This window comes from Bufo bufo, chromosome 2, assembly GCF_905171765.1.
Source record: "Bufo bufo chromosome 2, aBufBuf1.1, whole genome shotgun sequence".
NCBI lineage: Eukaryota > Metazoa > Chordata > Amphibia > Anura > Bufonidae > Bufo > Bufo bufo.
In genome coordinates, this window is record NC_053390.1 from 16,665,855 (window position 1) to 16,737,943 (window position 72,089).

Consider the following 72,089-nt stretch of genomic DNA (forward strand, 5'->3'; position numbering starts at 1 on the left):
CTCCATTCACCAACAGCACAGATGATGGGTTGCGGGCAAGCTTGCCAGGGGGTGCTGTCTTCTTTTCCGGGCACGAGTGGCTGAGGTGTCCTGGCTTGCCGCACGCATAGCACTTGCGCACATCTGTCGGTGCTGGCTTGACTCCTTCGGGTCTTTGTGCAGGCCTGTGAAAGGGTCGCTGGACCGGAACCAACAAAGCTGGCCGGGAGGAAGAAGCAGATGAAGAGGTTCCTCCCAGGCGGGACAGAGTGTCTTTGAATGCCCGAGTGCTGGGCATGGCGACGTATTCATCGGCTAGCTCGGCCGCCTCTCGCGCACTCTTCGGCTTGTGCTCACATACATATTTTTGCACATCCGTGGGGCAATTGGAGACAAACTGTTCTTGGACCATCAGATCCGCCAGGGACTGCTTGGTGTCCTCTGTGAGGGGATCAGACCACTGTTGGAAGGTGGTCAGCAACTTGCCCAGATGGTCCATAAAAGTATCTCCGGGCCCTCTCCGCAGGGACAGGAACCGTAAACGGTAAGTCTCTGGAGTCAGCTGGTACTTGACCAGAATAGCCTTTTTGATGACCGCGTAACTGGTACGCTCTGCTAATGGTAGTCCGACCAGGGCCTCCATAGCTTTGCCCTTCAGTGCGGACATTAGATGTCCCGCCCACTGCGGCTCTGGTACCTGGTACTGCTGGCATGAGGTTTCAAAAGCATGCAGGAAAAGATCAATGTCACAGTTCTCAGACTCCATCACAGGCAGTTTTGGCTTGACCATCAGGGATGGGCCTGTGGATGTAGCATGCCGGTCGGACCCCTGAAGCTGTACTCGGGCCAGGTCCAGTTCATGCCTGCGGACAGCTTCCCATTCTCGTTCTGCAGCCTCTCGCTCAGCCTTGCGCTCTGCAGCCTCGAGCTCAGCCTTGCGCTCTGCCCGACGTGCCTCCAGCAGCCGAAAATATAAGTCCGGGTTACTGAGCATTAGTTGGTCCAGACCATTTTGGGATGGCATAGAGACAGAGTTATGTCCAGCTAGAGGACTGCAAGCCCCAGCAGGCTGTCCTCCTCCCAGTTCATCATCCTCATTCTGGAAGGGGTCACCTGGCTCAGGGGCCCCTGAGTGTCCTCCATTCTCTGAATCCTGCAGGGATGACTCTTGACTCCTCCGTGCACATAACTCCTGGATGAGGACAGTCTTATTTTTCCCATATACTTGGATGCCTTTGTGCTCACACAGAGCTGTGATATCAGACACGCTCATGGCGTCATAATTCACGGATTCTGACATTATTGCCAAATAAAAGATAGGACAGAAAACAAGAGAGAGGGGAGGGTACTGTCGTGAATTATTATTCTATCAAAACTAATGCACTGTGCTTCGTCTTCCAGAATTTTTCAATCCTTTAGTACAGAGTTATGGACATAACTTCATGCACTAATATTCTAAGCATACAGAATCCCGTAAGCTGCCACCAGAAAATGTCACGAACTATGGATCCGATCGCTCCGGATCCCACAGCTGTGATGTAGTGGTCTGTGACGGAGTCTGCGCACACACAGAGACCTCACGTGACCGGGGTATTACCATTCGGCTAACACCCCCCCACTACACTTCGGTAACTGCCACCACGTGGGTTCCCGGTCAACGAGCCGACTATCCGGGTCATTCACTATCACACAGATCAGTGGATGAACCGGATATCACTTACTGACCAACCGCAGTCAATCACCCCCAGCTACAATTCCTAAATGCAATTTAACTAACTACCTGGTAACGTCTCTTCAAAGGCAAGGTACGTTGTTCAGCAGCTTAGAATATGGAAGACTTGGCCACTTAGATTTTATAATCTTTAATAAGAGGTAAAAAGCAGTGCATACAAATCTAATGAAAATGACTATAAATCTACAGAATAATAATAACAATATAAATAATCACGACAGTTCAAATGAAAGGGAAAAAGATGAAGGAATACTTAGTTTCTCTGGAGGGTTTCAGATGGTCGTTCATATGTCCTTTTTGAATCCTTGCAAACCCAGTTCAGTATGTATCAGGGGAGACCCTCAAAGTTCTTCTGATACCGGGATATGCCATCAATGTCCAATTAAGTGTCTGGTGATGTTCCATGGGTCTCTCTCCTCTGTCCTTGTGCACGGATCTTTATGAACTCTCCCATGGGCAGGAGACTTACTCCTGTCAGCCAATGGCAACAGAGTGACTGTGAAGCCCAGGGATTGGCCTCCAAGGGTTTTATGACCCCCTCAAAGTTCAGTTCCTACAATGAGGATTATACTTAAGCCTGTATCTCCCTGATACATCGGCATATTTTTATACAGAATACATATTTGTGATCCTTATTTATTTACATACAGAATGAGACCACACACGGTAATGCTGGGACCTGTAGTTCTTCTACCACCCATAGGTGAGCTACAGAATCACATCCTCTGGTCATATTTGATACCCAATTAATCACAATACTCTGTAGAGCCTGGATCTGGTGTCAGAAAGGGCATAAGTTGATTCATAACTGAAATATGAAAGTGGACTGGTTTTATGCCCAGAGCTAATTAAGGGCTATTAGCTCTCCTCAAACCAGACCTGGAAATTAATGACGTCACGCTCCAGCCAGGCTTGACAGCGAGCTGATCTTTATCTTATAGGACAAGATGAGCTGGGCCTGGTATAGCCTTTATGACCTTTTATAGCCGGCCTCACAGAGTAGTGGTAATAAAAGTGTCCATCTATATCATACTTGACCCAGGCTTCAGGAAGATGAGAGTTCACTGTTCTTTTACATAGGCCAGAAGCATACAAAATGGCTACCCAGAGGAATAATGTATGTATGCCGGCACACAGCCCCCCCTCCATACAATCTCACACAGCAGCCCCCCCTCCATACAATCTCACACAGCAGCCCCCCCCTCCATACAATCTCACACAGCAGCCCCCCCCCTCCATACAATCTCACACAGCAGCCCCCCCTCCATACCATCTCACACAGCAGCCCCCCTCCATACAATCTCACACAGCAGCCCCCCTCCATACAATCTCACACAGCAGCCCCCCCTCCATACAATCTCACACAGCAGCCCCCCTCCATACAATCCCACACAGCAGCCCCCCCTCCATACAATCCCACACAGTAGCCTCCCCTCCATACAATCCCATGCAGCCCCCCATCCATACAATCCCATACAGCCCCCCCTCCATACAATCCCAGTTCTCATGTCTCCCCCCTCTGATATCTCCGTCTGTACATGTAGAGGTGAAATCTGCCGGTTTTCTTGTCTTCAATAAAAACTAATAGTTTTATCCAATTTTTTTTAATTTACTCCCCCCCCCCCTCTCCGCTGGCGTTCTCCTGTCTGCTCGGAGCTTGTAGCTGTGGATAGAGATCGGCACAGACGTCTACAAGGACCCCACAGACCTCCACACTAAACTGCCTGCTGACCGGCATCTACTGCTACAAGGGGCCTCCTTGCATTGTACCGTGCTTTAACCCCTTCCCAGCCGCCCAACTTAAGTATACACTGGCAGTTTGGTATTCAGAGATGGCGCCCGCTTGTGAGCACCATATCCCCGGGTGCCTGGTGCACCCAGGACTAATGTATGTAATTAGTAATAACATGATTGAACACATTTAACCCCACAGGTGCTGTGGTCAAATGTGACCATGGCATCTAGGAGCTGTAAACCCATGAAAACGTGCTCCCCGCCATGAGCATTGGCTCCCCCTAGTAAGGATCAGGGGAGCCGGATTGTGTGTGCAGCAACCTCAGTCCTCCTGAATGATCCAAGCCACAGCTATGTTCCTATGAAGACCCTGCCTGTGCATTGGAGTCTACGAGAGGCGCAGTCTAATGATTGGTATCGACGCATGTGAAACCGCCGGTACTATTAAAATATAAAAACATATGCGGTGAATGGGAATAAAAAAAACTTCAAAATCGCTGATTTGTCACTATTTTGTCATTTCACCTCCCCAACAATTTTTTATAGACAGCAATAAAAAAATAATATGGTAACTGTAAAAACAGCTCCGTACATATAAATATAAAAATTTTATGGGGGGTCAGAATTAAAAATCAAGTAAAACTATATAAATCACTGTAATTGTACTGACCCGGAGAATGAAGAGAACAGGTCAGTTTTTTCTTATAGGGAACGCTGTGAAAACAAAACCCATAAAACTGTGGTGGAATTGACTTTTGTTTTCCAATTCCACTCCAATTGGAATTTATTTTGCAGCTTCCCACTACATCATATGCAATATAAAATTACTAGAAAGTACAACATGGCTATGTGAAAAAAAAAAAAGTTAAGGCTGGCAGTAAAAATCTAAAATGGCCCTGTCCTGAATGGGTTAAAGGGGTTGTCCAAGACAAAAACAGACCTCCTAGATAATTTATGGAAAATGTAAATCCGGCTCCAGTGATATTATATCATGAAAGTCGGGCATTTAGGTAGAAGCAGCAATGGCGATTTCCTCATCTCAATCAATTTATTGAAACAAAAGCCAACACCAGTGGTCTATATACCGCCACAAAATGTCAGTGTCTCCAGAACTTGTCATGTGGCCTTAAGCGTCAATTACAGCTTGACAACGATGTCTCCTGCTGTTCACAAGTCGACTTATTGTCTGCTGAGCCATGGCATCCCACTCTTCGTGAAGTGTGCCCCACAGGACATTGAGCTTCTGGTCCCCCAGTCTCCAGCAGTCGTTCCCTAATGATGGACCTCGATGAGCTGGCGCATTGTCCTCCATGAAGATGACATTAGGTCTGTGTTGTTCCTGCAGAGGCACAATGACTGGATTAATGATGTTCTTCAAGTAATATGGGCCATTCACAAAGTGTAGGAAGGTTCTGTATTGACTAGACATCTGCCCACACTGTATCACCATCACCAAAGGCTCGTCTGGTGACAACAGTGGCTGATGCATAGCGCTCTCCTTGACGTCTCCAATTCTCGTTGGCGGCCATCATTTCTGCTCAGCGTGAATCAACTTTAATCAGTGAACAGCGCTGAGGCCCACTGGTCCCTCGTCCAGCGTAGATGCTCCCTGGCCCATGCAAAACGATGACGCCTATGCCTGGTGGTGTGGTCAGGTACCATTGCAGGTCGTCTAGCACGCAGACCGTGCTGATGTAAATGAAGCAACACTGGAGAATATCCACAGGAAGCCAGGAGCCCGGACCTCGCCCTGAACCTTAGGCGCACAGCAGATCCCAAAATGAAAAGAAAGACGGTCCAGCTTCACTGAAAATACTTGAGGCTTTATTTAATCCCGTGCAGATAAAAACCAACGTACAGCAATGCAAGAAATCGACCAGTTTCGGATCACTATAGGTGCGGATCCTTAGTCATGATGTGCATCAGTAGGAGGTGAAGTCGAGACTAAATAGTAGACCAACCAAGAACAGGTGATCGCAATCAGGTACAGGACACACCTCCTGATGACATCCTCCACAGGTAAAGTACATAGCAATTACAACATACCAAAAGACTTAGATAAAATCTACAGGTTACAATAGTAAAAAGAAGTTAAAATATTAGTAATGTAGAATAGTATCATGACGCCGGTTCAATCCTGATGGTATCCGTGAACCTAATTTGAAGATCCAGAAGCACTCACGATTGAGCAGCTTTTTCTTATGATCTCCGCCTCTGCTTGGTCTATTAACCCTTTCTACTCCTTGTACTGACATGCTGTCTGTATTGCCATTATGAACCGCAGCAAAATGCAGACTTGCGGCAGAAACATTTTTTGTTTTAGCATGGGGTACATCAGAAATGTGACGGCAAATTCGAACTTTCAAACAGTTTGATGTGCACCCCACGTATTGTAAATTACACAAGGAACATGTTATGCAATATACCACATATGTGGTGTTGCAATTAATGTATTGCTGGACAGTGGGAGTGGTGTGATTACTTGTGGACAAAATATGTGAGCCCATTCTCATATATGAACAACATGTGCATTTTTTATGCCCACATTTAAAATTACCTATGTGTCTCAGCCAAGTGGGCTGGGACCCAGGTTTATCCTGGTATAGAGAGGGGCTCACCATATTTGCCAAAGTGGCAGCACGTCGGGCAACACATTTAACACCGCTTTTTGCAACATCACCCCAGACTTGGTCATATTTGAGAAAATGAAAATGTCTTTTGACAAATTACGTGGGGTGCACATCAAACTGTTTGAAAGTACGGGAAATAGTCACTTCAATGTGAGTCGGCTAAATCTATCCTTGAAAAGGACCTCAGCAGAATGAATACTCCATAATAGATGAAAAAGGTCCTTTTGAGGAACGGGAAATAGCCACTTCAGAAGTCGGCTAAATCCTATCCCTGTAAAGGACCTATGGAGTATGAATCCTTCCTAGTATTTTATAGCTGGAAAAGGTCCTTTTAAGAATATATGAAAATTTCTAATTTGTTTTTTAAACAAATAATATTAACCCTTTCATGACCAAGGGTCATTGATGCCCCAGTGTCCAGGTCAAAATTTACAAATCTGACATGCGTCACTTTATGTGGTAATAGCTTTGGAACACTTTTACTTATCCAAGCCATTCTGAGATTGTTTTCTCGTGACACATTGTACTTCATGATAGTCATATATTTGAGTCAATATATTTCACCTTTATTTATGAAAAAATCCCAAATTTACCAAAAATTTGGAAAAATTCATAATTTTCCAAATTTCAATTTCTCTGCTTCTAAAACAGAAAGTGATACCTCATAAAATATTTATTAGTTAACATTCCCCATATGTCTACTTTATGTTTGCATCATTTTGGAAATGTCTTTTTATTTTTTTAGGACGTTAGAAGGCTTAGAAGTTTAGAAGCCATTCTTACAATTTTTAAGAAAATTTCCAAAACCCACTTTATAAGGACCAGTTCAGGTCTGAAGTCACTTTGTGGGGCCTACATAGTGGAAACCCCCATAAATGACCCCATTGTAGAAACTACACCCCTCAAGTTACTCAAAACTGATTTTAAAAACTTTGTTAACCCTTTAGGCGTTCCACAAGAATTAAAGGAAAATGGAGATGAAATTTCTAAATTTCACTTTTTTGGCAGATTTTCCATTTTATAATTTTTTTTTCTTTAACACATTGAGAGTTAACAGCCAAACAAAACTCAATATTTATTACCCTGATTCCGCGGTTTACAGAAACACCCCACATGTGGTCGTAAACTTCTGTACGGGCACACGGCAGGGCGCAGAAGGAAAGGAATGCCGTACGGTTTTTGGAAGGTAGATTGTGCTGGATTGGTTTTCTGAACGCCATATGTTTTTTATTTTTGTGCCGATCGTTTTGTGCAGGGGCTCGTTTTTTGCAGAAAGTGTTGAGGTTTTTATTGGTACCATTTTTGGGTACATAGGATTTTTTGATCATTCATTATTACACTTTATGGGGCAAGGTGACCCAAAAATTGGCTGTTTTGGAACAATTTTCATTTATTTATTTTTACAGCGTTCATCTGAGGAGTTAGGTCATGTGATAGTTTTATAGAGAAGATCGTTACGGACGTGGCAATACCTAATATGTATACTTTTTCTTATTTATTTAAGTTTTACACAATAATAGCATTTTTGAAACCCAAAAAATGATGTTTTAGTGTCTTTATAGTCTGAGAGCCATAGCTTTTTTTTTTTTTTTGGGCGATTGTCTTAAATAGGGTATCATTTTTTGCGGGACGAGGTGACGGTTTGATTGGTACTATTTTGGGGGTCATAAGCCTTTTTGATCGCTTGCTGTTGCACTTTTTGTGATGTAAGGTGACAAAAATAGCTTTTTGGGCTTTTTTTTAAAAATTTTATTTTTATGGTGTTTATCGGACAGGGTCTATCATGTGATATATTTATAGAGATGGTCGTTACGGACGCGGTGACACCTAATATGTGTATTTTATTTTTTCATTTTTTTATAGGAAAAGGCAATTTTCTTTTTTCTAATTTTACATTTTTATTTATTTATTTTTACTTTTATTATTTTCACTTTTTTTATCAGTTCCCTCTTGGATCTTGAAGATCCAGTGGGGCTGATAGTGGTACTATACTTTGCAATGCTCTTGCATTCCAAAGTATAGTACTTCCAGATTGCCTGTAGGTGGCAGCACTGGACGCCTTTGCCATGGCAACCGGACGCTTTTGCAAAGCTTTCGGTTGCCATGGCAACCATCGGGTGCTGCAATCACAGCGCTGCAGCCCCGATGGTGGAGAGAGGGAGCTCCCTCCCTCTGTTAACCCCATGGATGCCGCAACCGCGGCATCTATAGGGGTTACAGGAGAGTGTCAGCATAGAGCTGACACTCTCTGCTGATGGCGGCGGCTCAGTAATGGAGCCGCCGCCATCGCACACAGCAGGGGGATCGGGGGGGATCGGGGGGGGGGTTGCAGCACTGTAAAGGGGGGGTTCGGGAGGCTGCCCACAATATCGAGGAAGGCTGGGGCAGGAGGGGCGGCTAGAAAATTAATGCAGGGGGCGGACCGCATGCCATCAGCGCAGGAGAGGGGCACAGATCGTCGGGGCACAGATGGGGGGGCACAGAGGGGCACTAAGGGCTTGGAGGGGCACATGAGGAACACTATCGGCTTTCAGGCTCTGATCTGCAGAGCGCAGATCAGAGCCCGAAACCGGCATTTTAACACTGCCGCGATCCGATTGGTTAGTCTGCACAGACTAACCAATCGGATCGATTGCCGGCAAGGGGCCACTCTGATTGGCCCCTTGCTGGCATTACTAGACTGTATGCTGTCCGTGACAGCAGCAGGACACGGGCAGAAGCTTTAATCCAATCGCTTTGCAGCGCTTGGATTAAAGAGCTGCCATGACGTCTATACACGTGGTAGCTGCACGGGGCATGTGCAGCTATCACGTATATATACAGATTGCGGTCGTGAAGAGATTAAAGTGGTTATCTGATATCGAAAGTATCCCTGCCAATGCCTAGGCCCCTTGTATGGATTAGACAGTTGTGTTTAAAATAATAGCAGTGTGTTTAAAAAAAAGAATAAAGCTCAAAATCCTTCTAATAGCTTTTATTTCCATCCACACAGATGCATTGGGAACAATACACATTCTATTCCAAATCAAAACATGAAGAAAATTGAGGAAAAGTGAATATTAGACTGTTTAAAAAAATAGCAGTGTTTGTATTCTTCTTTACAAACTCAAACATTCACTATATAAACTGAGAAATGTTTGGAGATTTTGCTTTCCTCTGAATCCCTTCACTAATATTTAGTTGTATAACCGCTGTCTCTGAGACCTGCTGGACGTCTGTGCTGCTCGGAGTCACCACCTTCTGGCCCCTGTGAACAGGTATTCCAGCCCAGGATGATCGGACTACATTCCACAGTTCTTCTCTATTTCTTGGTTTTGCCTGAATTTTTGATGTCGCCCCACAAGTTTTCTATTGGATTAAGATCCGGGGATTGGGCTGGCCGCTCCATAATGTCAATCTTCTTGGTCTGGAACCAAGATGTTGCACGTTCGGGTCGTTGTCTTGTTGGAACACCCATTTCAAGGGCATTTGCTCTTCAGCATAAGGAGCATGACCTCTTCAAGTATTCTGATGGATTCAAACTGATCCATGATCCCTGGTCTGCGATAAATAGGCCCAACACCGTAGTATGAGAACATCCCCATATCATGATGCTTGCCCACCATGCTTCACTGTCTTCACAGTGTACTGGGGCTGAATTCAGTGTTTGGGGGTCATCTGACAAACTGTCTCCGGCCACTAGACCCAAAAAGAACAATCTTACTTCCATCAGTCCACAGAATGTCTCTTTAGGCCGTCAATGTGCTCTTTGGCAGATTGTAAGCTCTTCAGCACATGTCTTTTTTCCAACAGTGGGACTTTGCGGGGGCTTCTTGCAGATAGATTGGCTGCACATAGGCGTCTTCTCATTGTAACAGTACTCACAGGGAACTTTAGACCTTCTTTCATCTTCCTGGAGCTGATTGTTGCCATTTTGGCTATTCTTCTATCCATTCGAATAATAGTTTTTCGCTTTCCTCCACGTCATTCAGGTTTTGGTTGCCATTTTAAAGCATTTGCGATCATTTTAGCTGAGCAGCCCATCATTTTCTGCACTTCTTTATATGTTTTCCCCTCTCCAATCAACCTTTTTAATCAAGGTACGCTGTTCTTCTGAAGAATGTCTGGAACGACCTATTTTCCTCAGAATTTCAGAGAGAAATGCACTGTAACCAGCAGGTACAACATTTGCTGCTTTTCTTCCTTAAATAAGGGCAATAATTGCTGTTTTTCAAAGAATGAATGACATCACTAATTGAACTCCACACTGCTAGTATTTTGAACATGCCCCTTTCAATTAGTGATTCAATTCCACAGAATCAGCAGCATGCATGTCATGACTGTTGGGTTTGTTGGATTTCTATTACTCTACTACACCGGCTAGTAAATTATTTGCCATGTAGAAATATAATTTCTACCAAAAACAGTGATTGATCAGGTTAGTGATGTCTGACTGCTATTATTTTGAACACAACTGTACTTGCTCAGAGCACCAGTGCCGCTCCAAATCCCTGCATCAAAATATCCGGCGACAGGGAGAGCAGGCAATAGCAGCCGGGACTGGGACGAGCCCCCTTGGGTCTGGTCACCGTTGCGGCCTGCTATTGGCTGCTCCCCCGTCACCAAATCCCCCGTCACTGGATGTTTTGATCTGAGCGACAGGGAGATGCAGCAGCGGTCGTGCAGGGATCTGCAGCGATGCGGGTGCCACTGAGCAGGTAAGTATAATCCATACAAGGTGCCCGGGCATTGGCGGGGATATTTTCAATATCGGATAACCCTTTAACTTCTATGAAAGTCCAGAGATCACATGACCAGATGTTTCTGCAAAGCGCTTTACCATGAATATCACAGGACCGGACAATGATGTCATATTCTCCACAATTAATCTTAAATTAAATTCAAACACACGTAATAAATTGTGAACAAATTTCATTTTATTGAATAATGTGAACAAATAAACTGTTGGGATATATAGGCCGCAATGCTTATTATGTTATACTATTGATTAATTTTATTAATTCTCCAATTCAATTATAATAATTCCAATTGTATATCAACCAAGTAAGCACAAAGTCCACTCAACGGAGTGACTTAACCCCACCGCCACATCGCAAAGCGACATGGCCCAAGCCATTGCAGCCTAAATCCATACTAATTAAATATTTTTTCAATCATATTTTGAATATCTACAATAAATATATCAATACCAATATCAGATAACTGTTCTTCCCATGGGTGATAAAGACCTCTGGTAAATTCATTTAATTCCCAGTGCCTGTAAGAATTTTCTCCAATCTTCTCCATAAATTTTTCCATCTGCTTATTTATTCTTCTTCTTATTTTTTCTTTGAATGCCATATCCTTATAAGACCAAGTAAATTTTGGAATAATTTCTGAAAATATAACTTTAGGGTTTCCAAGTATGTTGCGAATTTGAAATATATTTTCTTTCAATTCGCTTATTATTTCATGTGTTTTTATTCTCCCAATGAAATCCTCACCAAACTGTAAAATGACTAAATTAGGTTTCGGCCAATTATCTAACAGGCCTTTACATTCTTGTACCATATTTTTACACTTTACATCTTTTAACGACTTCCAAAATAAATAAAAGTTCTCAGGAAATCCTAAATTATTGGAAGACTTTCTGACATTTGATCGTCTTTGAGCCAATGCAATAGTGTCATTTCCTAGTATCCAAATTATTCTCAATTTCCCTAAAATTAATAGACAATTAAATTAGGATGAATATATAACTTAAAACAATTGGATTTCCATCTACCTAGTTTTCTTATAATACTATCATTAATTCCCAGTTGTGCAGCATAAGTGGCAGCTCCAATTCTAAACGAGTGAGCTGTTATTTTGTGTTTATCTAAGGGTCCATTCACACGTCCGTTTTTTCTTTCCTGATCTGTTCCGTTTTTTCAGGAACAGATCTGGACCAGATCTGGACCCATTCATTTTCAATGGGTCCTGGAAAAAAACGGACAGCACAATGTGTGCTGTCCGTTTTCGTTGTTCCGTTCCGCATGTCCGTTTAAATATAAAACATGTCCTATTCTTTTCCTGAAAAATCGGATCCTGGTACAATACAAATTCAATGGATCCGCAAAAAACGGATGACATACGGATGTCATTCCGTATGTCATCCGTTTTATACGGAATCCGTTCCTGGAAATTACATTTAAATTTTTTTTTTTTTTTTTTTAAAGAAATCCAAACAACTTTATTTGCTTATTGAAATTTATACATGTTTCCGTTTTTTGCGGATCCGCAAAAAACGGATGACATACGGAAACATTTTCAGGAACAACGGATCCGCAAAAAACGGACAGAAAATCGGATTATAGAAAAATACTGACGTGTGAATGTAGCCTAAATCAGTGGTTCTCAACCTTTCTAAAGCCGTGACCCCTTAATACAGTTCCTCATGTTGTGGTGACCCCCAACCATTAAATTTTTTTCCTTGCTACGTCATAACTAATTTTGCTACTGTTATGATGACCCACCAAAAACACGCACAGACACCAATACACCAAATGTTAATTCAAATACACAAGTATTCATTCATAACCACAGAACTTTAGCATAAATACAAAATATTTGTAAACCAAATAAATAACTTAAATAAATAATAAACAACAAATACCCCCTAAAAAATAAATCAGTGGTGTGCACAGTACCCCTCAAATAAATAACTCAGTGGTGCTCACAGTCCCCCCCCCCCCCCAAAAAAAATAATAATCAGTGGTGTTCAGGGTACCCCTCAAATAAATAAATCAGTGGTGCTTCAAGTCCCCCCCAGATAAATAAATCAGAAGTGCTCAGTGTCCCCAAAATAAATAAATCAGCGGGGCTTCAGGTCTCCCCCAAATAAATAAATCAGCGGTGCATCAGGTTTCCCCCAAATAAATAAATCAGAAGTGCTCAGGGTCCCCCAAATAAATAAATCAGCAGTGCTTCATGTCCCCCCAAATAAATTAAGCCTTGCTCAGCCAAATATTTAAAATAAAATTAGCCAGGCTCAGCCAGGCTCAATTAAATCATTGGTGGCAGTGGTGCTCAGCGGCGGTGTCATTAATGAAAAAACTCGGACCTCAGCAGACAGGCGGCCCGACTTACCCGTCCAGACGTCAGGCTCCTTCAAGCACAGGCAGTGATAGGACATCACTTCTTGTGAGCAAGGATAAGGGGCCGCTGCCGTTGTGCGGGCGACCCACAATAGGAAGCCTCAGGCGACCCCCCGGAAAGGGCCGATCGACCCCCAAAGGGGTCGCGACCCTTAGGTTGAGAACCGCTGATCTAAACCAATATTTTTTAAACACAATTTGAGAATATAATTAAATTGGTAGATTGTCAAAGGTGTCCCATCCAAATGAATAAATAAAGAATCATTAATATTCTTCCTAGACTCTAACCATTTTTTCATGTTTTCTACTGGACAAACTGAATTAATATAGAAATTATTAAGATGTATGCTTGTTCCTTTTCCAACCTGATCTGTTTTAGACTTTTTTATATTAATTTTCAATGAACTGCTATTACAAATTACATCGGAAATTAATAAAGGAGATTCTGCTTGTTTATTTTTTGCAGCTACTTCGCTAATTCTAAGTGCTGCAAACAATGCTAACGAATAAACTGAAGAAAAAAGGTAAGTTTCATAAGTAGAGTTACAAACAATGGGTAACTGAGTAATTTTTTTTTGTAATATTTGTAACGAAATAGGCCTAGTTCTTTCTCCAATCACAGAATTCTTACTGATACCTTTTAAAATTTGTTTTATTTTAAAATTACTAATTAATGAATTGAAGCCTTCCAATTTCAGAAAAAATGATATACCAGATAATTTTTTTCGAAATGGCACCAGCTTTTAAATCTTTTTTGTAGAGATATAAAATAAAAGATATGACATTCTCAGTATGCAGAATTGAATTGTTGATATTTTGCAATTTGCAAAAGGAACTCCACTCTAACCATGCGGCTGCAGCCCATGTATTTGTAGCTATAGAATTTTTTATTAATTCATTCGTTAATCCTCTTTCATATTCCAAAGTTGAATCGGGCAAGGAATTCCTATTCTTGGAGCTTGTGGTACCATCTCGAAGAAATCTCTGAAGCTCTGTCGAGATAAAGCATCGGCAAGTATATTATTTTTTCCTTGAATATGTTTTGCCTTAATCCATATGTTGTTTTTTAAACAATTTAATACTAATTTTCGCAACAGTAAGTTTACTATTTCTGATTTTGAAGAAAGACAATTGATAGCATAAACTACACCGGTGTTATCCGTGTGTAAAAGAATTCTTCTATTCTGAAATTCGAGAGACCAAATTACTAGTGACACTAAAACTGGAAATAATTCAATAAAAACTAGATTATTTGTATAATTATTTAAAACCCATTCTATAGGCCATTTTTCTGCTGACCAATTTAAATTGAAGAAGGCTCCATATCCTACCGCTCCGGCAGCATCCGTATATAATGATAGAGTGTCCGAATCTATGAAATCTTTTTGCCATATTGTATGACCATTAAATTCACTTAAAAATTTTAACCATATAACAATATCATTTTTTATTTGTTTTGTACACACGTATATGAGAATTTGGAAATTTTTTACCTGCTGTTGCTGCGTACATTCTTTTAGAAAAAACTCTTCCCATAGGGATCACTCTTGAAATAAAATTTAATGAACCTAAAAGTGATTGAAGTTTCCTAAGTGTAGTTTTTTCTTTTTTAATTAATTCAGATAACAAACTAATAGTTTGACTAATTTTTTCTTCTGGAATGCTGAATTCCATATTTAAAGTGTTTATATGAATACCCAAAAATTTTAACTGATTAGTCGGATAAACTGTCTTATCCATGGCCAATGGAATATTAAAATAATTTGCTAGCTTAAAAAATTTATCTAGCAATACTGAACAAGCATTAGAATCATTATTCCCAATGAATAAAAAGTCGTCCAAGTAGTGTAGAGTAAAACCATCTTTGGAATGTATATCCAACATCCAATGTAGAAATGATGAAATGCCTCAAAGTATTGGCAAGAAAGAGTGAAACCCATGGGGAGTTCCATATCATAAAAGAATTTATCTAAAAAAGTAAATCCTAAAGAATTGTACCCAATAGGGATAATTGGTAAAAGTCTAAATGCTGACTTAATGTCAGCTTTAGCAAGTAAAGCATTTTTTCCCGCTTTTTGAAGATAAGACAAAGCTTGGTCAAAAGAAGCGTATTTTACACTAACTTTTTTTTTATCAATTGAGTCATTTAACTAATCCTTTTTTGGGTAAGATAAATTGTGAATTAATCTAAACAAATTTTGTTCTTTTTTCGGCACTAAACCTAAAGGGGAAATCCTGAAATTTTTAAAAGAAGGAGTATTAAATGGGCCAGCAATACGGCCTGCAACAATTTCTGATTGAATTTTTTCCCTTACAATATCCAAATTATTTTTTACAGAAAGAAGATTATCAACTATTTTACATCCCGGACCTTTGAATTCAGGTATAAAGAAACCATAAGAAAACCCTTCAGTTAATAGAATGGACATCTGTTAGTTTGGATACATTTTTAGCCAATGTATTAATTTTGTTGTATTCAGAGGAGTCACTTTGTTTTTTTGCATGGTGATGCGTGAAATTAATGCCTTGTTTCTTGAAGCATTTTGATACTGGATGTGATCCGGAACAGAATGAGCATTCATGTCTGTATCTGCAATTGTTCTGCCATTTACAAAAGTTGTCGTTAAATGCAAAACAGATTCCTTTTCTATATGTGTTATAATTGGCTGTTTGCTGACGAAAAGAAGGACTCCGCTGAGGCAACATTAGGTTTAACCATAAACCTACGTCTTTGCTACCCCAATTAAGATTTTTGTAAATTGCTAATTTTTGTCTGAAAGATTCATCATAAAGGAACCATCCGTAACCTCCTAAATTTTTATATGCTTCAAGAATTGAGTCTAAATGAAAAAACAAACCAGAACAAAGATCGGGATGTTTTTCCCCTAATACTGCAGCATAAATGCAAAATGCTTGCATCCAATTAAATATAGACCTTTGATGTTTCTTTTTATCTTCATCCAACTTTTTCTCTTTTTCAGGTTCTAATTTCAAGTTATCTCTAGCTGAAGGTAAAAGATTAAAAATATCTATGTATTCTTTTTTCCATATTTTTTCTTTTATATTTTGAGTTAAATGGAATCCAAGTGGTGAAACTTGGCAAGATAGAGCCTCCTTGACTGAGGTTTCTTTTATTCCTGTACCAAGTTCCAGCATTGGGATAGACTTGTTCTCATTAATTATTTTTTCTTGTGTCGCATTTAATAAAGAAAATTTTTGGTTAGCAATTTCAGAATTACAACTATTAACGATTTTTGTACTATGTTCCATATCAGAAGGATCTTGCCATACAAAACCTGTATGATCAGAAACGTCTTTTTTGGACAAAAATTTAAAAAATTCATTGAATAACATGTCTTTGTCTAATGAAGAATATTCATTAACAATTGCAGAATTTCCTGTACTAGTGCACTGTTGTGAACAGTCACTTTGTTTCAGTATATTAGATGTCTCACCTATATCAGAAGTCAGCGATGCTGTAGTGACAGTTGAAGGCTGTAATTACACCTTTTTAACTGAGAGTCTGTTTGACCGTTGATCTGACCTGATATCCTTGTCAGTAAAAACTGCTGGATTTCTTCTGCCTCTTATTCATTTGAGCTGTATTAAAATGAGATGGAGAATAAGCTCTTTTGTTTTTTCTTTTGATAGGTTGAATATCTTCGCTATCACCGCACAAGCCTGTGCCAGTGATAGATCGGGAATCGATGTTATCTGTGCTCGCGCTGGGTACTGCGCATAGGACTGGATTAGCTGCTTGCCGATTCTCCACTTCTACTTCGGTTTCCTGTCCGATTTGGAGGCATCTGCGCAGCCATGCTTCACCTCCTTGTGATTCCGCCTTGAAGATCAGCTGTTTCAGGAGTTCTTCCATCGTGAAGGTAAGTATAGGACTGAATTTGTGCAATATACTTACGTAAATGCGCATTTACTGTTGATCCTTTCCTTTTATAGGTCCAGAACAGCCGTTAAATCTCTTCCACCAATCCAGCTGCTATAATTTACCACCTGCCAAGTATTGCGGTTACCCTGGAGTAGACCATCTCATCCTTTGAAACAGGTAAGTATAAAATTAATAAATGTTTAATATACAATGATAGGTGTCATGACATCATGGCTCCCCTCATTGTATACACAATATGTCTCGCTCCATTCTGCAGATACAAGTGCTCAGAAGTCACATGATAGTTTTTTCATTGTTTATTGTAAAGACTTTTCAGAAATAAAAATAAACATAAAAGAGGCTTATTCTCCGATAGTCACCTATAGAAGGTTATTGTAGACCCTAACACTGCGTCCATGTAGAAGATGTGTCACTGGACACAGTTACTGAGCAGGTCCTGATAGACAAGGGGATTTAGCCGAGTCATTGAGAAGCAACTAAATCCGAGGCAGAAGAAGAGGTCCCTACAGATGATGGGACATAGACAGCTCCAGTAGAGTCGGCCATCTCCTATCACTGGTGAGGAGCAGGTCCTTAGGGAGTATAGGATTCAGTCACAACTGTACAGAACTCCTAGAGAAGAGACCAGGACCTGCCCAGTATCTGCTGCACTGCCAGAGCTGAAGGACCTGGGGTGATGTCACCATCATGTGATCACTGCAAGGGGCGGGGCTGAGCAGTGAAGAAGATATTAGGTGGAGAAGGACTTGGTAATGATGTCAGCGTCATGTGATCAGTGCAGGGGGCGGGGCTCAATAGTGGAGGGATTAGAAAGTGAAGGTCGATGACATCACTATCACGTGATCACAGTAGGGGGCGGGGCTCAGCAAAATGGATCAGATGACAGTGACATCACCACAGGTCCTAGAATACCGGAAACCTCCAGCTCCTCCAGTTCTCTCCTCTTCTTATAAAGGTGCCTGCAGTACTAGAAGCCTCCAGCTCCTCCGGTTCTCTCGTCTTCTCCTGAATGACCACCAAGGATGGACAGGAAGGAGATCAGCAGAAGAATATTAGACCTCACCTTGGAGATCATCTCCCTGCTGAGCGGAGAGGTAAACTTTTCTAGATTTCTCTCCTCTTTATTGTATTCTGTAACAAGTCAGACATCGGGAAGGAGAATCCATCATAGGAAGTGATTGGAAGAGTCCAGGGTCCTGGAGAACGGCCTCCAGACCTTCCAAGTGATGGAGAACCTGAAGATCAGCCCCCAGTATGGTGAGTGATGTGTCATGTGACCAGTGACCAATAGTCATGTTGTGGGAGCCATGAGAAGTTAAGTAGGCACGTTGTACCCAGGAGGAGAGGGCCGGAGGAGAGCACATGGCCCCTGAAGGGTTTATTCCCTAAGTGTCTCTCTCCATCCACAGGAGTACACAATAGTGAAGAAGACATCGGGGGACTGTGTGACTCCCATCATCCATCTCCAGGAATCAGGAGAGCGGAGCAGGACCCCTCCCCCCATCACAGAGCCTCCCCCTCACCCCCTGATACATGAGCAGAAGATCCTAGAGCTCACCCACAAGATGATGGAGCTGCTGACTGGAGAGGTGACACTGCTCGGAATGCTGGGAAATTCTCCAGTAACAGCACTGGAGGGGTCTGGGTGATGACGGTGTCATTGTGTTGTCAGGTTCCTATAAGGTGTCAGGACGTCACTGTCTATTTCTCCATGGAGGAGTGGGAGTATATAGAAGGACACAAGGATCTGTACAAGGAGGCCATGATGGAGGAGCACCAGCCTCTTATATCACAAGGTAAGAGCCGTCATGTGCAGTGTATACACGTGTGTGCAGTGACATGTAATGGAGGAGCTCCAGCCTCTTATATCACAAGGTAAGAGCCGTCATGTGCAGTGTGTACACGTGTGTGCAGTGACATGTAATGGAGGAGCTCCAGCCTCTTATATCACAAGGTAAGAGCCGTCATGTGCAGTGTGTACACGTGTGTGCAGTGACATGTAATGGAGGAGCACCAGCCTCTTATATCACAAGGTAAGAGCCGTCATGTGCAGTGTATACACGTGTGTGCCGTGACATGTAATGGAGGAACACCAGCCTCTTATATCACAAGGTAAGAGCCGTCATGTGCAGTGTATACACGTGTGTGCAGTGACATGTAATGGAGGAGCACCAGCCTCTTATATCACAAGGTAAGACCCGTCATGTGCAGTGTATACACGTGTGTGCAGTGACATGTAATGGAGGAGCACCAGCCTCTTATATCACAAGGTAGTTAGAGGCTTAGTTTTGACAACAAAACCAAAAATCTTAGTTTACTACTTTTCCATCATCCTCCCATCTTCTGGACAAATCTTCCTACTGCCCCCAATACTGTGCCGCTGTGCTCCCCAATATTATACTGCAGAAATGGATAATACTAGTACCACACAGAGCCCCCCGTATAAAATACCCCTTCTTTGTGGCCTCAGTAGAAGCCCCCATAATAATGTGCCAGTATCAAGTGCCTCTCTTCCACCCCCCCATGTGCCAGTATCAAGTGCCAAACCCCCATGTGCCAGTAACGAGTGCCAAACCCCCCCCATTGGCCAGTAACAAGTGCCTCTCTTTCCTTCCCCCCCCCATGTGCCACAATGTTCTTCACGTTGTCGGTCAACATGGTTCCAATTTTCAGTTGTCTTGGAGAAAACCAGGATACGATTTCTTGATGAATCACACGGAGCAGTTCCTCCCTTGTGTGACTCCGTTCGCCAAGGCAAACCTGGTGCAGAACAGCGTGACACCTCCGAGTCCTGCACATGTGGTATGCTGGTCGGGCACTGTGACTTGTCCCTGCAGTGGAGGCTGAGGACACGGTGGAGGATGAGGAGGCAGAGGTGGATATTGTCGCAGGACTAACGGTGTGAAAACGTGGAGGCAGCAGCGACGTGACCTGTCCAAGTTGCTGGTGTGGCTGTGCAGGAACCACATCCACCCAGTGGGCCGTAAAGGACATGTATTGTCCCTGACTGTAGTTACAGCTCCACACGTCGGCGCTGCCGTGCACTTTGGCAGACACCTATAGGCTCCAGGACTGGCCCACCTTCTGTTCTACATATGTGTGCAGGGCTGGCACTGCCTTTTTGGCAAAGAAATGACGACTTGGGACTATCCACCTCAGCTCGGCACAAGCCATCAGTTCTCTGAAAGGTGCAGAGTCCACCCACCACTTGGAAAGGGAGGGACTGCAGCACCAGCAACTTGGACAGGAGCACGTTCAGCTTTTGCGCCATTGAAAGCGTGCATGCATACTGCTGTCTCTTGGCAATCGCTCCGGTGATCTATTGCTGACGGAATGCGTGATGAGGAGCAGGAGCATCTGGACCAGCGGAAGATGGGAAGGACAGACAGCTCTCTTCGGCTGAGGTGGTGGAGCCTTGACTGGTTGAAACCGGGTGCGTGCCGTTGGGTGATGCAGCGGTTGCTGTGGCAGGCTGGACCACCACATCGGAGCCACGGTTCTCCCAGGCCACTGGTTGGTGAAGCTGCATACGTTGACGCTGGGCCGTAGTGCCAACATTGGCCCCCTGGCCATGCTTCACTTTCTGCCCACAGATTCTACATATGGCCACGTTCACCTCCTCCGGCTGCTTCACAAAAAACTGCCACACTGTCGAGTAGATGATTTTCACCCCAACACTCCGCACTGACTGACTGCTACCACCGCTGCCTCTGTGATCCCCTGCACCACTACTTCCCGGGCAGGTAGGCTGCTGCGAAGCAGGTGGTCTGCCCTGTGCCCATTTGCCTCCCAACCTCACACTGCTGCCACCCTGCTGACTCCTGGCCACCCTATCGACTTGCTGGCTCACGGGCAAGCTGCCACCCTCTTCTCCTGATGATGAAGCCCCTTTGTCACCCGGCTCCCAAGTGCGATTGGCTTCATCATCATCGAGTACTGTCTGCACATCACTGATGTCCTCCTCAACGCTCTCTGGGTCAGGAGCCTGACCGCTCTAAACACCACCTCCCACGCCACTCTCCTCATCACTACTTGCCTGCCTAGCGGAGGAAGCGGCGGATGTCTGGAGCTGAGCCCACAGCATGCAATACTTCTGTTGGTGATGGAACAGCAAAGGACAGAGGCAGGTTGAGGACAGGTGAGGGCACAAGGCCTGCTCCTGGACCATGCCAACTAAGGGTTGTGTCTGACGAACCCACTGACTTTTGGCTGGTGGTGTCTGAGGTCACTTGTGATGACGTGGATGACTGAGTTAACCAATCAAGAATCGATGGGTTGCTGGTCAAGACACGCTCGCTAGATGACACCGGGAGCTCAGGCCGCTTGCTGCGACTCCTTCTACCATGACCCCTTACTTTGCTGCAACCTCTGTCTGCGCCAGAAACATTTAGGCCTCTGCCACTCCTCTGTGCATGGCCTGGCACTACTCTGCCTGACATACTGTTAGATAAACTAAATCAATGAAAAGAGGATGTATAGGGTAAAAGTGGCTGCACCTGTCTAGAATACAGTGGTGTGGTGCTCACTCCATGCGACTCGCCCCGATGCCGCAAATGTAAATAATATTATGGAGTAAGGTCAAAGTGGAGGGCACTCAGTTACCTGGGGTTGGGTAATTGTACAATATATGGGTAAATACGATATGGGTATGAATAAATACCAATGTATGACAATATACTTAAAAATAGATATTTATTATGATACTGAAAAGGTATAAAAATATATATATCAGGATATAAAAGTGTTGGGAATGGATGTAGAGCAATAAAAAAAATTCAAAGGGTGGTGGATTCAATGTTCAAGGTTGGATCCAGAATTGGGTAATCCAAGTGACTGTGAAAAGTCCTACCTAAGAGTAGAGAGTTCGTGCGTGCGGTTGTTGGAATCTATAGTGTTGCCTGCATCGATGCTTTCATTCCCTCCTGTTTGTCTGCTTGGGAGCGGTGTCTGATGTTTGGCAAGGAATCCTCCTGCTTATGGGCAAGTATATGGTCTATGGCTGCAGGGTGATTCCAGGGATCGTGTTCGTTGTTAAACAGTACGGATCCTTCTTTGGGAACCCTGCAGCAGCACACGGACCACTACTCCTCTAAGAAGGACCGGACATCCACCCCTGGACCCAAGGATCCAACCGAGGTAGAAATACCCTACCATTTCCATACGGGCTGGAACAGGAATATTTGCGGCTTTTTTTCAAACCACCCATCTCCCGCCCTTGTGGGACGCCACGAGCGGACTCGGTTAGTGTAGATGGCCTTTTTCACTCACCTCCTGCGCAACGGAACACCGCAACCATGGCAACGTTCTAACAGAACAGGTAAGGCTACAATGTGCTTTTCTATGTAACTGATTACATTCACATCGGTGAAATTACCATACCAAACGTTACTAAGTATCGTGACTGCACAAAGAAGGATCCGTACTGTCTAACAACAAACACGCAGTGCAACGAACACGATCCCTGAAATCACACTGCAGCCATACGCACGCACGCACAAACTCTCTACTCTTAGATAGGACTTTTATAAGGCTGCGACAACACAGTGCTTGCTGGCTGCTGATTGGCTGCATGCATGCATGTCCATCTGGGTGATCCCACCTTCCCAGAGTTCCTTGCCCCATGTCCTCAGTCCTCACACGTGTAGCCGCCATTTTAGGAAAAATGCGTTTCGTTACCAAGAAGCGCGATGAAATTCGCATTTGTTGCGAATCAAATTTTTCCTGAAATTTGGGATAAATTCCACTTCATCAGCTTCGATTCGCTCATCTCTAACTATAATCATCCAATTTGTAACAAGGCCTGTTTCCAATTCTTAATCCAGTTTTCAAACCAACTCTCCCATGAATTGTCTATCCCAGAATTTCTCTTTAATTCTTCTGAGAGGTAAGTAAGCCCCTTCAGGGTATTCCTAAACTGGCTATTTGGTCCTAAGTTATCGGGAATTACAGTGCAGCAGGTCTTGCCAATCATTTTGCACACACACCCTTTTTCTGCCAATAACATGTCTAGGGCCATTCTGTTTTGACAACAATCTATAAAGCCAAGCGTACCGAGCTTGACTAATTACTCCCAAAATATAATGGCAACATGTACTGATCCCTTAGGGGACAAAGGGGTAAAACTTAACATTTAATAGATAATATTATAAGATATAAAGTCCCACGAAACGTAAACCCTCAAAAACAAACAAACATGAGACAGCCCGAGTGGGCCTGGACAAACAGACACTGAAAGGTAACAGTAGCATAAGCATGTAAATGGAACGTTCTCACCCATCAGAGGCTGTAGAAATGGGTGGTGGAATCACTTTAAATGAAGCGGGCTTCTATGCGGTAGACTGTGATACCAATCAGAAACGATGCCAACGTATTGACCTCGGTGTAGATGATAGTGGGGAGCATAGAATCTCTAAATCACCCTAGAAGGTGGTGGGGGCTAAAACACCCGTACCTATCTATACAAGGTACTTGCCCCGCAAGGGGCGTCCCCATCCGGATACCTTGCCCTAGTCCCGTGCGGTATCCCTAGTACACCCTACTGGAGGTAAACTGCCGACGTGTCACGTTTCATTCAGCATGAACTCATCAGGGGAGATGTACATAAATGGTGGCAAGCAAAAGAAAAAGCTTGCATTAGAAAAAGGGGTAAAAATAAGCAAAATTTGGCATTGGTTGGAGCTTATAACTCCCAGAAGGGGGGGCCAGGCCAGTGGGACCAAGGTCGCCCAAAACCCCCCAGAAAACACAAGTAGCCTATGCACAGGCGCACCAGTGGGTGAAGCCTGCTTGAGTCCAGGTGAGAGGAATGTCTACCTGTCAGCGCTTTTTAAATGCAAAGAACAGCGCGCCAGTGTTCCCAGTCCGCCCTGCTTCCGGTCACGTGATACCAAATGGAGGAAGTCACGTGGCCGGTGGAACGCAAGGAAGTAGATCAGCGCACCGTGGCGACGCGCCCCATTGGCAAGAGACGCAGCGCATGGAGACGCTGCGAATCACATGGCAGGAGTCACGTGCAGAATGACTCACCACAACAAAGGCGCGCCGCAGCATGGGCGGTTACATGTACAATCGGGAGGCCGGCTGTGTGCATAGCAACCTAGACGCCTCAGGCTATTGAGCCGGGCAAAAAGAGTTGCAGTGGAGGCTAATAGTGTAACGAAGCCTCTAGTAACTACAGTGAAAATATTAATACAGAGCTATAATAGCTAGCAAATAGGCCTACGGCCCCAAATGTGACAAGTTAAATGTTAAATGTGAGGACCAAAAAAATAAATAAAAATGGGATAAGGAGAGTCCTTCAAATGTAGCAGCTAAAATTAAGTTGCTCATTCAAACCCAATGGGGCCATGGTTTTAAGATAATAAATCCAACGAGTCTCACATTGGAGAATAGCACGGTCCCAGTCCCGTTCCCCCCCCCCCCACGCTGTGGGGGGAAGACTCGGTCTATACCCATAACTGATATACGAGCTTTACCATTGTGGTGACTGTGAATGTGGTTGGCCACTGGTGTATCTTTGGCCTTTGAGACATTATTTAAATGCTCACCAATTCTCCTGCGGAACTCGCGGATGGTCTTACCCACATATTCCCTGCCACATTCACATGTGAGGAGATATATCACCCCGCGAGTTCAGCAGTTGATATAGTGATTGATATAGTATTCTTTACCCGTGATATTGCCACGGAACACTTTCCCAGTCTGTAAATGGGTGCAAGCGATACAGCCACTGCATCTATAGCACCCCTTTACATTTGATCTTAACCATGTAGAACCAGACTGGGAAGGAGGTATAAATTCACTGGAAACCAATGTATCGCGGAGACTGCGACCGCGACGATAGGTGAGCTGTGGATATTCACCCACAACCTCTCTCAAGTCAGGGTCCAACATAAGAATGCCCCAATTTTTTTTGAAAAACCTCTCGAATTTCACATGCCACCTTATCATATGTGGTGACTAGGCGGATTAACCTCGGGGTCTGTGCCAGGTTGTATTTGGGAGTTAAAAGACTAGTTCTATTTTCGTGGAGTGCTGGCCTGAAAACTCCTCTCAAGACCCTATCTGGGTATCTTCGCTGGCGAAACCTAATACATACAGTACAGACCAAAAGTTTGGACACACCTTCTCATTCAAAGAGTTTTCTTTATTTTCATGACTATGAAGGCATCAAAACTATGAATTAACACATGTGGAATTATATACATAACAAACAAGTGTGAAACAACTGAAAATATGTCATATTCTAGGTTCTTCAAAGTAGCCACCTTTTCCTTTGATTACTGCTTTGCACACTCTTGGCATTCTCTTGATGAGCTTCAAGAGGTAGTCCCCTGAAATGGTCTTCCAACAGTCTTGAAGGAGTTCCCAGAGATGCTTAGCACTTGTTGGCCCTTTTGCCTCACTCTGCGGTCCAGCTCACCCCAAACTATCTCAATTGGGTTCAGGTCCGGTGACTGTGGAGGCCAGGTCATCAGGCTCAGCACCCCATCACTCTCCTTCATGGTCAAATAGCCCTTACTTTCAAAGTTTTCCCAATTTTTCGGCTGACTGACTGACCTTCATTTCTTAAAGTAATGATGGCCACTCGTTTTTCTTTACTTAGCTGCTTTTTTCTTGCCATAATACAAATTCTAACAGTCTATCCAGTAGGACTATCAGCTGTGTATCCACCTGACTTCTCCTCAACGCAACTGATGGTCCCAACCCCATTTATAAGGCAAGAAATCCCACTTATTGAACCTGACAGGGCACACCTGTGAAGTGAAAACCATTTCAGGGGACTACCTCTTGAAGCTCATCAAGAGAATGCCAAGAGAGTGCAAAGCAGTAATCAAAGCAAAAGGTGGCTACTTTGAAGAACCTAGAATATGACATCTTTTCAGTTGTTTCACACTGGTTTGTTATGTATATAATTCCACATGTGTTAATTCATAGTTTTGATGCCTTCAGTGTGAATCTACAATTTTCATAGTCATGAAAATAAAGAAAACTCTTTGAATGAGAAGGTGTGTCCAAACTTTTGGTCTGTACTGTAGGTCATCAGCTTGCCTGATGAACTCGCGTTTAGTGGAGCAATTCTTCCTAAGACGGAGGTATTGCCCCTTGGGAATTCGATGGCGTCTCTCCCACCTAAGCAAGGTATTGGGGGATGTAGCTTTTCTGTATACAGATGTATCAAGTTCACCACCATCTGACTTAGAAATAAGGACATCAAGAACGGGCAACCGTTTGCTGTGCACCTCGCAGGTAAAACGTAACCCAATGTTGTTAACATTGAGTATCTCCACCAAGGAACGAAATGAATCATCACTACCGTTCCATATGATGAAGATATCGTCAATGTACCGCGCCCACAGTCCCACCTGGTCTATGGACGCAGACCGTTCCTCCGTAAAAACCAGGGTCTCTTCCCACCAGCCCATGAACAAATTTGCGTACGATGGGGCACAAGAACTCCCCATCGTTGTACCTCTGAGCTGGTGGTAGACCCTGCCATTAAAAGAAAACACATTGCGTGGAGAGGACAAATAGGCTGTGGGCGCGGTACTGACATCCACGGGTACTTAGAAAATGATCCACTGCTGTGATATCTAGGGAGTGGGGAATGCTGGAATACAGTGCCTCAATGTTAATACTTGCTAACAGTAAAGGAAATTCTGATCAGGCGCAAAATCACTGGTTCAAGCAGGTCTCTGTAGGTGAATCTTCTTTATTTACATAATAAGCATATGTCCATAGAACAATGCGTTTCGGGGCTCAAACTGTCCCCTTCATCAGGTTAACATGTAGTCACTACATGTCGTGACTACATGTTAACCTGATGAAGGGGACACTTTGAGCCCCAAAACGCGCTGTTCTATGCACATATGCTTATTATGTAAATTTCCTTTACTACAAGCACCTTTTGGGGGATTGGGCACCCGATCCCAAAGATACTTCTTCTGCGGCTGCATTCCTGGATCGTAAAGGTCTATATATACCTATAAAACTACAATAGAGTTGTGTCTATTTTTGCACAACCCTAAAAGGTGAGCACCCTTATCTGTCAATCAATTCATTTTGTATTGAACGTACTACCCTATTGTGCGCCCCCCACCCTCTTCTCTCGTCTCTCTATTCCCCTCGTGACCGAGTGGAATTTAGATTCGCCCATGGTTACCAAGAATACTTGCTAACAGACTGCCCTACTCAATGTGGATCCCTTCTAACTGTTTTAACAAATCAGTAGTGTCACGGGTGTAGGAGGGAAGTGCAGTGACAAAAGGGGGCAAAACCCGATCGACATAAATCCCCACGTTCTGACAGAGGTTCCCCACCCCCGACACAATGGATTGCCCCCAGTGATGAGCTAGCACCAAAGTGTTCGGGTGTTCGGTCCGAACACATCGCAATATTCGTGCGCTCGGCCGAGCACCCGAGTATAATGGAAGTCAATGGGAGGCGACCAGGCACCCCCTTCTCGGATAAGGGGAGGGTGCCTGGTTCATAGGAAAAGGTCTGAAAGTGATGTAAACACCTCTGAAATCGATCAGGAACAGCAGGGGGACCATGTCTGGATGCATCTTGGACACCAATGTCGCTGCTGGGAACCATGTTGTCCGCCACTTTTACAGACTGACAAAAAAACGCCCAAAACCCTGCCACCACAAAAAATAAATCCTTTTTAGATGAAAAATTGTTAGGAAACATTCTTTCCTGTAGATTCAATTGTATATACAGTGTAAGTGCTGCCAAAAATTACAAGGAAGAAGACGCACAACCTGTATATCACATAAAGGAGGGCCTCATTCACATTGTGCTACAATGGTTCAGGTAGTGGGACTCCTACACTCATAAAGCCTATGCACTAAGTGAAAGGGCTGCCAAAAATGGCAATACAATACACCCTTTATTACACATAAAAGAAGGGCATCATACACACCCTTGAAAAAATATGATTGGTGGCCTGCTGGTGACCCTCAAAAACTATTGGAGCAAGGGCCTGCTGATCTAAACACCTAAGAAGTTAATTGACCCGGTCAGCACAGGCTACTGGAGCAGCACAACATCATCATGAATCTGTTTCATCTAAGATAGATGACATGGCTTTGCTGAATTGGGAGGAGCTATTTTGAGCTTCTTGCGGCATGACCATCCAGGTATACTGTGATCCTGCATGAGTGAAGGCAAAAAGGTATTGACAATCGGGGTGTAAAGGGACAGAGAAAAAGGCATTAGCTAGGTCAATGACTGTAAAGACTGCTGCATCCGGTGGAATTGCAGAAAGTAAGGTGTGGGGATTTGGTACAACTGGAGTTTTCAAGACGGTGGCTTCATTCACAGCTCAAAGATCATGTACCATTCTGTATGTATCAGGTTGCCCTTTTTTACCCTTCTTCCTCACCAGGAATAGGGGCGTGTTACAGGGGGATGTGGTGAGAATTGTGGCACCAACCCTTGGGAAGGCCCGTACTTGTAGAATGACAGCATCCCTTTGGGCTATCGATAAGGAATATTGTAGCTTCTGGGGGAGTACTGCTCCATGATAGGTTAAACCCGAAGTCTGCCCACATCCTGTGGTCCTTTTGCCCACATAGTCTCGGGTAATCAACAGATGGTCTAGCAGCTGGAAGTGGTTCTTCAGGTGGGCAGTGTTCGAGGGACATAATTACTGTCTCCTCTGGCTGAAGTGGTGTAGAAAGGGTAACGGTGCCATTAGGCTGGAACTGTATCGTGGCTTGCATCTTCTGTAGCAGATCTGGAGGAGACTACAAATTGTGAAACCACTTCGTTGGACGGCTGAGGTCCAAAGTAAACATTGAGTGGTTTTGTTAAGGGAGAGGATCTAGCATGACCATCAATGCCGATACACTGCACAGTAAACCTGTCCAGGAAGAAGGGGTCTGTGATCTCATCATGTCGGATTGCACTTCTGGCTGCACCAGTATCCACTAGAAATGTGTGTATATCATCCTCTAACTGCAGCTGCACCTCAGGTGCAGGCCAGCAGTGTGGGGGGGGGGGGGGGGGGGGGCATGGTGGGATTGGCTTCTCCGACATGTGGATCTGGCTTGTGGTGTGGTGTCCTTCCTCCCTCGGAGGGGGAGGAGCCCATGGGTACACATGGGGCGACCCCCCCTCCTCCTTGCTGCAGGAGGCGATGCAGGCACTCCCTTTTTAAATGGCTGCGCTAGCCACACCCATAGCAAAGCTGACCAAGTTTGAATCCTTCCCTAGGGCGGGAGGGGTACTCCTCTGCTGCGAGCAATATATTAGCTCTGGGAGCTGCCTTTATGCCTTTAGCCACCAGAGTTAATGTCTCAATAGGAACGGGCGGTACTCCGGGCAGGCCGTTTTCAGTAGTTTCTGTATGTGGGGTTTTAGTCCATCAGCAAAGGCACTAGACAACATTATAGTTTTTACTGGGTCTTGTTTAAAGAAAATCGAGATCCTTAAACATTTGCTCCCATTCGGTTTGCAAATTTCTCTACTGACTCTACCTTATCTTGTGTCATGTCCTGAATCTGAAATGCCTGATCAGCCAGTCTAGTCCTAGCCCAATTCTCTAACAGAAGTGCACTCCAGATTGGTATGCTTTCTGGTATTCTTCATCCCCATGGTTCGGGGCTGGTAGTTCCTTAGCCATGGTTGGCCAAAAAGAATCCCCTGCCTTAATTTGAGTAAGTCCAGTAGGTCCCTCCATATGGCAGAGTATGTTTTCCTGATTTATTCCAATGCCCTATAGAAGGGCATGGGATGCTGTTCAGGGTCGGGGAGAGAGTTCACCAGATTGGTGGCCTGTGTGGGGTTAAAAGTCACATATCTCCCCTCTCTATGCATCTCGGGTGGGGTTCTGGGAGTCTGGACTTGTCTGGCTAGGAGATCTATTTTTACATCTAACCTGGCCACCAACTTGTTACTCTCCCTCTCTCTCTCCCCTGCTGTCCTCCCTTTCTGCACTCCATGCTGCCTCAGCTTCCCCCCCCCCCCTGCTCCTGGGAGCTGCATTAAGGTGGGGCTGAAGAGGGGACTGACTGCTTCGCTTTCGTTGCGAGGAGGTTTTGTCTCCTCCTCACTCTGCTCTTTTCTCTGCACTCGTGTTTCAACTCCCATCATTATGGGCACATTCAGGGGTGCAGTAGGGTGGGCATCCAGCCCCCCTTGGCACGTAATAGGTGCCATCCGGATTGAGCACAGGATACAGGGTTGGAGTGCTCATTTTAGCATTTTCTCTGCAGTCTGACTGACTGAGTCTTCACAGGGTTGTGCTGTCTCCTCGAATGTTATCAGGGGAGGATTGGGGCAACTCAGAGTGGTCTATTAGTCACCCTGCGATGAGGGCTGGACAGGTCAGACGACGGTTTGTACTGGGGAGTGGGTATCTACGGACTGAGGCTGCATCATCACAGAAGCCCTCCTACTTCTGGAACGGTGGGGACGGGGGGCACCACAAGCAAGACACATCTCGGGAATCTGGATTCTGCTGCCCACAATGTGCACACGCCCATCCTGCTGGTCCCCTCGCTGGCACCCCACTCAGTGGGCCGAGCCTCTCAGAGTGTGGATTATCAGACACTGCTTCATTAGACACTGCGCCATTATAGGGTCGCGGCATTCCACTTTCTGTCGTATAGAGATACGCTTTCAGACCTTTAGCCCATCTCTCTGACCCCCCCCCCCCCCCCGGCAGCCAGGCGTTCTGCCGTCCGGTGCCAGGCTTGTGCTGTACCAAGTAAACATTTGTCACACAACTTTCCACGACACTGCGTCAACACCTTCTTCCACAATTCAGAGTTTAGCTCTCCATTTTCATGACCACAAGCTATCTTCATTAGCTTTCTATAATGCTTCACATGTTTGCTTCCTTCTCCTCGGTTTACCAACTGAGGCTCTCAGGCAGGGATGAAGACTGTCCCATGAGCTTAGCTATTTGAACACAAACAAGACAGAAACATCTGGCACTTCCTCCTTCTCACTACCAAAGCAGAGCTCACCCCTGTGCAGTATATGCGCTCTGGCTCCCACGTCTGGTCTGCCAGGCCGGGACCCCTCCTCCTGCCACCGCAGGCAAAAATTTCCACCGCAAGCAGGAATATATTATGGTCCCCCGGAGCTCCCGGGGACTACTCCATCCGCCACCGCAGGCAAGAATGTATAGTAGCCCCTGTACTCTGTGCTCCCCTCCCTGCCAGGGGAATTCTCTTGCTCTGCTTAACTGCTTAACCGTGTAGGTGCCTGACACAAAAACACAACACACTAATCCACAGCAGAGTAAACTCCTCTTTCCGTCTATGGTTCTAAAGGCTGCAGGATTTTAACTTCAGCCGAAGCTGCTACTCACATGAACAACCATCAACAGCAGAACAGATAACCACAGCACGGTGGAGTATAACAGGAGGCAGGCAAGATAACCAGTTTTCTTACCTTGTCTCTGGAGCTACAGTCCCCGTCCTCAAGCATCTTCCACCGTGCTCCGGGAATCCAGGCCTTTGTCTGCGATGCTCCTTTCTCCCGCAGCCCCACATTGGGGGCCAAAATGTTAACGATGCCCTAAATCATGGCTAATTGTGTTTGCTCTACTGCTCCAAATTAGTAGTGTAATCCTAGGATTTTACATGCATGGAAGAAGTCACACTGACACCTGGCAAGGGTGAAAGCAATTTCTCATTTATTTAAGAAAGTGAAGCAGTTTATAAGGACATCAGAGAGGGCATCCCCCCCTGAGGCTCTTGGCATTGTTCCATTGGCTAAAATACAAAAATTAGAAAAGAGATAACACTTGGCATCTGTGCATTGTTTTACTAACTTTGGTATGCAAATTATGTAAATATCGAAGAGCAAGCGCCATCTTGTAATGGTTTCTTCACTAAAATCAGAACAGCATACAACCTATGTGACACATCAGGAAGGCGGGTCCTCTTGGGGAGGGTGAAACCTTCATACTTTGGAGAAGATAAGGCGTTGTCTGAGAGCTGGAGTATATAGGAGCCATCTTTTAGGGTAAAGGATGATATCCACATCTCCATCACAAGCACGACCACCGCTGATGGACTGTAGGGTGGTTGTAGCCATGGAAACGAGCAGTATAATGTGGATGAAAAATGAATCTAGCCAGAAAAGGAAGCAATATGGATAATAATTAGTAAGTGGCTTGTATAATTAATGCTATTTGCTGAAGTGAGACAACCCCTTTAAGGATTCTTAGAACCACAAAGAGTCTCCGGCACTAAATACTGCTTCAGCATAATCTGTTTATCATAATCAACACAAGGTCAAGGATCTCATGTTGATTGCATTTGCATGACTGAAGCGATAAGATGTGATTAAGCTACCTCAGGAGAGGAAACAGAGACAGCAGCAGTGGTGACTCATTAGGGATGGAGACGGGCTTCCTGGTCAGACACATGGGTGGCAGGCATCTCCTTACCAAAATCGGAGTCAAGGTGGGTAGAAAGCGTAACCTGGTAATACAATGATTTTGCCTTCCTTTTCCTGAGAGTATACAGGACGGATGTTGTTGTTTTTTTTTTTGAAATAATGGTGGCTTTGCATCCTCCATCAATAAATCATTTGCCTGAAGGCAGTGAAATCCACTAAGTGGTGTGGCAGCGGCTACACCACCAGCAGCTTGGCCAGGTGGAAGTTCAGTTTGCAAACAAGCGGATCACTGGGCACGTATGGTTGTTACCTGCTCACACTTATGGATGACTGACGATAAAGCAGCAAACAGGAAGGAGGAGTTGTTTGAGCAGAAGAAAGCCGATGATGTTTTTGATGATGACAACAACACCTTACTGCTTGTGGATGTGGCCTGGCTACTAGAATGATGACTGGGAGAAGGAGGACTGTCTTGCTCACATTGGTGGCCAGTTTTCTGACCACGTCTTATTTGTGGACTGCAGAGCTTGCTCACTGCAATGGTTTTGGTAGCTGGCACCAATGTTTTGAAAAATTCCCACAAGGAATGGCCATGCAGAGTCACCACCATCCAAGCTTGACCTGGGTCTGACAGCTGTTGAGACTGCACCAACAACTGCAGCGACATCGCCTTCTTCCGCAATAGTTTTCTAGAAAAAAATGGTCATTTGGACAGTCTACTACAATAGATGGTAATTGTGACGCAGGAATATAAGTCAGGTGGTACATTAGTCTGTGCTAAATGGAATTTTTGTAATAAATTCAGTTTTTTTGAAAAAAGAATTGTGCAATTGGAAAGAAACACCAGTATAACTGTGACACAGAAAAACATGTCATGTACACTAGGCTTCCTGAGGAATGGAATCTTTGTAAATCAATTTTGTCAATTTTTTTTTTTTAACTACAATATCTGCCATCACTGTGCAGAAACATTCCCACAAAGCAGTTACCCAGACAAAGCCACCACCAGCAACGCTAACATTTATGCCACCAGCTTGCCCTACTTCTGACAGCTTTTGAACCTGTACCCACAGCAGCGGCATCGCCTTCTCCCAAGCAGCAGTTTTGTAGTAAAAAGTTTTTGATTGGACGTAGCAAACTACAATATAATAGTGAGTGACACAGAATGTAATGTCCGGTACACTACACTAGTCTGTCAATAATGGAATTTTTGTGATTACATTTTGAAAAACCGTTTAAAACAGTGAAGCCAAAAGCAGCGGGCCAATTGTATTACTGATGAATGGAATTTTTGTAATAATGTTTTTAACAATTTTTTCTTTTTTTAAATGCCCAGTTGGAGACAGTCTGCAGCAAAAATATATGCTGAAACTTGAAGAAGCTGTGCAACAGCTTTCTGGAAAACAAATATGTAGTTGGACAATGTCCACAGCCAGTACATGGCTCCTGCACACCAGAAAAAAAGGCATACTACAACAAAGCAAGCACAGAATTGCCCATGGCTGTAGGCAAATCAACACACAGAACCCTATATGACCCTTTTTACTGTCACCAGCTAAAACCTCTCTCTATAAATGAATGAAATCAATCCATCTAAGTAAATATCTAAATGATTCCCTATCAGACCCTGAGCTCGCTGATAACTTTCTTTTTACGAGTTGCTGAGAGGTCCTGCCTCATCAATGTCCAAGCTCATAATAATTTCCTTGTTTGTGATCATAGTACCTATGACATATCCATATTTTTCTTTCTGATTGGCTGAGGCTGACTGCAAGGCATTATGGGAGAGCCTCCCAGGGCTGGGACTATTCCAGAGTCTTGTGATCTACTGTATTATCACCCCTGCTCTGCTGTGCTCACTACTGTACTGTGAAATAAAAAATGATGGATGCCATTTTGAGCAATTTTATACTTTATACACTTTTTACTGTATATAATAAAAGTTGTGATCAGGTGTAAACCAAAAGCTTGGACTCTACCAGGACGTAAGAAAATGTTATTGAAAGCTTTATCAGATTGGAATAACAAATGCAGTTTTGGGGGCATTTTTTTTTAGCCACAATGAGTGGAATGAATAGATTTTACCGCTCCTTTCTGCTGGATCCATTTCCAGCCTTACAGGAACTTTATAAATTTGTCTGCTTAACAGTTTGGTAAAATAAAAACCTCAAATTTCATTTTTTTTTATATTAACAGAAATTCTAAGTAAGAATTCCGAGGATAACGTCATGTTACGAAATGATAAAGTAGAAGACGAAGATATAATGCAGCACTCTTCAGGAGAAAACCTTAATTTACATCTAGGACTTCACAGTACAGAATTATCATATAATGAGGAACCTTTTCCTGAACAATCGCATGTTGTTATCACAGGTACAGCTCAGAAAGGGGGTAAAAGACTTCAGTGTGGTAAACAGTTCACAAAAAGCTTGGACCTTTCTACACAAAGAACTCACACAGAGGAGAAGCTATACTCCTGTTCAGAATGTGGAAATACTTTTATACAAAAATCAGATCTTGTCAACCATGAGCGAATTCACACAGGAGAGAAACCATATTCATGTTCAGAATGTGAGAAATGTTTTACACAAAAATCAGATCTTGTTAAACATCAAAGATTTCACACAGGAGAGAATCCATATTCGTGTTCAGAATGTGGGAAACGTTTTACACATAAATCAGCCCTTTATATTCATCAAAGATTTCACACAGGAGACAAACCATTTATATGTTTAGAATGTGGGAAATGTTTTACACGGAGCACAAATCTTATTGCACATGAGAGAATTCACACAGGAGAGAAGCCATATTCATGTTCAGAATGTGAGAAATGTTTTACAAATAAATCGGATCTTGTTAAACATCATAGATGTCACACAGGAGACAAACCATATTCATGTTCAGAATGTGGGAAATGTTTTTCACGGAGCACACATCTTAGTGAACATGAGAGAATTCACACAGGAGTGAAGCCATATTTATGTTCAGAATGTGGGAAATGTTTTACAAGTAAACAATCTCTTATTATGCATAATAGAATTCACACAGGAGACAAACCATATTCATGTTCAGAATGTGGGAAATGTTTTACACGAAAATCACATCTTGTTGCACATCAGAGAAGCCACACAGGAGACAAACCATATTAGTGTTAAGAATGTGGGAAATGTTTTACAAATAAATCACATCTGTCGAATGGAAGATGTCGTTAGATCACTTTAATTTCAGCTCTCATTGAAATGGCCTTCCTGAGACGTAATTAATAGAGAAATAAAGGTACTGCAACTATCTCTCTGCTGGATCAAGTAAAGGGGGAAGGGGGGGATTGGTTAGATGTTATGCTATAATCTAACATTAATTCTGCAATGTCCTGTATCCTTATAATAACATGTATCTGTTTTTCTATTCTGCACTACGATGCTTTCATGTTAATATGGTGACACTCTCATTATATTGGAAAGACTCTGATGTATGGACTGACAAGATATTTGTTGTTGTATACAAAATCTTTATTTTGTTAATACCTTCATTGAAAATCAATAAAAAAGATTTTGATTAAAAAAACAACAACAAATAAATCACATCTTATTACACATGAGAGAAGTCACACAGGAGAGAAGCCATTTTCACATATTTTAACCACTTCACATCCGGGCCATTTCCCCCTTCCTGACAGAGCCATTTTTTGCAAATCTGACATGTGTCTCTTTATGTGGTAATAACTTTAAAATGCTTTTTACTTATTTAGGCCATTCTGAGATTGTTTTCTTATCACATTTTGTACTTCATGACAGTGGTAAAATTGAGTCAAAAAATTTCATTTTTAATTATAACAAAATACCAAATTTACCAAAAACTTTGAAAAATTAGCAAATTTCCAAATTTCTATTTCTTAAATAATAGATAGTAATGCCTCCAAAAATTGTTATTACTTTACACTCCCTATATGCCTACTTCATGTTTGGATCATTTTGTGAATGTCATTTTATTTTTTGGGGACGTTAGAAGGCTTAGAAGTTTAGAAGCAAATCTTGACATTTTTCAGAAAAGTTTTAAAACCAACTTTTTAAGGACCAGTTCAGGTCTGAAGTCACTTTGTGAAGCTTACATAATAGAAACCACCCAAAAAGGACCCCATTTTAGAAACTACACCCCTCAAGGTATTCAAAACTGATTTTACAATTGTTGTTAACCCTTTAGGTGTTCCACAAGAATTAATGGTAAATGGAGATGAAATTTCATAATTTCACTTTTTTTTTATTTATTTTTTATTTTCCATTTTAATCATTTTTTTCTGCTAACAAAGCAAGGGTTAACAGCCAAACAAAACTCAATATTTATTGCCCTGATTCTGTAATTTACAGAAACACCCCATATGTGGTCATAAAATGCTGTATGGCCCGTGTGGGGTGCAGAAGGAAAGGAACGCCATAAGGTTTTTGGAAGGCAGATTTTGCTGGACTGGTTTTTTGACACCATGTCACATTTGAAGACCACCTGATGCACCTCTAAAGTAGAAACTCCAAAAAAAGACCCCATTTTTGAAACTACAGGAAAAGGTGGCAGTTTTGTTGGTATTTAGGGTACATATGATTTTTGGTTGCTCTATATTACACTTTTTGTGAGGCAAGGTAACAAAAAATAGCTGTTTTGGCACCGTTTTTATTTTTTTGTTATTTACAGTGTTCATCTGACAGGTTATATTGTGATATTTTTATACAGCACGTTCTTACAGATGCTGCGATACCTAATATCTATACTTTTTTTATTTATTTAGGTTTTACACAATAATATCATTTTTTAAACAAAAAAAAATATTTTAGTGTCTCCATAGTCTGAGAGCCATATTTTTTTTTATTTTCTGGGCGATTGTCTTAGGTAGGGTATCATTTTTGCGGGATGAGATGACGGTTTGATTGGCACTATTTTGGGGTATATATGACTTTTTGATCGCTTGCTATTACACTTTTTGTGATGTAAGGTGACAAAAAAATTGCTTTTTTGACACCGTTTCTTTTCTTTTTTTTACGGTGTTCACCTGAGAGGTTAGGTCATGTGATATTTTTATAGAGCAGGTTCTTACGGACGCGGCGATACCTAATATGTATACTTTATATTTACTTACCTTTTACACAAAACAGCATTTTTTAAACAATTTTTTTTGGTTTTTTTTGGGCCGAATGTTTTTGTTACGCCTTTTTGATCGCTTAGTGTTGCACTTTTAGTAATGTAAGGTGACAAAACAAGGTTTTTTTTAGCACTGTTTTTATTTTATTTTTTTTGACGGTGTTCACCTGATGGTTTAGGTCATGTGATATTTTAAAAGAGCCGGTCGTTACAGACGTGGCAATACCTAATATGTATACTTTCTTTTATTTATTTAAGTTTTACATAATAATATCATTTTTGAAAAAAAAAACATGTTTTAGTGTCTCCATAGTCTTGGAGTCATAGTTTTTTATTTTTTTTGGGCGATTGTCTTAGACGGTTTGATTGGCACTATTTTGGGGTGCATATGACTTTTTGATCGCTTGCTACTACACTTTTTGTGATGTAAGATGACAAAAAAATAAATTTTGTGGCGCTGTTTCTATTTTATTTTATTTTTTTACGGCGTTCACCTGAGGAGTTGGGTCATGTGGTATTTTTATAGAGCTGGTTGTTAAGGACGCAATACCTAATATGTCTACTTTTTTTTATTTATTTCATTTTAACAAAATAATAGCATTTTTTAAATAAAATAGCATTTAATAAGTGCAGTTTCACATCTACTGCAGCAATTCCGGCAGGCTGTTCCTGCATAGAAAAGCCTGCTGGAGTTCTCTGAATCCAGCACTGCCCAATGCAACCAGAATGCCCGCTGGCCCCATCAACTATACTGGGGTCCGGCAGATATGCAGAGAATTGGCTGGACACAAACCGCTGCACACTGCGGTATTTGTCCGGCCGATTCCTGGCATTCTCTGCCAGAACTGGCAGCCACGTAATCCTATCACAGATGTGAAAGTAGCCTATGCCACTCCAGGTCAACTTTTGCAATATAATAGGCTGAAATGGGGGAATAAAGTTAGAACTGTTAAACCATCACATCCGCACTAAATCACAAAAAGAAAGTGTCCAGGCCTGGTCATTAAAGGGTTACTGACTTTTATATTTTACAATTGAAGAGGTATTCTCATCTCAGACATTTATGAAGCTGCGAGGTCTGCTTTACGGAAACAATAGGACAGTAATCTTGGCTATTTCTTGGTAATCAAGCCTCCACTGAAACCTGGATACACTGGGCTGGGTGAGGGGATGCCCATTCTACAGATACCTGCAGGTCCCAAGGATGCAGCATATGACATAAATTTCTGAGATTGCTGTTTTAATGATATTGAAGATAATGTAATGTAGCATTGCCCTGAAGTGAAATTCTGTGTGACTATTGTTCAGACTTGCTCCATGCTCTCCCACCTGAAGCCATGTTCAAGGAAGCCTGTAGATTAAGGACACTCCGAGTTCCCCGAAGTTCTCTGTAACAACCATTGATTGTATTGGTGGATTGTCATAGACTGGACTTTTTTTGTTCTCGACCAATGTTTAACAATAAAAGGGTTTCCTTTGTCAAAGAAGTTTTGCTGTTTCGGTCTGTTGTTCCACGTATGCCATATCTAGACACAACAATTTCTGTAGCTGTAATACTAGTTTTGTTCAAATTTGTTGTCAATGGTGGACAGTGCTCATTGATGAAGAACACCACCCTGATAAAGGGATGAGTCCTCAAGATAAATCAGTGGTTTGAAGGCAACATTACATAGTAAGGGTGACAGGGAGCAATCCCGAGTCATTCCCTTGGTTAATTTAAATGATTCAGAAAGAAGTCTTGAGTCTAAATTCAAACTCGGTTTTTTATATAGGTCCGAGATGAAGACTCTGAAATTACCCCAAATGCTCGTCTTGTCTTGTACCTTCCCCAGCCAGCTCAACCTAACAGTATTAAAGGCTTTTTGTGTGCCATGCTAGCAATGTGATATACTCACCCATCTAAGGATCTAAGGGGCAGATTGGCCATAGACCCTACAGGGAAATTTCCCTGTGGGCTGATGCCTAGGAGGGCCACCCAAGCCTTCCTAATGATCTGATTCTCTCCTACACACCTTTTCAGCAGCCACAGGTCCCTCCTGAGTTCAACTGAATCGATGTCCTCAGAACAGTGATACCGTTCAATACAGTGGTGGCAGTATTTTGTGCTGCACTGTGGTATTTGGATCAGCTGGGGCGGTATATTGCTCTGCACGATGGTATTGCTGGCCCTGCCTACTTCTTTTGTCCCTGCCGACATATGTTGTCACTGACCAATTATGTTGCTTTGCCTTCTGTCAATTTCGACCCTCCTGCAATATGGGTCTACTTTTAGTTTTTTTATTCCAGGGCCGCTTTTAGTTTCCAGTCAGCCCCTGGTTCCATACCTTGTCTAGAGCTTTCAGGACCTTGCGGTGTTTCATAACAGCCACTCTTCTGCCAACAAACATATTAGCATTTTTGACTATAGCTTCAAGTCAGTTTATATCAAGGAAGTTTTCCGCCTTTATGTAGCAATTTTATGTAAGCCACCTTTAGTAATCCGGCATCAAAACCTATGCGTAAAATATTGTAATAGCTCAACAGAAGAGGAGTAATCTGTTCTAACAGCATTTTATAAATTCCCACTGTTTAGCCACCAGGAACAGGAGATTTGTGTTTGTGTAGGCCTTTAATCGTTGCCTTCATTTCCTTACTAATATCTTCCACAAGGCATAGACTACCACACCTAAAACATAGCCTTTATTATATACCATTAAAAGAAAAAAAATAACCCATACTATACTATGGGCTCTGACTCTAGAACTGGCCCTATATCCATCATGCCCTGCCTACAAACGGAATAGCCACCCCGATAGGGGTGATCCCATATCGGGAACCTCCTTAGCGCCCTAGGATGGTCTTGAATAGTGGATATACTTATCGGCTGATATATGCCGACCAAAGAGAATTGTCTCTACAGTGATGAGTAGATAAACAAACCAGAAGTTTCCAGTTTAGATGACAAGAGTAGATATAGCATAGTATATCCTCTCTTGTCATCTAAACTAGAAACTTCTGTTTTGTTTATTGTGTTCTCAGATCTAAGTTTTGATCTGATCCTGATCAGGTATTTACCTAACGTGTCCCCTGATGAGCCCAACGATAGTACAGGTGAAATGCGCCGGGACGATGACGTGATAAATCAACACGGCGTCTTCTTGGTATAATATAAATTTTCCCTCTATCTGTAATCAGGATCGGTTTGCAGGATTGATACACAAACCTGGATTTTTATTTACTTTATTGTCTGGTATATGTATTTTCATTTTTTTTTTTATAATATATTGTGCTACTCATCACTGTAGCGACGATTCTCTTTGGTCAGCATATATCAGCTGATAGGTATCTCCCCTATTCAAGACCATCCAATAATTCTAGTTTTAATTATATGCAAATTACTGTGAGCCAGCCATTCTTAAATGTTGACAATGCTGGAGCCCAGAGGAGCAGAAGGAGTGGGCCTCATGAAATTTTGACCATAATTCTGTTTGGGAGGGGCCAAAGATAAACTTTTGCAATTTCAGGATAAGTGGCCCATACCACCTCAGCTCCAATGCTGTACTCGGGTTGGACCTGTTATCTTCCTCCCACTGGGACCTCTACTCCATCCCCTTAGGGGAACCTGACCTCTTTGATTACCTCAATATCTTAGTTTGACAGGTTGAGGTGGTTTGTTTTGGGATTACTATTAGTTTGTGTGGAGGTTCCCACTGCAGCTTCCACAGGAGTCAATGGTGTTATCTGCTTTTGCTTATATCTGTCCCTATCTTTCTCTCCTTCCTCTGTCTGCCTTGAAAAACACACTACAGTATGTGAGTCAGAATTTCTGACCATGGTTTGCTCTCCTGAACAACTTGTCGATTCAACTTTTGCTGAAAATATTTTTTAATAATAGAATGATAAAATAAAATATCTGTGACGAGGGGACATCCTCTGCGTCTGGAGGAAAGAAGGTTTGTACACAAACATAGAAGAGGATTCTTTATGGTAAGAGCAGTGAGACTATGGAACTCTCTGCCTGAGGAGGTGGTGATGGTGAGTACAATAAAGGAATTCAAGAGGGGCCTGGATGTATTTCTGGAGTGTAATAATATTACAGGCTATAGCTACTAGAGAGGGGTCGTTGATCCAGGGAGTTATTCTGATTGCCTGATTGGAGTCGGGAAGGAATTTTTTATTCCCCTAAAGTGGGGAAAATTGACTTCTACGTCACAGTTTTTTTTTTTTTGCCTTCCTCTGGATCAACTTGCAGGATGACAGACTGAACTGGATGGACAAATGTCTTTTTTCGGCCTTATGTACTATGTTACTATGTACACCCCCTGTCTTATCCCATTCCTCTTTCCATTTTTTTCATTTTCTCCATATACTCAATAGTGTCTTCCTCCTTACCCATTGCTTTCCAAATTCATAGTTCCAAAACACATAATTCAAAAACACATATAAAAAATACATTTCATCTCATCTGTTCTCATGAACCAAGTCCCTTTTAAATGTGGAGCTCAGGCATATATTTAAATAAAAAAAAAAGGTAAAAAACTAATTTCCTCATTGATTGCTCCACTTCAGACTTGTGATTAATGGTTTTGATTATCATTTGGTAATATAGTCACATCCACACAGTTCGCTAGATTGGATATTGCTCTGTAGCACTTTCTGTATGTCAGTAGTAACATAAACCACGTACTGCCCCGTTTTAAATGGCTTGTTTCTCATGTAGATATACAGCCATGATGTGCAGTTTTTAACTCACAGTTAGGTCGTCTGGCATGCGGTATGACTGTTACTCACGTATCCACAGTGAATCAGCATTTTTTTATATTGTCACCCGGTATCTGGTTATGATGTTCTCAATTGTATCGCTCCTCATTGAGCGTCTCTTCGCGCATGCGCATTGATTTTACCGGGACGCCAAGTTATTCTCCAATCCTGCGCAATATGGAAATAATTGTGATCCAGCCATTGTTGTTTATTGCTTCATTTGGGTTTCACAGAGAGGTGGTCAGTGGGCTGTGCTCCATAGGGTCCAGTGAGCTTCCTTTACAATACTTAATGTCAACATCCAGTTTGACATTGTCACAGCCAATCACAGGCCGCAGCAGTGTCATGCTCTTCTTGTGACCATTTATCATGATGCAAGGGAAGCCTGACAACGCAGCAGCCTGTGATTGCCTGAGGTGATGTCAAACTGGATGTTGACATCGCTGGTACCGAGAGGAGCATTGCAGGCTGAGAGAAGAAGGAACCCAGGGCCGAGAAGCAGGCTAAGTCATCTTCCCTTTTCAGGTCCCGCAAAATGGAGGTTTGGGGGGCCACCCCCTCCCCCATCATTCTTGCACAACCCCCTTTAAGGCTTTCTTTAGAACCATGTAAATCAACCAATGGAACAACACAGGGTTTCTCCCTGTATCCCTTACCATATAAATACTCCCTTTTTTATCACAGACGGAAAGCTCTAAGCAAGACTTCTTTTGGACACTAACCTGGCTTTGTTTCTTTCTGTCTTCTTTACTTTTATATATATTCTGCTGTATCTGCATGTGTCTTTTATATCACTGCTACTCTTCAGTAAACTCATTTATCGTTTATTCACTTAGCCATTGTTTAAGCCTATTTATTCTCATATGTCAGAATCCACAGTAGGGGCTTCTGCACACAACCATTGTTATTGTCCACATCTGTCACATAAAGCACAATTAGTACAAAAGGGATGAACAAGATAAGTTACAAACTGGTACAGGAGGAGAGAGGACCCTGCCCGCGAGGGCTTAAAGTCTACAAGGGATGGGAGGAAACAGTAGGTGAGGGTAAAGCTGGTCCCATGGTGGTATAGTGGCACAGGGTTACTGTCAGTTGTAGGCTTGTCTGAAGAGCTGGGTGTTCAGGCTTCTTTTGAAAGTTTCCATTGTAGATGATAATCTGAGGGTTCCAGATTATAAACGTGAGAAATCTTGGAGGTGATTGTGGGATAAGAAGAGGAGAATAGAGAATGAGGTTGTGTGAGGATCTGAGATTATGTGTGGGAAGGAAACAGGAGATCAGGTCACAGATGTATGGAGCCAACATACATGTGACAACCTTGTATATCAGTGCTTTTTACTGGATTCACTGGGCAATGGGAAGCCACTAAAGTAATTGACAGAGAATAGAGACAAAAGAATGATGAGGAGACAGGTGGATTAGTCAGGAAATGGAGTTCAAGATAGATTGGAGGGGCGCAAGAGTGCTAGATGGAAGGCTGTGAGAAGGGGGAAACAGCTCTCATTGTTTGAACACTGTTTGTGTGGATTAAATTAAATGTTCTGGACTGACATTCTGCTGTTTGGCCACAAGATGCCGCTGTTTCCTAAAACAGCTACAGACTGCATATATATCTCCATATTCATGAGAGAGGTGGAGTTAAACACAGAGCCTGGAGAGGAAGAGAAAGGAGACAGCAGCCATCTTAGAGTGAGGCTGTGAGAGACCCTGAGGAACTGCGTGAGCAGAGAATCTGACAGCATCCAGGTGAGGGAGCATCCCTCAGTGACCAGAGCTGCAGCTAAGTGAAGCTGATCATGTCCAAGACCCTGATCCTGTCCAGAGGAAGGAAGATTGCTGCCAGGAGTGCTGATAAGAGCAGAGGAACAAAGCAACATACACTGAGGTACCGCATGCTTGTTGGAGAGACATTTTTTCTGTTCAGAGTCACCAGCAGATGCAAAGCAGTCCCGGGTCGGTAAGATCGTGCACGCACCTTATTACAGTGTTGGAGCCTAGAGACTGAGACCAGGCCTGTAGTTAGTTAGTTAGAATCTCTGTTTGTGTCAGGCCACAAGTGTTACTACTGTTCATTGTAAGGACTCCATAACTTAAAGTGACATTAATTATTGGACAGGTGATAAAATTCCCACAAACTCAAGCCAGGCTGGCGTTTTGCTCAGAAGGAATCCTCAGGCACATTCTACAGGACCAGTTATGGGAGGGGGAATCCTGTGGAACTTATTGTAAGATTGTAAGCTGTTGTGCTGCACCGCAGGCTAGCCCGTACCACACACCCATACAGTTATTCTTGTTTTTAAAGTAATAACAGGTAAGGTGTGGCAGTTTAGTTGTGCCCTCCAGTAGGTAAATTACAGCACTTTCTCCCTGCATCCATCTGAGGGCGCTGTTCTGTGCAGCACAAAGGCCTCAGCCTTCGGGCTGGGTGTATGTAAATTAATTGTATGTTCCCAACATTTGTGGTTGTGTTTATACCCACATTTAAGTAAAATTCTGTTTTGGCAAAACCTGGTGTTGGGGTTGCTTTCCTAGTTCGTGACTTCACTGTATCCTGGGGAGCCCACCCCGGTACACGGCTTACATCTTGGTGTAGTTTGCAGGATACAGCTACCGTTATGGACGGGAACGTGGCAGGACCTAGCTCAGGGTGCGCCAGTGTAAGACCAACTTGCCCCAACACTGCTAAAACAGCTTCCCCCGCCATGCCCATACCAGTAGGGTACATCCCCATGGGGGAGCTGTTGCGTCATCTGCCAAAATTTGATGGTAAAAATATGATGTTGCAGGACTGGACTGAAAATGTGTGAAGTGCGTTTAGAATGTGTAACCTGACTCCCGAGTTGGGGGCAGAGGTTGCATTGGGGGCTCTGGAGGGTGACGTCAAATGGACAATGATGGTAATGCCCGAATCCAAGAGAGCAACCGAAAGAAAATATTCTCCCTGCTGGAGAGAGCCCAAGGGGGGCGTGCTAAAGTAGTGCAGCTGTGGAGCGACTTCTTCAACCAACCACAACGAGCGGGCAAGACCCTGATGCAATACTCCAATGCCCTACATGAGACGCTAAATTAAATACAGCGGCAAGATCCAGAGGCCATGGAAGGTGGACTGGCTACTATGAGACCAGTTTATAGTAGGGCTCTCCAAAAAATTCTCCAACAAATTCAACAAATTGCAAGAGATGACCCGGACAACGACCGACATGACATTCTACAGTGTCTACCTAGCTGCCATGGAGAGAGAGGAAGAATACATGCCTGTGGCGGCGAGAGTAGTGAGTAGTACCCATCCTACAAGAGGTCGATCTGCATCTGAAGAGTCCTTAAGGGATGTGGTCCAGGCCCTGCGGACAGAATTGAGAGAACTTCGGCTGGAAGTGTCCCAGATGAAGGCAGAATCTCCCCAGCCTCCGGAAATGACCCCAGCACCCCGTGCCACTCCACCTAGGATAACACAGGTGCGGGGTCATGTCAAAAGGGGACGCCTCTGTTGGGCTTGTTGACAGTATGGCCATATGGCCAGAGAGTGCCCAATACAGATGAAGTCCGAGCCGACATTAAACTTCCGACCGCCACAGTAGCTGGGCGTCCTGTATATACGACCTGTATGCCAGCAGCCTCGTTATGGAAGCCGAGTTGGAAGGCCAGAAGGTACGCTGTCTAGTTGATAAAGGGTTGGAGTGCACCCTTATGCCTCTGGAGTTCTTCGAAAGACACTTTGGACATATAATGGAGCCGGAAGATGGGAGCGTCATCAGGCTGATGGCTGCCAATAACCGTGAAATGGACGTCCGAGAGATAGTCTGGATGCGGGTCTGGCTGTTTGGGCAAGATGTCGGCAAGAAGGGGGTCGTCCAGGTGGACCATTTGTCCTGGAGAGGGATGGACGTGGCGCTAGGTATGAACGTGCTGAGAGACCTAGACCATCAACTTTATGCCAAGGAAGGGCCGAAGTATTGGCAATGGGCCACCACACACCAGCCAACCCAGAAGGTCCTACAGCAGATGGTGAGAAGCTGTGGTCTGCAAAAGGGCAACATGTCCGGTCAGCCCATTGGACACATGAGGGTGCCGTGGAGGACCCCCGGTGAAGATCCCACCTTGATAAGAACAAATATTGATGCTGCTGGTGGGGCCTAAACAATGATAGAAATGGCTGCAGCTCTCACCTCTGACTTTAATCCACGAAGCACGGAAAAAAGGCCAGAACTGGGCCTAATAGAATGTCCAATAGAAAGAGAGAATCCAGCTTCTTGTGGAGTAAAAAATTGTTCTTTATTGGCTCATCGTATAAAATCCACCAAAATCACAAGAAAAAGGTGTACAGTAACATGTTTCGGGCTACAGAATCCAGCCCTTCATCAAGACATAACACACATATTAAAACCATTCCTTTTTATGTAGCACAAGGTTCAACCCCCTCTAATCAGCAAAGTGTCCGCACCTGGAGCCTGGAATGGGAACCATTCAGCGGTCCAGGGGAGGAGATCCAGTGGGGCCTGGATGACAACTGAATGGACTGGAGGTCCTGATCAAGCCCTTTTACCAAGAGGAAATGCAGACTTGCCCACTGATAGCCCTGGCCCTAGCTATTGTGAAGGATGGATGTGTGCCTGTACCCTGCCTCAATGTTCAAGACTGTGAGTTAACCTTTCCTGGGAATACCTTGCTGGCCAAAGTTTATGTGTCCGAAGGGGATATCCCTCAACGAAGGGGCTTCACACTACAGGCAGATAGGAGATTAGCCTGGACCTATGCTGTAGAGGTCCATCAAAGGGAGACCCCGACAGTGGAGTGTAACAGTCAAGTGATCATGGCCCGGATGGGGGTGGACTGCAAGACCCTGACTCCAGGACAACAGAAGTTGCTGGAAGACACACTTTGGGAATTTCAGGAGGCATTCTCGAGACATGATGAGGACTTCGCGTGTGCTTCCACCATCGAACACGAAATCCCCACCGGCGATGCTGCACCAATTGGGCAAATCCCGCCTAAAATGTACCAGGAGGTGAAGGATATAGTGGCCAGCATGTTGGAAAACCAGGTGATCCAGGAGAGTCAAAGTCCTTGGGCTGCTCCAGTAGTCTTGGTGCGGAAAAAAGATGGGAGTCTCCGGTTCTGCGTGGATTATCAAAAGCTGAATGCCCAGATTATTCGGGATGCCTACCCTCTTCCCCGGATTGAGGAGTCTTTGTCCACCCTGAGTCATGCAAAGTTCTTCTTGACCTGGCCAGTGGGTATTGGCAGGTACCGGTGGCCAAGGAGGACAAAGTGAAGACGGCCTTCATCCCACCTATGGGACTCTACGAGTTCAACCAGATGCCATTCGGCCTGTCCAATGCCCCGGGAAAATTCCAGCGGTTGATGGAGCACTGTCTGGGAGATCTCAGAGGCCTTTGAAGCAGTGGCAACAAGAGGCCTTTGAAGCAGTGAAGGAGGCGCTGACCAGTACTCCGATTCTGGTTTATGCGCGGTTCGACACCCCATTCCTGCTGTACACTGACGGAAGTGTATAGACGTGAGAGAGTTATTGCCTATGGCAGCCGGTCTCTGAGGGAGTCAGAGCGAAATCCTGACATCTATAGCTGCTTTAAATTGGAACTATTGGCACTGGTGTGGACCATGACCGAAAGGTTCGCTGAGTACCTGACAGGTGCAGAGGTGACCGTGATGACGGATAACAACCCATTAGCACATCTGGAGAATGCCAAGCTTGGTTCGGTTGAGCAGAGGCTGTTATCTCTCATTTATAAGTACCAATACTGCATCAAGTTCCAGTCAGGTAGGGAGAATGGCTACATCGACACACTCTCCCGAGTCCCTGTGGGGTTGTCGGCTCAGAGTGTCGATGAGGAGCTAGAGGACACTGAAACTCCTTACCTTGGTCGATTACCCTTGGCACATTCAAGTGGGGTGGCGTCCGGTATTCCAATGATGCTGGGAAAGACGTTGGCTAATTGGGAGAGGGTCCAGAATGGCTGCCCGGACCTGTGGAAGGTGAAAGAATGGGTCCGAACCAAGAACTGGCCTCTGCCAGAAGAGCGGGCTCATCTGACTTCAGAGGGCCAAAAGTTATTGAGGCAGTGGGATAAGCTGACTGTTACCCAGGGCCTCCTGTGTCAGACCAAATATTTACAGTCAGAGCTGCAGTATCAGCAACAGATTGTCATCCCAATGTCATTGGGACTGGAGGCCGCCTGAGAAGCCTATGAGAGGGGCGCCCATTTCGGAAGCGACAAAATGTTCAAGTGGCTCCAACGGCTGGTATACTGTCCAGATATGGCCGACATGGTGGCCGACGCATCTCTTAAGAGTACTGAACAGCAGGCTCCTGTCCAGGCCATCCGGACCTCAGCGCCCCTAGAGCTCCTTATGATCGATTTAGGTACAGATTGGGTACTCTACCTCGGGACACTCATACTGTTTAGTCATGACAGATCATTTCACAAAGTATGCAGTGGCTGTACCCACCAGAGACCAGACGACAGAGTTGGCCGCTGAAGCTGTCTGCAAACACTTTATACAGGTGTTCGGGTGTCCACGGAGGATACATTCAGACCAGTTGGCATGTTTTCAGGGTACTCTAATGAATGAGTTGTACCAACTGTATGGGATCGAACGTTCCCGCACCACCCCGTATCACCCCCAGGGAAACGGGGCATGCGAGCGTTTCAACCGCACCTTGCTCCAGATGCTGCGGACTCTGGAGGACCACCAAAAGGCTTCGTGGCCCGAGTACCTGCCTGAACTGATGTGGGCCGATAATCAATCAAAAGGGTACACAGTACCACCGGATACTCCCCACATATGCTCATGTTTGGGAGAGCCGAACGGGAGATTGAAGATTTCCACATGCTCGATCCGATAGAACCGGAAAAACCACTGCATTGGTGCAAAATCACCATCCACAATCACGATCCACAAGGTTGTGGGGGAGCACCTGGGACAAGTGGTACACCCTAACCCAAGACCAGTGCAGAGGGATGGGTATGCCCTGGGTGATCTAGTGATGTTCAAAGCCAATCGGCCGTCTGGGAAGTTAGATGGCCGGTGGGAGGCAGTCCCATTCACGGTGAAGAGGAGGATAGACCCTGCCATCCTGGTCTATGAGGTAGAGCCAATAGGGACTGGGGGCCCTCACGAAACTTGCACCATAACATGTTGAGGCATTATAATTTTGATTATCCAGTGTGCATGAAGGAGATGCCTCCTCCTGCTCAGAGTACAGAGAAAATTCCCTTAGAGGAGGAAGAATGGTGGGTTGTCCCTGCCCCGATACCCACAGAGGCTCCAGCCGTGGCAAGTTTGCCACCCAGGGGAAGGGTTGAGCGGTCAGCAGCTCCTCTCCCATTAAATGTGCCTGACGGCCCCACTGCTTCTGAGCCTGTCACGACAAGTTTACAGAGGAGGATGTTGCACTAGTCTAGGCGTAAGATGATAAGATCATGTACGAGCATTTTTGCAGACTCCTTGTCGAGGACTGACAGACATTTTTGAGGTGGAGGTGGCAAGAGGTGGAAATGGCTTGGACGTGTGGGTTGAAGAAATTAGCAGAAGCATAGGTTACTTGAAGGCAGTGGTCTTGCAGGACTGGGGAGAGCATGGAGCCAGCGGTGTAGCTATAGGGGGTGCAGAGGTAGCAGTCCCTACTAGGCCCAGGAGCCTGAAGGGGCCGAAAGACCCTTGTGCTGCATAAAAAGACACGGGTATTATAGAAAGTGCATGCTGGTCAAGTCATACCTCTGCCTGGAGGAAAGGTGTTAGGTCAAGAATTTTTCATGGGGGAGGTGCCATTGCAATTTTTGCCTTGTGAAGCATGAAGGGTACCTACTTCCCTGCCCCGACCACAAAGCATTGAGGGAAAGGGGGCCCAAGCTGAACTCTTGCAACATTGTCCATAAACCTTCAGCTACGCCCCTGTGTGCAGCCATTGACTGTGACAGGCAGGTCTGTTGGGGGGAGGTGGGGGGGGGGGTAGTGAGACGGGAAAAGATATTCAATTCTGTTTTCTCCATGTTAAGTTTTAGAAAGTGAAGGAGGAGGATGTAGCATATAGGCATTGCGGGAGTTTGGACAGTAGGGAGGTGACATCTGGACCAGAGAGGTAAATTTGCATGTCATCATCATAGACCTGATACTGAAAGCCCAAGCTGATATCTGTGAAGCCAAGAGATCAATTTGGCTACACAGAAAGAATGTGTTAAAGTAAGGGTTTTTACGGATGGGCGTGGTGGTAGCATATTTAAAATAGGAAGGGAAGACACCGGTTGTTAGTGATAGGTTGAAGAGATTAGTTAGGGCAGGAATAAACACTGTGGTGAGGAGGGGGATGAGGTCGGGTGGAATCCGATCAAGTGCACAGGTGGTGAGATGTCATCTTTAGAGTAGGGCGTGAAGTTTTTAATCTCTAATGGCGGAGAAGCTGATTTTGGAGGAAGAGGACTGAATAGTTATGTAGAGGGGCTGAGACATGCTACCATCGCACCCATTCTTAAAAAGCCTTCTCTTGGCACCTCCTTTCTGTCTGGCGATAGTGGCATAACATTTCTCCCATATGCCTCAATTCTACACTGCGTGCAGAATTATTAGGCAAATGAGTATTTTGACCACATCATCCTCTTTATGCATGTTGTCTTACTCCAAGCTGTATAGGCTCGAAAGCCTACTACCAATTAAGCATATTAGGTGATGTGCATCTCTGTAATGAGAAGGGGTGTGGTCTAATGACATCAACACCCTATATTAGGTGTGCATAATTATTAGGCAACTTCCTTTCCTTTGGCAAAATGGGTCAAAAGAAGGACTTGACAGGCTCAGAAAAGTCAAAAATAGTGAGATATCTTGCAGAGGGATGCAGCACTCTTAAAATTGCAAAGCTTCTGCAGCGTGATCATCGAACAATCAAGCGTTTCATTAAAAATAGTCAACAGGGTCGCAAGAAGCGTGTGGAAAAACCAAGGCGCAAAATAACTGCCCATGAACTGAGAAAAGTCAAGCGTGCAGCTGCCAAGATGCCACTTGCCACCAGTTTGGCCATATTTCAGAGCTGCAACATCACTGGAGTGCCCAAAAGCACAAGGTGTGCAATACTCAGAGACATGGCCAAGGTAAGAAAGGCTGAAAGACGACCACCACTGAACAAGACACACAAGCTGAAACGTCAAGACTGGGCCAAGAAATATCTCAAGACTGATTTTTCTAAGGTTTTATGGACTGATGAAATGAGAGTGAGTCTTGATGGGCCAGATGGATGGGCCCGTGGCTGGATTGGTAAAGGGCAGAGAGCTCCAGTCCGACTCAGACGCCAGCAAGGTGGAGGTGGAGTACTGGTTTGGGCTGGTATCATCAAAGATGAGCTTGTGGGGCCTTTTCGGGTTGAGGATGGAGTCAAGCTCAACTCCCAGTCCTACTGCCAGTTTCTGGAAGACACCTTCTTCAAGCAGTGGTACAGGAAGAAGTCTGCATCCTTCAAGAAAAACATGATTTTCATGCAGGACAATGCTCCATCACACGCGTCCAAGTACTCCACAGCGTGGCTGGCACGAAAGGGTATAAAAGAAGAAAATCTAATGACATGGCCTCCTTGTTCACCTGATCTGAACCCCATTGAGAACCTGTGGTCCATCATCAAATGTGAGATTTACAAGGAGGGAAAACAGTACACCTCTCTGAACAGTGTCTGGGAGGCTGTGGTTGCTGCTGCACGCAATGTTGATGGTGAACAGATCAAAACACTGACAGAATCCATGGATGGCAGGCTTTTGAGTGTCCTTGCAAAGAAAGGTGGCTATATTGGTCACTGATTTGTTTTTGTTTTGTTTTTGAATGTCAGAAATGTATATTTGTGAATGTTGAGATGTTATATTGGTTTCACTGGTAAAAATAAATAATTGAAATGGGTATATATTTGTTTTTTGTTAAGTTGCCTAATAATTATGCACAGTAATAGTCACCTGCACACACAGATATCCCCCTAAAATAGCTAAAACTAAAAACAAACTAAAAACTACTTCCAAAAATATTCAGCTTTGATATTAATGAGTTTTTTTGGGTTCATTGAGAACATGGTTGTTGTTCAATAATAAAATTAATCCTCAAAAATACAACTTGCCTAATAATTCTGCCCTCCCTGTACTTGAACATGTCCACCTTGAACAGTACTCTTGGCTCTATTCCTATTCCCTCTAATAGCTGCAATCTGCCAGAACAGAGACAAAGTGCTCCTTAGAATGTGTTTTCTTCCATCGCAATCTTGTCTCCGTTCTTTAGTCAGACTGGTGTGCCAGGGTTGCCTATTGTTTTTCTGAGTTTTGGTATGTGTGAGGGGGTTGACTGAGTTGATAGCTGTAGTTATTTTGTGTTCTATTTTGTGGACTGGGTGGAGCACTTAGAGGCAAGGGAAGAGAATATAAGTAGTGGTAGATTGTGGTCAGATATGGGGAAAGGTGAGTTAGAGAGGTTAGATAGGGAGCAAAGGCATGTAGAAATGAGGTCTGTGTGACCATCTTTGTGAGTGGAAGTGGAGGACCACTGTGAGGGTCAAAGGAGGAAGTAAGAGAAGTTTAAAGGCGGCAAAGTGGCAAGTGTCAGTGAGGATGTTGAATTCACCAATGATGATAGTGGGGATGTCAGCGGAAAGAAAATGTCCAAGCCAGGTGGTGAAGTGGTTGAAAAAGATGGTGTCAGAGCCAGAAGACGGTGAATGACAGCCATTTGAGGAGATTGGAGGGAAAGTAGATGCAGACAGAGTGCAGATCAAAAGAACGGAGTGTAATGGAGAGTAGCAGTGCAGTTGGGCTGAAGCAGCAGTTATGTGATAGGAGAAGACCATCTCCTCCACCATGTTTGTTGCTGGGGCAGGGGATGTGACACAGCGGAAGTCCACCATACGAGAGTGTAGCTGTGAGCCGTGTTACAGTTAAACCCAGGAAGGAAAGTTTGTGAGAGACGGGCTTGGACTGGCCCACAGGGGTACAGGTGAATCCCCCGGTTGGCTCTGGGCAAGCTGGGTCCCTAGTTCCCCCACCCCCTGTACGCATGGCACAGTAGAGTGACTTCACTACATATAGATAGGCAGCATACAACATCTCAACCAGCTTATGTCCATATAAAAACTGGGTGGATTATTTAACCCCATAGGGACACAGCCTTATTTCACCTTAAGGACCAGGCCATTTTTTGCAAATCTGACCAGTGTCACTTTAAGTGCTGATAACTTTAAAACACTTTGACTTATCCAGGCCATTCTGTACGGCGTAGAGTGAAAGGTGCGCCGTTTGGTTTTTGGAGGGCTGATTTTTATGGACCGGTTTATTTACACCGTGTCCTGTTTCAACCCCCCTGATGCACCCCTGGAGTAGAAACTCCCTAAAAGTGACCCCATTTTGGAAACTACGGGATAAGGTGGCATTTTTTGGGGGACTATTTTTAGGGTACATATGATTTTTGGTTGCTCTATATTACATTTTTGTGAGGCAAGGTTACCAAAAATTGAAATTCTGAAATTTCATCTCCATTTGCCATTAACTGTTGAGGAACACCTAAAGGGTTAATAAAGTTTGTATAATCAGTTTAGAATACCTTGAGGGGTGTAGTTTCTTAGATGGGGTCACTTTTAGGGAGTTTTTACTCTAGGGGGGCATCAGGGGGTTTCAAAAGGGACATGGTGTCAATTAAAAAGGCCAACAAAATCGGCCTTCCAGAAACCATGTCGGTCCTTTCCTTTTGCGGCTTCCCTTTTACTGATACAGCAGTTTACAACCACAAATGTGGCATTTCTGTAAACGGCAGTATCAGGGTAATAAATATTAACTTTTGTTTGGTTGTTAACCCTTGTTTTGATACGGAAAAAACGGATTGAAATGGAAAAGTACCAAAAATAGCGCTTTTGGCACGTTTTTTGTTTTTTTTGACCGTGTTAATCTGGGGGGTTAGGTCATGGGATATTTTTATAGAGGAGATTCTTACGGACGCGGCGATACCTAATAAGTCTACTTTATTTTTACAATTATTTAGGTTTTTGACTATATTATCCTTTTTGATACAAAAAAATTTTTTGTATCTCTAAAGTCTAAGTGTCATTTTTTAACCACCTCCGGACCGCTGTACGCAGATTCGCGTTCCGGAGGTGGCAGCGCTGCGCACAATCACGCATATACGCGTCATCTCGCAAGACGCGAGATTTCGCTCAAAGCTGGCCCGCGCATGCGCATCGCGGGTCGGCAAAATTCAAAGAACAAGTTCGTCACCAGCCTGCCAGCAACGATCATTGGCTGGCAGGCTGGCGATTTTCAAAAAATCCAATCAAAAGTCATATAACAGATCATATTAGTAAATATGATCTGTTATATGGCTTCTCTGCTTCTCTGCTGGTCCTTTTCGTCGGTTGGATCCAGCACAGGAGCAGACTGAACTGTGAGTACACCAAACACTACACCTTAGCCCCAGATCACCCCCCTGCACCCCAATTAACCCTTTGATCACCCCTTTGATCGCCCCTGTCAATCACTAGTGAAAGGAAAAAAAGTGATCAGTGTAAACTGTCACTTTTTTTTTTTCACTGGTATTGGCTGTTAGGTTTTAGGGATAGTTTAGGCCCCTTGGTTAGGTAGTTAGCGTCAGTTAGCGCCCAGCCCACCGCACCGCAGTCACTTTTATTCGCTGTTTAGCGTATCGCTAATCAGCATTTGTACTTTTATAGTATCTGTAAGTGATCAAAACTGATCACGGTCAGATCTATAATAGTATTAGTGTCACTTTAGTTCGCCCTCCACCCAAAACGCAGTGTTTGCCCGATCAGGCCTGATCGGTCGCCCACACGTGCGTTCACCCACGCCCGCCCCACCGCAGTGACAAAAAATATATATTTTTTGATCACTGCACATTTATTTTACACGCACTGCGGCGATAAAAAAATCAGTTTTGATATTTTTTATCAACCGCAGCGGCCTCCGGTACTTCGCTAGCCTCCCCTTTGTAAGACAGGCTTGCTTTTTTTCTTGGGTAGTCTCAGGGAATACACCTAAATTTAGTAGTCCAAAATGTCAAACAGGGGGTATTATTCTGAAGAGGCCTACAGGATTCTGACCCAGTCGGATGAGGAGTGGGAACCCTCATCTGACGAATCTAGCGGGTCAGAATATGAACCTGTGGAAAGCAGTGGCTCTCTGACCCAAAGTTCGGACGAGGAGGTGGAGGTCCCTGGCAGCACCAGGCGTACCCGGCCCCGTGTCGCTATACCACAGGTTGCGCAGGATCCGCTTCAAGAGCAGCAGAGTGGGGCTGTCGCTGCCGGATCACGTGGTGAGGCATACACCAGCAGCGCAGCCCTCCCTGGACCTAGTACCAGCACTGCCGTACAACATGGTGACGTGGCGAGCACCAGAAGGGCAGTTGAAGCTGGTACGGTGGCACGTGCACTAGTTACCCCGTCGCAGCCACCGCACAGACAGGCCCGTAGAGCCCCTAGAATCCCTGAGGTGCTGGCAAACCCTGATTGGCAGTCACCAACTTCAGCCGCACCTGTAGTTCCCCCTTTCACCGCTCAGTCTGGAGTTCGGGTTGAGACAGCTCAAATCGGTTCGGCCCTGGGATTTTTTGAGCTGTTCTTGACTGCGGAGCTCTTGGACTTAGTCGTGGCAGAGACAAACCGGTATGCCACACAATTTATATCCGCCAACCCGGGAAGCTTTTATGCCGCCCAGCCTTTCCGGTGGAAACCAGTCCAAGTTTCCGAAATTAAATTTTTTTTGGGCCTTCTCCTCAACATGGGCCTGACAAAAAAGCATGAATTGCGGTCATATTGGTCCACGCACCCGATTCATCACATGCCCATGTTCTCTGCTGCTATGTCCAGGGCACGATTTGAGGCCATCCTCCGTTTCCTGCATTTTAGCGACAACACCACCTCCCGTCCCAGAGGCCACCCAGCTTTTGACCGGCTCCACAAAATTCGGCCCCTCATAGACCATTTCAACCAGAAATTTGCAGATTTGTATACCCCCGAGCAAAACATCTGCGTAGACGAGTCTCTAATACATTTTACCGGGCGCCTTGGCTTCAAACAGTACATCCCAAGCAAGCGTGCCCGGTATGGGGTCAAATTGTATAAGCTCTGTGAAAGGGCCACAGGCTATACCCACAAATTTCGGATCTATGAGGGAAAAGATCAGACCCTGGAGCCGGTCGGTTGCCCTGACTACCTGGGGAGCAGTGGGAAGACAGTCTGGGACTTGGTGTCACCCTTATTCGGCAAGGGGTACCATCTTTATGTGGACAATTTTTACACAAGTGTGGCCCTCTTTAGGCATTTGTTTCTAGAACGGATTTGCGCCTGTGGCACCGCGCGAACTAGTCGCGTGGGCTTCCCCCAACGGCTTGTAACCACCCGTCTTGCAAGGGGGGGAGAGGGCTGCCTTGTGTAACGAAGAACTGCTCGCGGTGAAATGGAGAGACAAGCGTGACGTTTACATGCTCTCCTCCATTCACGCAGACACGACAATCCAAATTGAGCGAGCAACCCGTGTCATTGAAAAGCCCCTCTGTGTCCACGACTATAATGCGCTCATGGGAGGGGTGGACTTCAATGACCAGATGTTGTCTCCGTATTTAGTTTCCCGCAGAACCAGACGCTGGTATAAGAAGGTGTCTGTATATTTAATTCAATTGGCGCTGTACAATAGTTTTGTTCTCTACAGTAAGGCTGGGAGAACACAATCTTTCCTCAAATTCCAGGAAGAGATCATCGAGAACCTCCTTTACCCAGGAGGTTCCGTGGCCCCATCCACCAGTGTAGTTAGCCGTCTACACGAGCGACATTTCCCCAGTGTCGTTCCTGGTACCTCAACCCAACCGTCACCCCGAAAAAGATGTCGTGTCTGTAGCAGGAGTGGAATAAGGCGTGACACCCGCTATTTCTGTCCTGACTGTCCTGACCACCCTGCCCTATGCTTTGGTGAGTGTTTCCGGAAGTACCACACACAGGTACACCTAGCATAGGGATTGCATCTTACAGGACAGGCACACAGGGCTATTAGGGCCCTTTTACTCTCAGCTGCTGCAAACCTCTCCTTTCACCTGGGATAAAGTGCATAACGTACTTCGCCACATCTTTGGGCGATTTGCGCTTTGCACATTGTCCCATGGGGAAGGAGAGGTTTGTTCTATAAAGGTAAAAAAAAACTAAACAAAAAAAAAATTACCGGTAAGTAAAAAAGTTAAAAAAGTTAAAAAAAAGTTAATATGTTCTGTTCTAAAGTTAATAAAGTTATTGCTTTGCGGCCTGGTTTTTTCTTTTTTGTTTTGTTTTTTTTACCTTCCAGGTGGACCAACCGATCGACCAGCTGCAGCACTGATGTGCATTCGGACAGAAGCATTGCGCTGCTGTCAGATTACACGCAAGTCGGTGTATGCGGCGCTGCAAGACGAGATTTCTCCTCTGCAGTAAAAGATATGTTTGCCGAGGCATATGAGCTGAGGAGGTGGCGGTGTTCATATACTTTGGCAAACACTTTGTATATATAAAAAAAAAAATCCCGGCAATGATTTATTCATCCATGTGAAGGACTTTTATGCAATTGCCTATATGCTTCAGTTTGATTCTCTCCCTGCTATTTTGAGGACTATATTGTTCGGTTCCAAGTGTCAAGAATGAATGTATTCGTGTACCGGACAATGATGTTGAGATTATGTTTGTATGTGGGATAGAAAGTACTTGTGTGAAATTGTTAAGAATTGTAAATGTTCTGGCCAGCAGATAATTGAGCTGTGTGTATTGGTAAAACTCAATTGTCTAGCCTGGCCCAGAGGAGGAGTTTTAGGATAATTGAGCTGTGTGTATTCTTAAAACTCAATTATCTAGCCTGGCCCAGAGGAGGAGTTTTTGCTGCATAAATTGTGAGTTCTGTGTACCAGTAAATCAGTCTTGTTCCAGCATTAAGTTGACTCATGTGTGGATTATTCGGCGATTCCAGGGATATTCCTACTCGTGGAATATTGGGTGATTTTCTTTTATGGGAAGAAGGGAATGCTTGACGAGGATATTTTCTACTACCGTCACAATTGGTTGGCAGCAGCGGGATTTTCCCTTCTACTTTCCTTTACACCAGGATTCCAAGCAGACACTGGGAACAGTGAATGGAAGGCTGGTACACCTTGCTTAAAAGAAATACACTTAAAGAACTACTGGAAGTCCGTGGAAGGATTGCTAGCAACAAAACCAAGCGGGTCATTATAGCAGAAATTAATGGAGCTAGACCAGGAGAACTTGGTTGCAGCAACGCCAGCAGTACAAGAGATGGGGACACCAGTGATTCAGGAGGAGGAATCACCAGCCAACAAGTCAATGAGAGAGAAGCTAGCATGGTTCGGTCCGAACCCAACGGCGGATGTGGTGCTGAAAGTGATGAACCTGTTAGCGGAGGAGGCTAAACAAATAAGAGACGCAGAGCTACAGTTAAAATTGGCAGCAGTCCAACGAGCAGCCGCACATTCTCCAAACAGTGAGTACAGCACAGCAGACACAAGGAAGATTCCGTTTAGCGCTTTTAAAGCTTTTGATGAAAAAGACTGTGACATTGATAATTACCTGGCAGATTTTGAGCGACAATGTAACCTGCACCGAATAGATAGAGGAGAGTGGGTCGCAATATTGTCAGGCAAACTGTCAGGCAAAGCTTCTGATGCTTTCCGGACCGTGCCAGAGCAGGAGATCCATAGCTACGCCAGGGTTAAAGAAGTGCTCCTGGCTCGTTATGCAGTAACCCCAGAGTCCTACCGACAAAAGTTCAGGGACTCACGCAAAACCACGAAAGACTCTTACGTGGAATGGGCATGCCAGTTATCCCTGTCGGCCTCTAACTGGGTCAACAGCAGCCAGGCCACCTCCGCAGAGGACATTTTACAACTAATGCTCCTGGAACAATTTTACAATCACATCCAGACGGATGTCAAAGACTGGGTGAGAGATCGCAGGCCCATGACTCTACCAGAGGCCGCTAAGTTGGCGGATGAATATGCGGATACTCGCCAGACGAACCCGGTCACACCACGGGTACAACCTCCACGACCAACGGTGCCCTCACACCCACCAGCCGCTAGATACCAACCTCCTAACAGACCGGTGACATCTAGCCCTCGCTATCCACGCCAGGAGGACAATGAACAACGCTGCTTCCGGTGCAAACAGCTGGGTCACTACAAGCAGAATTGCCCCATGGATAACAACACCAGGTCAAATTGGTCTCGACCTGGGTACCGCCCACCAGCAGCAGCCCATTATGTAGACTCGGCTTGGGATCCCCAGGAACTGGGTCAGGAAGAACCATTGGGCACCCTTTACGAAGCCCTCATGGTACAATCTGTTATTACGGACAACAGGAAACACCATTGTCAGCTGGTCATGGTTAACGGAAAAACCGCCCGGGGATTAAGAGACAGTGGGGCAACCATCACGTTGGTACAAAGACACCTTATTAAGGCATCAGAGAAACCGGGGAAATCAATTGCTGTGAGAGTGGCAGGGGGGGCAGTATACCGTATTCCTACTGCACAGGTACACCTAGACTGGGGTGCGGGAGCTGGCAATGTTCATGTGGGCGTCATGAAAGACTTACCTTCTGAAGTCATCCTGGGCAACGACATTGGCCCCCTGACTTCGGCGTTCGCCTCTACCCCCGCTCAGGAGGCCCACGCAGTAACCACCAGAGCACAAAGTCGCGCTGCCGAGAGCCATCCGCTTCCTACTGAGACCCAGGTAAGCCAACCCAACCTATCCTTGACTGTAGAACCCCTACCCTGGGACACCCCAGAGGATTTTGGGCGGGAGGTGACCGGAGACCCTTCCCTCAGAAAGTATCGAGAGAAAGCCAGGAGGGGCCAAGGGGGGTTAGAGAAGGAGCAATTTATCTGGGAGGAAGGCCGCTTGTACAGGCTCACCGAGACCCGGGGTAATACACCAGGGCCTAAGCAAAAACGCCAGCTGGTAGTTCCCCGGAAATACCGCCAGGAGTTATTGAGGATTGGGCACGACGTACCCTTGGCAGGCCATTTGGGAATACGCAAGACAGGGTATCGGATAACCCAGAACTTCTTCTGGCCTGGGGTGTCCGACGACGTCAGGGCGTATTGTCAAACGTGCGAGGTATGCCAACGTATAGGTAAAAAGGGAGACCACCCAAAGGCTAAACTAGTTTCCATGCCCATTATTGAAGAACCGTTCACAAGGGTAGCCGTGGACATTATAGGGCCCCTGGCCCAACCTAGCCGTTCCGGCAAGCGGTATATACTCACCATAGTAGACTACGCCACCCGTTACCCCGAAGCGGTAGCTCTCTCTAACATACAGGCTGAGACCGTAGCAGAGGCCCTAGTTAAAGTATTTTCCCGAGTAGGCTTTCCCAAGGAGGTTCTGTCCGACCAAGGTACCCAATTTACGGCCGAGGTAACCCAGCAGATATGGAAAACCTGTGGAGTTAAATCCCTGACTAGCTCCCCATACCATCCCCAGACTAACGGCCTGTGCGAGCGCTTCAACGGAACGCTAAAGCAAATGTTGAAGTCGTTCACGGGGGCATACAAGGATTGGGAGCGATTCCTGCCACACCTTCTCTTTGCCTACCGAGAGGTACCGCAGGAATCGACCGGATTCTCACCCTTCGAACTTCTCTATGGGAGGCGGGTGAGGGGGCCCTTAGATCTCATCAAGGATCACTGGGAGGGGCAGACAGAGATTGAGGGGACCCCGGTTGTACCTTATGTCCTGGAGCTGAGGGACCGCATGGAGGAATTAGCCCAGACAGTGCGAGAGAACCTCCGGGCGGCCCAACAGCGCCAGAGGGTATGGTATGACCGACGGGCTAGGCACCGGAGCTTTCAGATAGGCCAAAAGGTCATGGTATTAAGGCCGGTCCGAACAGACAAGCTCCAGGCCGCCTGGCAGGGCCCCTATAAAGTTATAGGACAGATATGCGACACTACCTACACGATAGCCAGCTGCGAGGATGAAGATGTGAAACGAACCTTTCACATCAACATGCTCAAGGCCTATCAGGAACGGGCAGAGGAGGTAGCCGCTATCTGTGCACCAGCAGGAGAAGACACAGAGACCCTACCCCTTCCCGACCTATTGGGCAGTAACGAAGGGATGACCCAGATAAAGAAAGTCCAGCTAGGTGAACAGCTGGAGCCGCAAGAGCGGGATCAAGCTGTCCGCTTACTAGAAACAAAACAGGCCACATTCTCTCAGGAGCCTGGATACACACTCCTAGCCATACACAAGGTAGAGACTCCAGGACAGGCACCCCTGAGACAGCCTCCCTACCGTATCCCCGAAGCAGTCCGGGAAGGGATGCGGAAGGAGATAGATGAGATGCTTCGGCTAGGCGTAATCGAACCCTCAGAAAGTCCTTGGGCCTCGCCGGTAGTCTTAGTGCCAAAGAAGGATGGGACAACCCGCTTCTGTGTAGATTACCGGCGCCTCAATGACAAGACAGTTACAGACGCCTATCCGATGCCACGGATGGACGAGCTGCTTGACCGTATCTCTGCAGGGAAGTATCTGACCACAATAGACCTATGCAAGGGATATTGGCAGATTCCCCTAGCAGAAGATGCCATACCCAAGTCGGCCTTCATCACCCCGTTCGGCCTATACCAATTCCGGGTTATGCCGTTCGGGATGAAGAACGCCCCGGCCACCTTCCAACGGATGGTGGATCAGTTACTTAGGGGTCTCCAGAGCTTTGCATGCGCTTACCTGGATGACATCGCCATCCACAGCGATACCTGGGAAGCGCACCTAGAGCACGTAGGGGTAGTATTAGATAGGATCAGGGGGGCCGGGCTGACCCTGAAACCCGACAAATGTCACTTGGGTATGGCGGAGGTACAATATTTGGGCCACCGAGTAGGATGTGGTAAGCAACGGCCGGAGCCGGCTAAGATCGAGGCCGTTGCCAATTGGCCCACTCCCCACACCAAGACACAAGTCATGGCTTTCTTAGGCACAGCCGGCTATTACAGACGCTTTGTACCCGACTATAGTGCCCTGGCCAAACCCCTGACCGACTTGACCAAAAAGAAGCTACCCCGACAAGTCCTGTGGTCCCCGGAATGCGAGGTGGCTTTCCAAGCACTAAAGACTGCTCTGGTTAATGCTCCGGTGTTGGTTACCCCAGATCCTAACAAAAGATTTATTGTCCATACAGACGCTTCAATGTTTGGACTGGGGGCAGTACTAAGCCAGATCGGGGAGGATGGAGGAGAGCACCCGGTGGCATACCTGAGTCGGAAGCTGTTGCCAAGGGAGGTCAGTTATGCCACCATTGAAAAAGAGTGTTTGGCCTTGGTATGGGCACTCAAAAAGCTCACACCTTACCTTTATGGCCGGGCGTTCACTCTCATCACCGATCACAACCCCTTGGTGTGGCTTAACCGGGTTTCAGGGGACAACGCCCGTTTGCTACGCTGGAGCTTGGCCTTACAGCCCTATGACTTTACGATTCATTATCGCCCAGGCAAGCAAAACGGGAATGCCGATGGATTGTCACGCCAAACGGATTTAACCTCGGACTAAAAGCTCTGAACCCGTCAACCCTACTGGACCAGGAAAGGTCCAACCGAGTTGCCGGAGCAGGGAGAAAAAGGGGGGCCATTGTGAAGGACTTTTATGCAATTGCCTATATGCTTCAGTTTGATTCTCTCCCTGCTATTTTGAGGACTATATTGTTCGGTTCCAAGTGTCAAGAATGAATGTATTCGTGTACCGGACAATGATGTTGAGATTATGTTTGTATGTGGGATAGAAAGTACTTGTGTGAAATTGTTAAGAATTGTAAATGTTCTGGCCAGCAGATAATTGAGCTGTGTGTATTGGTAAAACTCAATTGTCTAGCCTGGCCCAGAGGAGGAGTTTTAGGATAATTGAGCTGTGTGTATTCTTAAAACTCAATTATCTAGCCTGGCCCAGAGGAGGAGTTTTTGCTGCATAAATTGTGAGTTCTGTGTACCAGTAAATCAGTCTTGTTCCAGCATTAAGTTGACTCATGTGTGGATTATTCGGCGATTCCAGGGATATTCCTACTCGTGGAATATTGGGTGATTTTCTTTTATGGGAAGAAGGGAATGCTTGACGAGGATATTTTCTACTACCGTCACAATCCACATCGATTGATGTGAATGGAGAAATCTGGTTTGCCAGGGCATACGAGCTAAGTGGGTATGGATGTTGGGCGGAGCTCCTATGTCCTGGCAGACGCCTTTCCCCTCCTTTTTCTTTTTTTGGCAGAGATTTTTTCATCCACATTGATCGATGCGAATGAAGAAATCTGTGCCGTTCATTTTTTTCTTTCAGCCCAGAGGCTGAACGGAAAAAAAAAATCTCATTACCGTATGCTCAATATAAGGAGAATAGCAGAAACTCCTAATGCTGGGCATACATGTAATGATTGCGGAGACCCTCAAATGCCAGGGCAGTACAAACACCCCACAAATAACACCATTTTGGAAAGAAGACACCCCAAGGTATTCGCTGAGGGGCATATTGAGTCCATGAAAGATTGAAATTTTTGTCCCAAGTTAGCGGAAAGGGAGACTTTGTGAGAACAAAATCAAAAAAATCAATTTCCGCTAACTTGTGCCAAAAATTTTTTTTTTCAATGAACTCGCCATGCCCCTCATTGAATACCTTGGGGTGTCTTCTTTCCAAAATGGGGTCACATGTGGGGTATTTATACTGCCCTGGCATTTTAGGGGCCCCAAAGCGTGAGAAGAAGTCTGGTATCCAAATGTCTAAAAATGCCCTCCTAAAAGGAATTTGGGCACCTTTGCCCACCTAGGCTGCAAAAAAGTGTCACACATCTGGTATCTCTGTATTCAGGAGAAGTTGAGGAATGTGTTTTGGGGTGTCTTTTTACATATACCCATGCTGGGTGAGAGAAATATCTTGGCAAAAGACAACTTTTCCCATTTTTTTTATACAAAGTTGGCATTTGACCAAGATATTTATCTCACCCAGCATGGGTATATGTAAAATGACACCCCAAAACACATTCCTCAACTTCTCCTGAATACAGAGATACCAGATGTGTGACACTTTTTTGCAGCCTAGGTGGGCAAAGGGGCCCATATTCCAAAGAGCACCTTTCGGATTTCACAGGTCATTTTTTACAGAATTTGATTTCAAACTCCTTACCACACATTTGGGCCCCTAGAATGCCAGGGCAGTATAACTACCCCACAAGTGACCCCATTTTGGAAAGAAGAGACCCCAAGGTATTCGCTGATGGGCATAGTGAGTTCATGGAAGTTTTTATTTTTTGTCACAAGTTAGTGGAATATGAGACTTTGTATGAAAAAAAAAAAAAAAAAATCATAATTTTCCACTAACTTGTGACAAAAAATAAAAAATTCTAGGAACTCGCCATGCCCCTCACAGAATACCTTGGGGTGTCTTCTTTCCAAAATGGGGTCACTTGTGGGGTAGTTATACTGCCCTGGCATTCTAGGGGCCCAAATGTGTGGTAAGGAGTTTGAAATCAAATTCTGTAAAAAATGACCTGTGAAATCCGAAAGGTGCTCTTTGGAATATGGGCCCCTTTGCCCACCTAGGCTGCAAAAAAGTGTCACACATCTGGTATCTCCGTACTCAGGAGAAGGTGGGGAATGTGTTTTTGGGTGTCATTTTACATATACCCATGCTGGGTGAGAGAAATATCTTGGCAAAAGACAACTTTTCCCATTTTTTTATACAAAGTTGGCATTTGACCAAGATATTTATCTCACCCAGCATGGGTATATGTAAAATGACACCCCAAAACACATTCCTCAACTTCTCCTGAATACAGAGATACCAGATGTGTGACACTTTTTTGCAGCCTAGGTGGGCAAAGGGGCCCATATTCCAAAGAGCACCTTTCGGATTTCACTCGTAATTTTTTACAGAATTTGATTTCAAACTCCTTACCACACATTTGGGCCCCTAGAATGCCAGGGCAGTATAACTACCCCACAAGTGACCCCATTTTGGAAAGAAGAGACCCCAAGGTATTTCGTGATGGGCATAGTGAGTTCATAGAACTTTTTATTTTTTTTTGAAAGTCAGAGCTGCTTCAAAAAGCGGAAATTCACATTTTTGTACCATAGTTTGTAAACGCTATAACTTTTACCCAAACCATTTTTTTTCTACCCAAACATTTTTTTTTTATCAAAGACATGTAGAACAATAAATTTAGAGCAAAATTTATATATGGATCTCGTTTTTTCTGCAAAATTTGACAACTGAAAGTGAAAAATGTCATTTTTTTGCAAAAAAATCGTTAAATTTCGATTAATAACAAAAAAAGTAAAAATGTCAGCAGCAATGAAATACCACCAAATGAAAGCTCTATTAGTGAGAAGAAAAGGAGGTAAAATTCATTTGGGTGGTAAGTTGCATGACCGAGCAATAAACGGTGAAAGTAGTGTAGGTCAGAAGTGTAAAAAGTGGCCTGGTCTTTCAGGGTGTTTAAGCACTGGGGGCTGAGGTGGTTAAATTTTATTTTTATCCGATTATCTTATGTGGGTGCTCATTTTTTGTGGGATGAGCGGACGGTTTTAGTGGCACTATTTGGGGGGCTATATGACTTTTTGATCGCTTGCTATTAAACTTTTTGTTATGTAAGGTGACCAAAAAATTCTTTTTTTGCACTTTTTTTTTTTTTTTGACCGTGTTCATCTGGGGTGTTGGGTCATGGGGTATTTTTATAGAGGAGATTCTTACGGACGCGGCGATACCTAATATGTCTACTTTTAATAAATTATTTTAGTTTTTTTGGGTGTCTCAAGTCTGAGAACCAGTTTTTTTATCCGAGGTCAGTGCTAAATTGGGATATAAATTTAGTACTCCATGGAAGTGTGATACTCCCTGAAGCAACCAATAATGCAGAGGCCCGGATGATCGGGGCACGTGTCACATTGAGTTGTGGTGTCCTTCCGTATCCCCCTCCTGTGACACACTCTGCCCCTTTTTTGGGTTCGTCCCTTCTTTCCAGTATGGGGGACCACACCTGGAAAGTGTTGGCCAGGGACGTTCCGGCGCCTACAGTTCCCGAGGTACTCCGGCCTGCTCTTTCCCGGTCCGAAAAGATCAGGGCCTTGAGGACTGCCTCATAGAACTGGAGGAATGTCCCTGTGCTGCCAGCGCTTCGGGATAGTACAAAAGTGTTGTACATGGCAACCTGTACCAAGTAGACCACAACTTTTTTGTACAATGCCCCGGTTTTGCGCATGGCATTATATGGCTTGAGGACTTGATCAGAGAGATCAACTCCTCCCATATACCGATTGTAGTCGACGATACAATCGGGCTTGAGGATCGTTGCCGCGGTACCTCGCACGAGGACAGGGGTGATGCCGTTACCATGAATTGTGGACAGCATAAGGACATCCCTCTTGTCCTTATACATGACCAGCAACAGGTTTCCAGTGGTAAGGGCACGGGTCTCACCCCTGGGGATAGGTACCTGGAGGGGGAGAGTAGGGAGGCCGCGTTGATTTTTCTGCATGGTCCCACAAGCGGACATGGATCTGGCGGCAAGGGACTGGAACAAGGGGATACTGGTATAAAAGTTATCCACGTACAGGTGGTAACCCTTATCCAGTAGTGGGTGCATAAGGTCCCACACAAGTTTCCCGGTAACACCCAGAGTGGGGGGACATTCTGGGGGTTGAATCCGGGAATCTCGCCCCTCGTATATACGAAATTTGTAAGTGTACCCTGAGGTACTCTCACAAATTTTGTATAGCTTCACGCCATACCTCGCCCACTTGGAGGGCACATACTGGCGGAAAAGAGTCTCCCCTTGAACGCAATGAGAGACTCATCAACCGCGACCTCCCTTCCAGGTACATAGGCCTCCATGAATTTGGCCCCAAAGTGATCGATGACCGGCCGTATCTTATACAGACGGTCATGGGCAGGATCACCTCGGGGGGGACATGCTGCATTATCGGAATAATGCAGACATTTCCGGATGGCCTCAAACCGGGAGCGTGTCATGGCCGTACTGTAAAGTGGGGTCTGGTATAGGACGTCCCCACTCCAGTAATGCCTGACACTGGGTTTCTTGACCAGGCCCATATGCAGCACGAGGCCCCAAAATGTCCTCATTTCGGCTGCACTGACCGGCGTCCAGCCACCAGGCCTGGCCAAAAAGGAGCCCGGGTGTTGATTAACAAACTGTTGGGTGTACAGGTTCGTCTGCTCCACCATCAGATTTACCAGTGGGTCACTGAAAAAATGACAAAAAAAGTCATATTCAGTGTAGCCCACTGTGGAAATCTGGATTCCTGATGGGCCTACAAAATCAGGAATCACGGGCTCGTATCGCTCTGGGCTACACCAGACTAGTTCACCGGCAGGGTACTCCGGTGGATTTAACTGGTGGGCCGGAAAACCAGTACGAGCCCCAGACCAGCTCGTTCCAGGCTGGGCCAGAGGGTCCCTAACATGGCGATCCCCTTGCTCCGCCGCCTTGGGGGCTCATCATCATCGCTGGATGATGAGGAGGACGCGGATGACAACAGGAATGTGGGGTCATCCTCGTCCTCACTGGGACTCTCGGAGTCAGAGGCAAGCTGGGTGTATGCCTCCTGGGCCCGAGACCGTCCGGCGGGCCATAGGGGAGTGTGTGTCTGCGTGTGTATGTGCGTGTGTGCAACTCTTTATTTTGTGTGCGTGTGTGTGGGGGCACGGGTGTTCACGAACTCACCCTAAAACTAACAGAAAAAAAAACTAACTAAAAAAAGGCCAAAAAATATGAAAAAAAAAATTCAAAACCGCTGATCAACCGTCCGAAGTTGATCAGCAGTGGGGTGTGCGATTCGCTAACAGTGGCCGGACGCTAAGAGTGCCGGCCACAGTCAGCGTACACAAAAAAAGTGGGGGGAGGCAGGGGGGGGGGCAAGCGGCAGCACCCCCGGGGGGTCTAGGGTCACACAGCTGTGTGATGCAATCAAAGTTGAACAAACTAACTTTCCCTTTTTTTTCCCTGCCTAACCCAAACTTTCCTTATGCTTTCCCTATGTACCTGAAGTTCAGATGGGGGGTGCTGGGGCACAGATCGGGTCCTGCAGCAGTTATCTGTTGCCGTTATGTCCGCCCTGATCTCTTCTGTATGGGAAATGTAGGCAACACCTATCCAGGATCTGCGCCTCATATAGGAATACATTTTGGAAAGCCATTTTAAAAAAAAAAATCACACTTCTTCAATTTTTAAAAAATAATCGCGATCACAGCCACCAAATTTTTATCAAATTTGTGTAACAACTTCCTAGTTCTTAATAGATGGAAAAAGTCCTTTCGGAGTATGGATAATAGCCATTTCAATGTGAGAGACGGCTAAATCACATCAGCAGTACGAATCATCCCTGGTCCATAAAAGATGGAAAAGGTCCGTCTGGTGTGTGGGAAATAGACAGTTCACTGTGAGCAGGCTAAACCCCATGTCTGAAGAGGACCTCACCAGCAGGAGAACCTCTCTGTATATAACACATAGAAAAGGTCCGTCTGGTGTATGGGAAATAGACAGTTCACTGTGAGCAGGCCAAACTCCATGTCTGAAGAGGACCTCACCAGCAGGAGAACCTCTCTGTATATAACACATAGAAAAGGTCCGTCTGGTGTATGGGAAATAGACAGTTCACTGTGAGCAGGCCAAACTCCATGTCTGAAGAGGACCTCACCAGCAGGAGAACCTCTCTGTATATAACACATAGAAAAGGTCCGTCTGGTGTATGGGAAATAGACAGTTCACTGTGAGCAGGCTAAACCCCATGTCTGAAGAGGACCTCACCAGCAGGAGAACCTCTCTGTACAGGGAGTGCAGAATTATTAGGCAAGTTGTATTTTTGAGGATTAATTTTATTATTGAACAACAACCATGTTCTCAATGAACCCAAAAAACTCATTAATATCAAAGCTGAATATTTTTGGAAGTAGTTTTTAGTTTGTTTTTAGTTTTAGCTATTTTAGGGGGATATCTGTGTGTGCAGGTGACTATTACTGTGCATAATTATTAGGCAACTTAACAAAAAACAAATATATACCCATTTCAATTATTTATTTTTACCAGTGAAACCAATATAACATCTCAACATTCACAAATATACATTTCTGACATTCAGAAACAAAACAAAAACAAATCAGTGACCAATATAGCCACCTTTCTTTGCAAGGACACTCAAAAGCCTGCCATCCATGGATTCTGTCAGTGTTTTGATCTGTTCACCATCAACATTGCGTGCAGCAGCAACCACAGCCTCCCAGACACTGTTCAGAGAGGTGTACTGTTTTCCCTCCTTGTAAATCTCACATTTGATGATGGACCACAGGTTCTCAATGGGGTTCAGATCAGGTGAACAAGGAGGCCATGTCATTAGATTTTCTTCTTTTATACCCTTTCTTGTCAGCCACGCTGTGGAGTACTTGGACGCGTGTGATGGAGCATTGTCCTGCATGAAAACCATGTTTTTCTTGAAGGATGCAGACTTCTTCCTGTACCACTGCTTGAAGAAGGTGTCTTCCAGAAACTGGCAGTAGGACTGGGAGTTGAGCTTGACTCCATCCTCAACCCGAAAAGGCCCCACAAGCTCATCTTTGATGATACCAGCCCAAACCAGTACTCCACCTCCACCTTGCTGGCGTCTGAGTCGGACTGGAGCTCTCTGCCCTTTACCAATCCAGCCACGGGCCCATCCATCTGGCCCATCAAGACTCACTCTCATTTCATCAGTCCATAAAACCTTAGTTTTGAGATATTTCTTGGCCCAGTCTTGGCCCAGTCTTGACGTTTCAGCTTATGTGTCTTGTTCAGTGGTGGTCGTCTTTCAGCCTTTCTTACCTTGGCCATGTCTCTGAGTATTGCACACCTTGTGCTTTTGTGCTTTTGGGCACTCCAGTGATGTTGCAGCTCTGAAATATGGCCAAACTGGTGGCAAGTGGCATCTTGGCAGCTGCACGCTTGACTTTTCTCAGTTCACGGGCAGTTATTTTGCGCCTTGGTTTTTCCACACGCTTCTTGCGACCCTGTTGACTATTTTGAATGAAACGCTTGATTGTTCGATGATCACACTTCAGAAGCTTTGCAATTTTAAGAGTGCTGCATCCCTCTGCAAGATATCTCACTATTTTTGACTTTTCTGAGCCTGTCAAGTCCTTCTTTTGACCCATTTTGCCAAAGGAAAGGAAGTTGCCTAATAATTATGCACACCTAATATAGGGTGTTGATGTCATTAGACCACACCCCTTCTCATTACAGAGATGCACATCACCTAATATGCATAATTGGTAGTAGGCTTTCGAGCCTATACAGCTTGGAGTAAGACAACATGCATAAAGAGGATGATGTGGTCAAAATACTCATTTGCCTAATAATTCTGCACGCAGTGTATATAACACATAGAAAAAGGTCCGTCTGGTGTGTGGATCCTATTAGAAGAGGACCTCTATTATGTGTATTATGGGGCTACATCTTGAGCTTTCCTTTGACAATGATAACGGTAAAATCACAGGTTACCACCAAAGTCTTGCAATCTGAATGTTTACTTAGGTGGGGACAATTTACGTATAACTCTTGAGAAATGGAAAATTTGTGCCCGTCGTTTATTTTTCTCGTACACTGGACAACTGTTCTCACAGGACTCAGGAGTAGGGTTGAGCGAACCCGAACTTTAGGATTTTTGGACCCCGGACCCGAACATTTTCGTAAAAGTTTGGGTTCGGTGTTCGCCGCTTTCTTGGCGCTTTTTGAAAGGCTGCACAGCAGCCAATCACCAAGCGTCATACTACTTGCCCCAAGAGGCCATCACAGCCATGCCTACTAATGTCATGGCTGTGATTGGCCAGAGCAGCATGTGACCCAGCCTCTATATAAGCTTGGGTCACGTAGCGCTGCACGTCACTCTGCTGTTACTAGTGTAGGGAGAGGATGCTGCGGGACTTGTGATTTCAGGGAGAGCATAGGAGAGAATCTAACTCAGCGATCTACAGACAAATAGTTGTGTGGGTGCAGGGCACTTTCGTTTTACCATGCCCTGAGCTCATTGACCAAAAATACTAACTTTTAGAATTCTGTTAGTTAGGTGGGAGGCGACCATTTTATGCAAGCTCAGTGCACCAGCACTGCATCTGAGCTTTTGGGACATTGCAAATCACCATTTTTGGGGGGCAAACTACAACATCTGGATTAGTCAGTGTGCAATTTAAGCTAGAAATACACCCATCATTTTCTGGGGTTTGAAAAACACATATTTTTTTTCAAAAAACAGTATTTGCCAGATCTGCAAGTGTTAAATTCAAGTTTAATATATACAGCATTCATATTCTGTTAGCAAAAAAGACTTTTTGGGCAATCTACAACATCTGTATTAGGCCTCATGCACACGACAGTATTTTTTCACGGTCCGCAAAACGGGGTTCCGTTGTTCCATGATCCGTTTCCGTTTTTGTTTCCGTGTGTCTTCCTTGATTTTTGGAGGATCACCAGACATGAAGGAAAAAGTCGTTTTGGTGTCCGCCTGGCCGTGCGGAGCCAAACGGATCCGTCCTGACTTACAATGCAAGTCAATGGGGACGGATCCGTTTGACGTTGACACAATATGGAGCAATTGCAAACAGATCCGTCCCCCATTGACTTTCAATGTAAAGTCAGGAGTCCCTATTATACCATCGGATCTGAGTTTTCTCCAATCCGATGGTATATTTTAACTTGAAGCGTCCCCATCACCATGGGAACGCC

At 44.8% G+C, this 72,089-nt stretch overlaps 1 protein-coding gene across 1 annotated transcript; it reads left to right on the plus strand.

Moving 5' to 3' along the window:
* The first annotated feature begins 18,832 nt into the window (after positions 1–18,832).
* LOC120990635 (zinc finger protein 2 homolog) lies at positions 18,833–40,727 on the plus strand. Its single transcript, XM_040419552.1, has 3 exons — positions 18,833–18,890; positions 34,651–35,295; positions 40,600–40,727. The coding sequence occupies exons 1-3, from the start codon at positions 18,857–18,859 to the stop codon at positions 40,725–40,727; spliced, it is 807 nt and encodes a 268-aa protein (XP_040275486.1). The 5' UTR covers positions 18,833–18,856.
* Positions 40,728–72,089: the final 31,362 nt, after the last annotated feature.

What these genes read in the sequence shown, in the direction of transcription:
- LOC120990635 (XM_040419552.1), top strand. Translation starts at nt 18,857, where the DNA reads ATGATGGAGGAGCACCAGCCTCTTATATCACAAG. An exon ending in CCAGCCTCTTATATCACAAG is followed by an intron (nt 18,891 to 34,650) that starts GTAAGAGCCGTC and finishes TTATATTAACAG; the next exon opens with AAATTCTAAGTAAGAATTCC. An exon ending in ATGTGAGAAATGTTTTACAA is followed by an intron (nt 35,296 to 40,599) that starts ATAAATCGGATC and finishes TTGTGTTCTCAG; the next exon opens with ATCTAAGTTTTGATCTGATC.